Source organism: Bacillus rossius, chromosome 13, assembly GCF_032445375.1.
Source record: "Bacillus rossius redtenbacheri isolate Brsri chromosome 13, Brsri_v3, whole genome shotgun sequence".
In the NCBI taxonomy this organism is placed as follows: domain Eukaryota; kingdom Metazoa; phylum Arthropoda; class Insecta; order Phasmatodea; family Bacillidae; genus Bacillus; species Bacillus rossius.
Window position 1 is genome coordinate 26,277,155 of NC_086340.1, and position 72,089 is coordinate 26,349,243.

At 38.5% G+C, this 72,089-nt stretch overlaps 1 protein-coding gene and 1 non-coding gene across 2 annotated transcripts; one reads left to right on the plus strand and one right to left on the minus strand.

The window, feature by feature from the left end:
• Nucleotides 1-6,372: 6,372 nt before the first annotated feature.
• On the minus strand, nt 6,373-37,290 carry LOC134538392 (ADP-ribosylation factor-like protein 4A). Its single transcript, XM_063379685.1, has one exon. The coding sequence runs from the start codon at nt 36,831-36,833 to the stop codon at nt 36,228-36,230; it is 606 nt and encodes a 201-aa protein (XP_063235755.1). The 5' UTR covers nt 36,834-37,290; the 3' UTR covers nt 6,373-36,227.
• A 4,415-nt stretch (nt 37,291-41,705) lies between these two features.
• On the plus strand, nt 41,706-41,777 carry Trnaa-cgc (transfer RNA alanine (anticodon CGC)). The gene has a single exon. It is a non-coding gene; the product is annotated as a tRNA-Ala (tRNA).
• The last annotated feature ends 30,312 nt before the right edge of the window (nt 41,778-72,089 follow it).

Genomic DNA, 72,089 nt, shown 5'->3' on the forward strand with positions numbered 1-72,089 from the left:
AAATTAATAAAAAATTAAAAATAAAAACGAAAAAAAAATTCAAACATTCTGGCTTGTACTAGAACTCTATCTTTGCTCAACAATGAGAAGTTCACAAGCTAGCAGAATGTTTGATTTTTTTTTCGTTTTTATTTTTGATTTTTTATTAATTTTTTTATATTTATATTTTTTATATTTTTATATATACTAGAACTCTATCTTTGCTCAACAATGAGAAGTTCACAAGCTAGCAGAATGTTTGATTTTTTTTTTTCGTTTTTATTTTTAATTTTTTATTAATTTTTTTTATATTTTTATGATATCAAAGAAAACTTGTGTCGGTTTTCTCCGTGTGCTCCTGATTATTCTTGCCAATATTATGATGGTTTTCTCCGTGTGCTCCTGATTATTCTTATCAATATTTTGATGGTTAATCCGTGTGCTTGCGATCATTCCTGAGGTTTCGGTCAAAGGTCAAGGTCACACCCATCCAAGATGACCGCCGTGACGTCACAATCCAAGATGGCGGACCGTGAGAAATCTGAGAAGCACTAGCAGGAAGGACGAACTTTTTTTCTCCTTGGATACTATCGAAGCCAACCTCCCTTTGCGATCGATAGTGAGCGTTACGCATCCCACATTAATGAAATAGATATTATTTACCTACAAGCAACACGTAGCGACATCTGATGACGACAGCCAGAACTACTTGCATCAATTTTCTTTGCATTAGATAACTTAACTCTCGCTGATGAAACATTTCAAAAACTCTATTTAAGAAATGGTTCCAATTGGAGAAAACTGACAGTTTGTATCTAACATTAGTCACAGAAGCTACCATGGATCGTGGTTTGTTATCTGCAGCTGAATCGGAAGGAAGCCGCTGTAGATACTGTGGCAAGGATTTTGCCATGAGAAGGAATGCTAGACGTCATTAGAAGAATGATTGTGCTAGAAACCCACTACGCAACATGTTAAGCTGTAATCGTTGTAGCAGGTTGTTAACACGAATTGACAGCTTAAAAAGACATGGTAGAACATGTAAAGTCAAGACTACTTACGGCATAGAGGACACCGATGGATCCACTAGACTAAAGAAGAGTGATCTGCATTACGACAATAATTTTCCTTGTCCTGAGCGTGATGGTATTAGCTCACCCGATTGTGAGGAAGAACATAAATTGAAGGATGCTAATGGCTTCGGGAAGACTGAAACTAATGGAAGTATCAACACCGTGAAAAGTGAGAATACATTCAAACCTATATTCAGTAGATCCTCCATTCTTTGTAAAAATGATGGACTCCTAAAAAGGAAGCATGAAGACGATGAAGACACTTCGACATCATCGATAGCGAATTCATACGGTAATATGGGTGAAGAGGATGTCTTCTACAGTGATTGTTACAGTGACTCTGAGGCTGTTGACAAAGGCATAGACTGTGATGAAGCACCTAGAGCTGACAAGATCGAAGAATGTGGCGATGTCCTGAGACCGAAACGATGGAAACGTCGTGTTATAAAAAATAAATCTGATAATGCTTATTATGATCACAGGGACGATTGTGATATTAACAGTATTTATAATAAACAAGCAAGTAAGATGGTGGTAGAAGAGATTGATTACACATCATGGAAAGATCCAAACATATTGGTTGACCGGCTAAGACTTCTACATGACTCGCTTTGTGCAGGAAACTATTCGTGCATCAAAGAAATATCCTTCATACTCAAAGAACTGAGGAAAGCTGGCTACATACAATAATGGTTTCTTTTACTTGTATTTGTGTAATGTTGAGAAGTAATTAAATATTGAAAGTAAAAATTTAATGTTTTTGTTTCTTGTATTCTGATTTCCAACTAAGCCTGTGTGTTTCCGCTAATGTATGTGTGATCATTCCGTTTAATGTGTGTAATGTGTGTATACGTTTCCTTTCCTGTGTGTACTGTGTGTACGTTTAGTTTCCTGTGTGTACGTTCCGTTTTATGTGTGTACTGTGTGTACGTTCCGTTTTCTGTGTGTACTGTGTGTACGTTTCGTTTCCTGTGTGACGTTCTGTTTCCTGTGTGTACTGTTTATACGATCCGTTTCCTGTGTGTACTGTGTGTACGTTCCGTTTCCTGTGTGTACTGTGTGTACGTTCCTTTTCCTGTGTGTACTGTGTGTACGTTCCGTTTCCTGTGTGTACTGTGTGTATACGTTTCGTTTCCTGTGTGTACTGTGTGTACGTATCGTTTCCTGTGTGTATTGTGTGTACGTTTCGTTTCCTGTGTGTACTGTGTGTACGTTCCGTTTATTGTGTGTACTGTGTGTACGTTCCGTTTCCTGTGTGTATTGTGTGTCCGTTCCGTTTCCTGTGTGTACTGTGTGTACGTTCCGTTTCCTGTGTGTATTGTGTGTACGTTCCGTTTCCTGTGTGTACTGTGTGTACGTTCCGTTTCCTGTGTGTACTGTGTGTACGTTCCGCTTCCTGTGTGTACTGTGTGTACGTTTCGTTTCCTGTGTGTACTGTGTGTACGTTTCGTTTCCTGTGTGTACTGTGTGTACGTTCCGTTTCCTGTGTGTACTGTGTGTACGTTCCGCTTCCTGTGTGTACTGTGTGTACGTTTCGTTTCCTGTGTGTACGTTTCGTTTCCTGTGTGTATTGTGTGTACGTTCCGTTTCCTGTGTGTACTGTGTGTACGTTCCGTTTCCTGTGTGTACTGAGTGATCATTACATTTATTGCATGTAAATTGCATGTATTGTGCGTACATTGCGTACATTACGTGTTGGAGCTGATGGATCTGTTGGAGCACTTGCAGCTAATGGTCAATTGAAGCATAGGAGCAAAATTTAGATGGATCTGATGACGTGAATTGTAGCTCTTGGAGCCTGGCGTATATTGGAGAGATCGAATTTTTTTTTTTCGATCAAATGATCCTCTTTTTTAATTTGTAGATTTGACTCTAGTATTATTGTAAATGGTTCTTGATTTGACTAGCGTATTATTCCATCCGGTGCATGTATATAAGCGAGTCCTAGACAGCAGGACGCTCAGTTAGTTACTGACGTCGGCGGTGTAAGGATCACCTAGTTTGTTTCTTCCGGTGCATAAGACGTGTCAATTAGCTGTTCTTGAGACCTCGATGGCATCTTTACCGTCTTTAACGTCGAACTCGGAGGTTGTACCATCGTCTACGGGAACCTTGACGACAGCTACGATGGAGAAGGTGCAGATCCTGTTGGCAACGACGACGTCAACATTGGAGGAGATTTCAACAGATGTGATACCACCATCATCCGAAGTTTCATCGTCAGCAATGGATTCTTCCACTAATGAAAAGCATACATTGCGTCGGTGCAAATACTGTGACGCATCATTTACTATTACCTCAAATGCTCGCAGACATGAAAGAAGCAGTTGTTCTAATAATGTTAAAAGAATACAATTTCAGTGCAATAAGTGCAAAAAACTAATTTCACGTCTTGATAGCTTACATCTTCATTATAAAAAATGCTCCGAGAAGTATAATGAACATGGTTATTGTTTTGACTCGTGTGTTGTACCAGCAAATGAGAATATATAAGTGGGACCCTGGTGATATGAACTTCAGTCCGTCTCTGGCTGCGGTGATGAACGGATCGTATAGACATTTAAAGTCATGTAAAAGGCTTTGTCCGTACAATAAGAAGACTGTTTGAATCGAGGAATCCACAAGACTTTAGTACTTTGTCTGTGTTTATTATGTACTTGTAGTAGATTAGAATGTATGTAATAAAAGTTTTTAAAAGAACTTGTGGTGGTTTTTTATTTTCTCAAACCTGTCGCTTTTGTGGTATTTTTTAAAATTAAAGTTGATTGGTATCGGTCAGGGGTCGAACCAAGGACGGGAATCGATCTAATCAATCATTACTTTAATGAGTGAATTATTTAATGAATTTTGAACTTTTTCCCGAATCTCTAGCATTAAAATTACGGATTTTCAAGATGGCGTCCAAATTTCAAGATGGCGTGTGTCACAGTAATAAATGATTACTGCACTGTAGCAGGTTAGAATAAAATTATCCAGATGGAAATGAACTCTATAATACGAGTACACACACACAAGATGGCATACTCCAGCAGGTGGTAGCTCCTGGTAGCATCTACTGAACATAAAATGTCGGATCCATGATGGTCGACAAGGACAAAGTCAAATTTCGAGGACAAAGTCAAATTTCAATTTCAAGGTCAAATTTCAATGTCAAGGTCAAATTTCAAGGTCAAGGTCAAATTTCAAGGTCAAGGTCAAATGTCAAGGTCAAAGTTCAAGGTCAAATTTCAAGGTCTAGGTCAAATTTAAAGGTCACGGTCAAATTTCAAGGTCAAGGTCAAAGGCCAAGGTCAATGATCAATGTCAACAGTTGAGGACAAAAGTATGGTGACCAGATAATTATACTACATGGTATCGGCACACTCTAGCAGACGAAAACAAGATGGTGGACTCCAGCGGATGAAGACAAGATGGCGGACGTGTCGTCATACCAGTTGATGATATAAACCTTTGTACTGGTGGTGGTAGATCAGTCTAGGTAGCTTTCATGGAGGAAGGATCGACCGTTTACTCTCGTCGGGAATCGAACCAAGGACGTACATCGATATAATCATACAGAATTCAAATACATTAATTTTTTGAAAAATTTTGGAATTTTTTTCATTAAAATCGGATAATAAATAAAGATTTTCAAGATGGCGTCCAGATTTCAAGATGGCGGACATGACATCATACTAGGTGAAGATATGTATACTTTGACCTAAGTGGTGGGGGTCAGTATGCCAGCACCCACCGTGGGGGGAAGGATCGGTCGCCATTTTTAATTTTTTTGCACCCGTCAGGTTCGAACCGAGGACTCCGAGCTCCGTGTCGATAATGTTTGTTTTTTATAAATATTTTATTAAATTTATGTTATTTTAATTTTTTTATAATTTTTTTAAAAAAAATTTCATTAAAATCGGATAATAAATAAAAAAGTTAAAGATGGCGGCCGTAACGGAAATTGCAACGGTGACGTCATCATCCAATATGGCGGAAAACAAAATGTCGGAATGTTCGAGAAAACAAAATGACATCATCCAAAATGGCGGATCCAAGATGGCCGCCGTGATCTACTTGTCCCGTTATGTTATGTCCCGTTACGCTGTGTCCCGTTACGCTGCATCCAAGATGGCCGCCGTGACGTCACAATCCAAGATGGCGGACAGACAATCACAATCCACACAATCCACATCCTGAATCCTGGCGCAGCTTCGGCTATTATATACTACTAATAATTTAACTGATTAAGATATTTCTTTAATATTTAATAAAGGTTTTATACATGTACTGTTGTAACTTATATCTTGTACTTTTTCATTTAAGTATTAATTTTTTACTATTAAAATTTATTTAATGAAATAATTACATACTTTATCTTGTATTTAAATTAATTGCTCTTTTTAACTTTCAACTTTATAAAAACTTATGTAAGATTTCTTAAGATATTTTTTTAATTTATTTTTTAATTGTTTTAATCAATTTTTAAATGTTTACCGCACATAGATTTAAGTGACTAGAAGCACTCTCACGCAAGCTTGCTTTTGTGACGGCTAAATTTCCTGTTTAATTTTGTAAATTATTGTCAAAGTGTAAAAAAAAAGGGGGGGAAGAATAAATTTTAAAAAGTGATGGGATTCACAACAACAACAACAAAAAATCTGTGAAAATAATTGAAAATCACTACCACATAAGCATAGAGACCCAGAAATCTCACGGATACTTATGATTGCAAAGCCATTTCTGATGACACAGAAAGTAATGCAGAAGTTTTATCAATTGCCAACAGTTACCAGTCATGCAGTTCCGTTACTTTTTAGTAATTTTTCGTGACATGTAGACACTATGACAAGTTACTTATTATTACTGCATTTTATGAGGTCATTCTAAAGATACTCAAGGTGATAATCGGCAGACTACCTGTAGAGAAAGCCTTACCTGTAGAGAAAGCCATTGTGCTTACCTCGCACGGATCTAATTAATATAAAACAATAAAAATTATTTACAATGGCATTGATGCACATTTGCTGCATATAGTAAAAATTATTTCATTAATACAACTTTTTTAACGTGTAAACATGAAGTTAGAACTATCACAATAATATTTCAATTTTATTGAGAATAGTTGTAGTTTTTAAATGTATTTATAAATTTTAAAATTTAAGAAATATTTAAATAAAAAATCTCTTGGTATGGGAATACGGTATTTAGTTTTCACTTAATTTAGTTCCCAAAGTAAATATAATTTTCACAATGAAGTTCAGCTAAAAAACAAAACATCAAATTTGCAAACAAATAATGTACAGTAAGGAAACACTAAATAAAACACTTAAGACAGAAGTAATTTCAGAAATATTTATTACTCATGTAATATTTTCCTGTTATTTTTTAATTGCATAACAAACATATTCTCCATTGAAATTGAACATGCATTTCAACATACATCAATTGTCATAAGTCGTGAAAATCTTGTTTCTCTGTCTGTAAATATCTTCATATAAACTGCATTTCGAAAAAAACAGCTAAGTGTACAAAACAACCACAACATTAGGAAAAACATCAACATTTTACTTTTTTAAAAAAAATTTCAAGTCCGCATGGATATCGCCAAGCAAGTATACATAATGAACAAGGCAATACTTTCGCGCCCCATGCCTCTGAGAACAATCACGATAATCACTTAACACATAATTTACAATATTACAATAAGTAATAATATAAGCACCTTTGGTTTTGATAACATTTTCGACATACATCATGCAGTCTCTGTGTACATAACATGGCGGAAAGAACAGAATCTTAGAACTAGGTAGGTAAATACAGGGCTTTAAAAATGAAATTGGACATTATGTCCTATTTCACTTAAAACTTCCAGTCGCTGAAATCATTGGAAAAATTTTTACAGAAAAGAAGCCCTAGGTTTGAGTGCCTCATGCGAGATTTCGTGCGGACATTACAAGTTATGCCTCAACCATTCTAAGACTGTGTATTAACTTGGTCACTTAATTCAATCTTGTCAACAAAGGGGTACAAATTCCGTGAAAACCAAAATGCACCAATAAAGGCTGGTTGTCAGTAAAATATATAGAATGTAAAGTAATAACAAAGCAACGGTTCTAACGCAAGACGTCCTGCAAATAAAATTAATGAATAACTCAAATTATTAAAAACATGCAAGTACATAATCCAGGACTTTGGAAATGTATTGTTACACGAAACTTGCAGGCATACTGTAATAAATATAAACTAAAATAGGGGGTAGAGTTGCGCAGTTGCAAATTCGTGGTCCCGAAAGTGAATGTCGTATTGGATACAACTGTTTTAAGATCGTGTTCCATGGCGTGCGAACTTGGGCACATTGCTTAGGTTATAAAAAAAATTGCACCTTTATAAATAAGCTAGTTAGTAATCATACCAAACACGTGTGAGTTTCAGGATTGAAAACGTAAACACAACACATGTGCCATTTGTTTGCATCAGTAGATTACGACCGTTCTGTTTGCAATCGTAAGGCAGTGACGGCCCCTACGCGTTGAAGAACGTCACCAGTCTAGTCCAAAGGAGTGTCCGTGAATGCATTACTGCACGGGCGCTGCGTGAGGTCGGTTTTGGTACGGCCGATGTTCAGCAAGTTTGCGCGTCACCCAAAAAAAACATCGACTGGAGTGCAGCGTTCGCACCGAGGAAAATGTTTTTTTTTTAAGACTGTATTTTACTGTAGTGACCGTGTCTTACGACGGGGGTTTTTCTGATTAATACTTGCCAACCACCATCGGGCGTGGTCAAGCACCATTCCACGCGATGTTTCGGATGTTTGCGATACGGTAAATGGTGAACGTAGAAAGTGACTTAAACTTAACGCACGTCAGGCCATTTTCTGACGATTCATGCCAACTTCCAACTTCCATAGTCTTAGCACGCAAGCAGCTAACATGCCGAGTTGCCAAAAATAATTTTATTTTTATTTTTAAATATTTTTACGTGGCATGGCCGCGAGGCTAGGAGACACGCCCCCGCCATACCAAGCGTTCGAATGCAAGCACACAGAAGTGTACTTGCAACGTTGCGTACTTCACTTGCCCTTGTATCGCCTACACGGCCGCCGAGAAGAGGCCGTGAAAAGGGAGGGGGGCGAAGGAACAACATCCCTGGAACTGAGTTTCGAGATATTCTCTGTTAGCACGAAAATTATTACAAGTATATTGATAAAATAATTCACAGGAAACCTAACAAGTTATGTGATACACGCAGATCACATTTACAGTTATGGACATATAACAGTATTTTATTTTTTATTACTGTGGCATTTGACAAATTGTACTACATAATATGGAAAAGCGAGGGGGGGGGGGGGGGGGGAGGACGACAAAATTATTTGACCCTGGGCCCTTGATTTTTCTCTACACGACTGAGTGTGCTTAACGAATGCGGGCTGATTCAATGTTTAGCCTCTATAAACGGTATTAGCCATCCGAACTAGTTGTTTACAACCCCTCCCCTAACCAAAAACAAATGAATTGGAAAAACAATGTTTAACTGAAATTAGTAATTTTTTAACACTTCATTAGCGTCACGTGGTAATACGGCAATTAATTTTATGTTTCTAGCTTTGTTTCGTAAATTCGTACTTCCTTATAAGAATGTATCTAAAACGCAGGTTAAAACTACGAGCAACCTACGTGTGCCGGACGTCAAGAGGCAGAAATGTCGATGAGCACAGGTCCGCAAATGCTTCTGTTTATCGCTGGAGTAGTTACCCTGTCCACCAGAATCAGTGTCTACGAATACACCGCGAACCTATTTCAGGACCTTCCGATAGAATTTTATTATAACTTTCTAGTGACTCTCTCGCGACCAGTCCGCCAGTTCCATAGATTTACTAACAATGCAGACACCCCCGGGGATAGTATGGAGCCCTGTTATGTGGAATGCCATGCCGGCGAACGTGCGCGAACAGTTCATTGTTTGCAGATTTAGGTTCCGATGTGTCAAGTTGTGAAATTTTTACAGCCGCATTAAGGGCGTCTATTATTGGCCGATAGCACGGTCAAAGACCTTGGTTTTTTTTTTAAAAATATATCTGTATTCAATATGGTTGGAGCAAACTGATTATCCATGCCTACTACATGCTGGACCTTCTAGACGAACACGTGCATCAAATTAGCTTGGCTACCGAACAGTCACAATAGGACAAAAAAAAATTCGCGAAGTGATGTTAAACTCTGATCGACATGTGCACATGGACCGGAGTCTGTACCACACACCCTAGAAGACAAAAAAAAAAAAAGCAATGGGCAAAATTACATTCAAACCAATTCCAAGGTACCTGAATGTCATCATCCAATTTAAGAACGATATTTGCTCTGATTGGGAAATTTGAGTAATTTAATGCGCGAAATTCGTTCGTTCCTACATATTATAATAATAATAATAATAATAATAATAATAATAACTGCTAAACTAACATTACATAGTTTTTATCGAAACAATTTTTTTTTTTTCAATCAATCTGAAACCATTTGGTGACAAATTTCGCAGCGATTGTAGAACTTCGTTCAACAAAAAACAAATCAGACGCTTAGTGTTCTATTTTAAATACTTTATCTATTTTTAACAATAAAAAATGTTGTTCAGCCCATGCTTCAAAGTCGTGTACCAAGCCTTGGGAAGCACTTTAGACCATAAGTAGAGCTAAGCAATTTTCGCAGAAAAAAATCGGATCGCTCATTAGACTGCAACAAGGTATATCCGCAGCAGCGGTTTCTTCCTTGTGATTGGCGGCCGCTTGCGAGAGAAGCCGTTTCCTTGTTCGACCGAGCCACCCAGGACGCGTTTGCTTCCGCACCGAATGGCTGCAATTGGTGTGCCGACATTTAAACACTTTCAGCTGGTCTCGAAACCTTTTTTACGCGAAAAAAAAAAAATACATTCCCCAAACCCACACGTCGCAGATATGTTTTTCTATTTTATTTTGTCGCGATTGAACCTGCAGAAGAATTTTTTTTCGGTCGAATTCAGACTCATTCTGTATTTTTATTACATTTGACAAAATACATTTGAGGTCTACTGCGTATGTTAACCCTTTGTTTTGTAGTGGTATTTCTATGATACCACTTTGAAAACATGTTACTATTCGCAATGTTTCAGTGGTATCTTTGAATATATATACTGTATAGAAGTCGCCAGCCCAGGTTAAAATTTCTAATACGGTTTTGAGGTAGTTGGTTAATTCACCGCCGCAATCGCCACCATCTCTAGGGCATCGACTTGTGGTGGTCCCTAGCGGACAAGTGTCGAACTCTTCAAACACCCCTTCCCCCTCCCGTTGAACGACCTTGAGCTCCAGTGAATGATGGGTGGGGGGTGCGGGGAATGACAGCAGGCGACAGCGCTGCGCTCTAACGTGTAAATAACAACTAAGACGATACAGGACGTTACGGCAGCGCACTGCTGCGGTGAAGTTCCCAAGCTGCTCATCATACGCTTTTGAAAAACGTAGAGTAAATCCTATCCACTCGCGACTTCTATACAGTATATATATTCAAAGGTGGTATTGCCGAAATACCTCGCGTGAGTAAGCCTTGTGCTGCTATCTGGCGATCCTAACAAGAACAAGCAACATTGGCTGCTTTAATTTTTCCTTCCGCCACGTCTGCTAAAAGTTACACAATAGATTCTAATTTATTTAAATATATTTATGTGTGCCTCAAACGCTTCCCTCCAAACCCCAACTCTTGTAGATAATCGGCCGCAACCCTTCGCCCATAGTGGCTCCGGACACTGTGTCCATTTAAAGTTACGTCGATCCCCCCCCCCCCCTTTTTTTTCCAATTCAAGAAGACCGCGTTCCGCCCGATCTGTTTGTTACTGTTGGGGGAAGATTTACGACAGCTCGCCGGGAGACTCCAGTATTTAATGCCCCTGCTGTGCCAAGAGTTAACTACCGACTGACGCAGGAAGACGTCTTGCAGATCGCCGCTCCATCTGGTTTTGTTTGCACAGCGCAGTAAACTGTTCCGTCAAATGGGACCTGCGAGAACCGGCGTGGTTTAAAGGGCCAGGCCGATCATGGCGCGCACACACACACACACGGTGTGCAGAGCGGGAAGCCTACAACTCACGTAGTTTCGGTTCCCTACCACGTTCGTGCAACATCGGATTTCTCTCAAAAATTGAAATTTAAAAAATCGAAGGGTTATGTTAGGTTAGGTCAGTCACAACATGCTTGTTTTCATTGGGAACTTCTGATTTAGCGGCTGAAGTGGCGTTAATACCAAAACGCAAAACTTCGGAAATTCTTGCAGGGAACCGAAACTACGTGAGTTGTAGGCTTCCCGTGCAGAGCTTCTGAATGAAAAAAAAAAAAAAACCCACACGCGATTTTAAAAACTGAACAAGATATCAGAGTATTTAAGCATGAGCTTAGGGAGGATGAGTAGTTCTGTTTCCTTATTTTTCTTTTCTAACCTGCATTTTAAGGGGGGAAGGAACTGAAACGCCGAGTTTCCAGTATGGATTTTAGACATGAAACGCCCGGTTACAGAGTTCTGAAAGCACTCCTCAAGAACCTCGCATTTCTCCGCCTTATGACATGGTTACCACTCAAATCTCGTAGTCGTGCTATGCACGACGAGAAGACTGCGCGCCAGTTCACAGTCAATAACGCGCTAGAAGCACTTCTCGCTCACACAGATACACCACGGACGAGGCGATAAGGCGAGACTCTTTATTTTGACAGGTGTTCCAGCGAACATTAACTTTGACAGCTAAATATTGTGACGTAATAAACAAAACAAATACTGATTCGTGTGGCACCGGACTAGCTAATGCTTCAATAACAATTTTTTTTTTTTTACTTTGTATGAACTAAGCTATCGAAGTTTAAGTATCCCTTGCAGTAACTGTCCAAAAATTCTCACATTTTACTGAACAGTGTGTATACTATTTTGACGGCAAGTTAGAATATCTGTAATTATGCGTTTGAGTGATCTTTTTCATTGGGCAAATTTTCACAAGCTGCAAGACAAGAAACCAATTAACAAGTTAACAATATTCACCTCATCCTATCACGTGAAGTCAGGACTGACTGTGTAATGTGGCGTCATCAGAACATTAACAAAATACACTGACTTGATTAAACATAAGGGTGTATATTCTACCTTGAAATAAGCAAAAAAATGTTAATTTTGCAATCCCCCTTATTATATACTAACATAATTTTTGTATAAACCAAGGACGCAGTCAGGTAGGGATCATGATTCACCCCCCCCCCCCTTGTATATGCTTATTTTATCACAATAATAATGCAAATAATTAAGCAGCTTAAAATGATTGATGTGTGGTTTAATTTATAGCCACTAAATTATGCAAAATTAGAGGGAAGCATTCACTTTAAGCACATTTAAGAACATGATCATAGGTAGTGGTATTGTAAAGATCTATCTACCTTTCGTAGGTGGCATCTTTTATTTAAGAATGTAAGGCTTTTAAAATAATTAATGTTCCTCAGGCAAATTAAAATTCATTTTCAAATATCAAATTATTAAAACATCCCCCCCCCCCTGCATTATCAAATGTTAGTTACAAGATAGACGTAAATTAGAAATTAATATTAATCCTGTTAGTTTTTTTATAAAGAAATTTATTATTGGATGAATTAGATCATTCATGTATAATCGTGTCAAAATATTTCTACATTCTGGTGTTTGTCGTGAACTTTATATGGATTTATTGTTAGGGTAAACGTGATTACCGATGGGTGCGCCTGGAATTTGGGTATCATGCCCCATTAAAAAAAACCTAAAACCGTTTGTCAAACGTAACAGATTGCCGTAAAATTGAACGAAACGAAACGATCAAGTAGTAACAAAAATCTAGAATCCACAACACGGAAAAACTTCAGTCACAGAACAGGAAAAAAAAAAGCTTGTGCATATATCTTAATTAGTTCCTCCCACTAACATTTTTAACTTCCAAGATGTGAACGAACTGGTTTCTTTGATTACAAACTTCACAAGCGCGTCTTTGTTCAGTTCATTCTACCCCAAGAGCAAGGTTACACAGTGAATATCCTTGTACGCTGCTAGTTTTTATCTGTCTCTTTCTCTCTCGCTATCTCTCTTCGACGGCAGCAGGATTTTACGTAATAAACAAGCTTCACAACTAGTATGTACTCAATTTCTACATTGACTCAGCCAGTTTCCAAACGTGGTCACCTCATCTTGCGTCTTCAGATGACAATAGTCGGTTCTCGGGAGTACGAGCCCCGGAAGAGAATCGAATTTAGACCTTTCGCTTGCGAAATACTCGCTGAATCATGGTAAATTCCAGTCAAATGTAAAACAATGCATAGTTCTGTACGTTAAAGATAACTAGTTAATTTAAGTCCAAAATGTCCACACAAATCTGTAGTAAAATTTTCCTGGCTCCTTTCAGACAAAAAAATTTCAAATTTTCCTGACTGTTATATGATTTACCTCTTTATTCTGAAATAAATAAAGGTGATTCAGCCTCCGCCACAATCATCAGACTTAAATTTCAAACTAGAAATATACAACACAAATGAAATTCGAACAGAACCTTGCGAACGCCATTTCATAGTCTGTACAACTATGCATAATGGGCGTAGATCCCCGTTCTCCCCTCTCCACCTAAGAATTAAGAAGCAATTGCAAAAGCGTGACTGCGAAACAGGTTTTATGTCAACTATGTCTTATGGAGAACTTTCTGTACATTTTAAAGTTATCTGCTTACTGCATGCCTGTAGGCCAAAATATGGGCAGTAGAATACAGCGTACAAGCACCTTATCCAGGGCTTAAGTGTTTATTAACCCCGCGTGCTGGACTCTCGAGAAGCGCCTCCCCTCTTCTCCATGCAAATTCCACGGGGTCCTCTTGCGAAACCTACAGATTTTCGGCCCTGCTATTCATTAAAATCAAGTGTTGAAAAAAAATTGCTTTCGCAGACTATGAAATTTCCAAGACTTTTCCTGGATTTCAAGTGAATTCCCCGACAAATCCTAACTTCCGTGACATTTTCCTGATTTTCCCTGACTTTCCAGAATGTTGGACACCCCGAATAAGTATTTTTAATTTATCCTGTCTAAAATTCATTCAACGAAAGTCCGCGCTTTACTGATTAGTAGATACGCAATGCGTAAAGCATTGCATCGCAGCTTTAGGACACAAAAAAAAGGTTAAGGTAATGGAAACTTCATGTTTACTGTGTGGAGAATGAACTCGACATCAAGTTCATCATATACGAGGACAGAAATAATTGGGGGGGGGGGGGGGGGACGGGGGGGACGTCAGTCACATTTCACATTCGCAAAAAAAAAAATGAATTTTTTAAAAAAGTATTTTAAAAATTTTCTAAAGGGCTCATTATCCTGCAACGTTTGTTGTTAAAACTTTAATAGGGGATACACGAACCCATAACAGGGAAATAATTTAATGTGTGCTACTCTTTCAATACTCGCCAGTCATGTGTAACATCTAACCTCGGCATCGAGCAAATTTATGTGTTATGTTGCAAATACACTTGTAATACGAAACTTGAACACGAAATTTAACGTCGAATTCTCTCAAATGTCGAGCGTGATAAATATATACAGATTGTTTTTTCAATAACATTTCTGGACGCGAATCACTCGTAGTTTCCGCACCGGCCACTATAATTCGTTAACGGAGCAGCTAAGTCGACTACTGAATCGTTTGATAAACAAACCGAAATGTTAAACTATATAATAAAATAGCTCCGATAAAAGCGAAAATAAAAAAACCCTTGAAAAACTATATTAAACCCCGGATTTGGAACTATTTTCGACACAGAATTTTATTAAAATACTGCTCTCCTTGTTAAAATTCATAAAAAAACAGTAAATGCGATAGCGTTTCCTTTGTCATTGTGAATTTTGGTTCGACCAATCGGCAATAGATAGCAGCACCGTGGTTACACATTTCCGTTCCATGCCACTTCCGTTCCATTCGTGAAATTACTTCTACCAAATGCCGTACGCCGAGAGCTAAGGTGTTACACAACAAAAACGAAAGACGATGGAAATTCACCCTGATATTGACGTTTCCCACTGCAGAATAAGACGTCACGCGCTTTATTGATCAGACGACGCTAATAGAACCGCGAGGTTTCACACACAGTTCAACCAGTTCAAGGCTGGAACTGAAGCGAAGGCCTTGCACAGCACGACACAACGTCATTACGTAACGTAATGAAACTTCATTGCACGAGGCAATCGACTGCATCCCAAGCACACTTTATTATTAGATACGTAACCCATCATTTTAAGCAGACATGGCTAAGCACCTTAGGTTCAAGGCAAGTGTCAGAAATTTAACTCAGTTAAGCTCGAAATTTGTCTGTAAAAAAAAGCCTATTGATGTTACATCGTGTTGAATTGGTTCAACGAACTGAAATTTCACAAACAAGTTACTTCCCTGTCAAACACCAACTCGTCTAGTTAAGACAAATGGTTTGAATACTAACGAAACAGTAGATGTTCAACTTAAATTTTAACAAGTTATAATACCCAAGTCTGATGAAGAGTGGCTCTGAAAACGATGCTGCCGTATATAAGCTATTCGGCGGTGCTAATGCACATAAAGCAACTTAAGAAATATTTTAACAAGCATTTAGGCTACTAAAGAAAAGTATAGATTACGGTTTAGCGCAACACCATTATGCACACGGACTAACGACCTCCGGGTTTAAATAAGGCCCGTTAGGCCTATGAAGAACAAAGAAGAGATAAATTATCAACTAATGAGTCAGTCCGAGCCCACGCTTATTCCACGAAAACACGAGCGAAGCCCCATTTATGCAGCGACAACTTTCCTCTTTCGCTCACAAACGACCCACGATCGTTTATCAGCAGAGCACTGGCTCGTTTATAACTCGGTTGGGATCCTGAAACTGTCCACGCCTTCTTACATCCCGAGTTCAGGATCAAAGATCAAGGACTAACTCGTCGCAACAGCGAAACCAAATTAAAATTCAGTTTGTTTATATATATAAGTGGCTTCACGTCTGAAGCATCCAAACATTAACCATCGCCCAAGAAATTTCGGATAAATTTTCTGGAAGGCATAAAGCGAGCAGTGTCGAGGATAAGGTACTCAAATTGTAAAGAATAATCGCGAATTCAGCATTCTGCGCTTAGGTTCCGTATCCCTTATACAACTGTACGACTCTTGAAGGGTATCAGACCCCACAAATTTGGATGCTTCCATCTTTTTCCTGCAATTCTAATTTTGAACTAATTTTTCCCAGACCTTCTCTACCTTGTTCCAACCACATATATTTACTAACAGGTTCTGTAAGCGTCACGAGGAACTAACTTATTATTTTACGCGGGCGACTACAACTATCATGATGATCACACCAGTTCACAAGTGTTGACTTCAACAGGTATCCAGAGCCCAAGTCCTGTGCCAAGTCAAACCAATGAAATTAGTACGCAAGCTTGATTGCAAACGGTATAAAAATATTTGAAACTGCAATATGGAGAGGCCTTATCCTCCTTAACACGCGTACAGTTCAACTAAGACTTGCCACCCAAGGTTAAGAGGCTCAGTTGTGTCGAATATTACCACCTCTAACCAGGAACGTAGCCGGAAGTAAATTAGGGGGGAGGGGAGGGGGGGGAACTAGAGAAGACAGAATAAGAAAATTACAGGAACTTACATAAATTTACACAGAACTTATTTGGAAGAAGGATTATTGTAATCCTTACAGTGGGCTACAGTAAATGCATTTCCCCCCACGTCTAGCACAACATGTCTCATATACAGAAGCGGTAGGAATTGTTTGCAAAAAAAGTCCATATTTAATGCTGGTTTTGCACACGTGTTAGTTGTGTAAACATGTATTTAATAGAAATTGTCATGTGTGTATTTCATGTATTAAATAACATTAATACACGTGTATTTATGGCTTGTTTTAACGAAAACATCAAACAATTGACTTAAGAAAGAAGTATTAAAACCATTGAATAAAAACCAAAATATAAAACTAATAGTTTTCTTTTCTCAAGCAAAGTGTGTAAAAGTCTACTGTTCCCTGAGGTTTTAGTATGACATTTTTTATTTTATTTTAAAGCTCATTTAAAAAGAAAACAAAAAATATATATTTTTTAATTGTTATACTGGATCTCCTTCTTCACGAAATCCTGACTACGGCTCTGTTCTGACGCATTTTCTACTTCGAACTCTCGTTGCAATTTCAAAACTGCAAAGATCCTTGAAACCTGCCTCAAAATAATGTGGGACAGGGATGGTATTTATATTTCCGGTTAAAACATCCAATATAGATTTACGAACTGATTGCCCGCCGTGTCACAACGTACTCAACGGATTCTTAACTGTTCTGACAGAACCGTCTACACAAGTTACAAAAATCAAAGCACAAAGTGATGTTTTCTTACGTCCCTTTCTGAGGCACCAACACAGAAGGGATGTGCCTAAAAAAAAAAAATACAACTCTGCTCAAAACTATTTGGCACTCCAGCTTGGCAACATAAACAAAACGATGAACCCAATGACCCAGTTGATGGATTAGCCATTCAGGATGAGCATATTTCAACTTGCTTACCATACCGATTGACTTGAAGGGATCGAGAGCTATAACTAATTATTTTTGTGTATATATGTGTATATATACTAACTTATCAATTTACAAAAATACGTTCATTCCACGCCCGGGACACGAACTCAAAACACCTCGCAATGAAAACCGGAGTACAGCCAACCGTGCTGGACTCAAAAGTAGCGCGACAGACGCGACGCGAATCAAGCTAGGTATGCGACAGCGAACACATGCGCGTTATTGTGGAACCGCACGACAAACAATAGAAAACATTCGTTTACAACTATCCAAAGTTAACATTAATTCGGGGTGAAGAGGGGAAAAATTAAAAACTTTCATGTGTGAACGTATTTCAAATATTCCACAGACGAATTAAGTAAACAAAACTTCGAAATATTTAACAAATATAGAGTTGTATTGCCAATGCGCCAGATTGATAGGGACTGGAAAAATTCGCGGTTTCAATGACCACTAGGATAGACGCCACGATTCTCTAATGTACTCGGGCAACTATCACCTGGTCATTGGCTACCGACTCGGGACACCTGTTTACTGCAATTCTTATGATTCGATACTTCTTTTGTTGAATGTTTGCCATTTGCTCAGAGTCCTTCGGGTAAATTGCGTTCCAATCACTGACGCAGCATTAAGCTAAACGAGTTTGGATTCCAGCCTGTCTCGAAAGGAATCCGCGAATTTATCCGGTCTCTACAGATTGATCATCATTCGAAAACAAAAAGTCCGACGCGAATATCAGTAACTTCGTGCCAGCGATTAAAATCTGGACGGTAGAGAGGAAGGTGGAGGGGGGAAAGCCTTTCAAAGCGTCCGCGAACTTAGTTCGCGCTATTGTAGTTCCAGCTTGTCAGCAATCTCTCGACGCCGAAGAGGTTTTTAAGACTAGATCCCGAGCAAAACACGTTCCTGAAAAGTTTTCTCGCTTCGACGCGAAACCAATCGAGTTTTTAATCGCGCCGACCGTCGGCGTCGCCCTCGCGATGGGCCGAGGGGGTTTCACTTTCGCGCCACCGGGAGCGCTGCGATGAAATCTCGTCGGGTCGCCATTTATAGACGCGCGCGCGACGAAGAAAACCAGGACAGGTCGCAGGCGTGGTTGGTTTCTAATGCGCCGTCAAACAAGTGCGTGGGCAGGGGACATCCGAAGGGGGAGAGGGGAATTGGGAAATATATACTTCCCCCCTCCCCTCCAAGTTACGAAAACATTTGCAAAATAGGCCTATCAGTGAAGACAGTATGTTATTTTGGGTGACGCAAGATGAGCTGTTACAACACCTGCAGATTGCAACTTGTGAGAAGCCATGTCGCCTTTAGCTATTACTGCAGGCCCCGTGTCAATTGTAAATAAGTTCTTTTTTTTATTATACGTGTTCAAATTATATTTTTAAACCCCTCTCCCTTTTTTTCGTCCACAAAAAAAATTATGTGTCCGCCCCTGTCACCAGCAAAATAACATAAATTGAAAGCAAACAGCGGGCCATGACGAATACGTAAAGCAAAAATTTCTGTTTGTAAACAACGTTTAAAAAATGTTAAAAGGACAAAATTATTTAGTTTTTTTTCCGTGTATGTATCACTAGTCACTTACAAAAATAATTCTGACGAATTTTAAAGGAAGAATTACCTGAGCAAATTTATATCTCGATAGTTTCCTACCGCCACATGATAAATGAATAAAAAAACAGTTCAAAACTGCCGCCAAAACGGCACCCTCTAATTGGCTGTTGGCGCTATGCGTTCACAACAGAAAATAAAATAAATTCATTTACCTGGCATGCTCTGTTGTGAATCAATAAGTTCAAAAACCTGGCGGTCAAATATTCTGCTTTTACTGTTTTTGTTTTTTCAACTGCAAATCCAGCTTTTTAAAGTGTACCCTACATTCAGCCATCTTTAAATTTATATAGGCCTAAAAAAAAATACTATGCCACGGCTAGCACTTCAAGCGTATTATTTAGGCCGTGGCCGAATTTAAGTACTTAATTGTTTACTTGAGACCTTTATTGGAAACTCAAAGGAGTGATTTTTGTCACTTTCGGAGTGTTTCGCGAGTTCACGGCAAATTACTTTATGATTCTGCCTTTGTTTCATAGTTACAATCGGTACGTATGTGCTTGTATTTGTTAAAACTTCCTTATTAAACAGTTTTGAATTTTTTTTTTTTTTTGTTATTCGGTGCATTTATATCAACCAAATATAAAAGTTAAGACGATAGTAACAATCTTAGAATTACTTTAATACTGTTATGAGGCGGCTAGATGGCTAGAGTGGCCCTCGTCCTATCACGCGGAGTCCAGGCGCCACTCGGTCCCGCCTGGAGGGTTCCACGGGTCCCGAGAGCACCGTCGCGTGAAGTGGCGTAACTAGGACGCCGTTGTTCTCGCAGCTTCGAGTGCCGAGTTTGAAAGACCTTGAAAACCAGATACCTACTTCGGAGGGCTGCGAGACCTTTCCAAAAGGGTAAACGCGGGCAGGTGTAAAAGGAGACAAGCCGACCTGCGGTGGAGCAGTTACACCGACGAATCCTCGGCGCCACCTACGAGCGACCTCTTGGCGAGCGATGGCGGGCGACGAGAGATGGACTTCACGGCGCTGTGTCCACGACGCGACAGACGAGTGAGTGACGCGAAGCAGTGAGTTGGGACCGAGGCGCTTGGCAAAAGGCCGAGCAGTAGAGAGAACTCCAGTGGGGAGAGTAAATAGTGGACTTATGAAAGTGTGATTAATTTAATTTGTGGACGGACATTACATGTGCTGTAATTTAATTTAAATATTTCGTAATAAAGAAAACTGTTTTATCACTAGCAAAAAAAAAAAAAAACAGAAAATACGACATACAAAAATATTTTTCAACATGGATACGTTTATTTAACGTGTACTACGCAAGTAGTACAGATTGTTTTCCGACATACGGCCGGCATTCTCACGGCCCCTACCACATATGCGCCCAATCAGGGTAGGATGGGAGAAATTTCCAGTTCGTTTATACATTCCAGAGCAATAAATTTAAAACAGAACTGGCTAGGGATCACTCCATTTCTTTTTTTTTTTGATCGGGAAGGTATTAAGAGCTTCGGCAATGACCAGCGGCTGGGACCACCAACCCAGCATGGTCCACCGACTCGGCACCGTACCTCGCTCAACTGACCAGACAGTCAGCCTGTGTCCTGAGCCCTGAGACTTTTTATCAGCACTGCTGGCGCCTACCCCGATCTCCCACATCACGCTGAGACCACTCAGTCACCCAGTGAACCCCGTGGTCCGATGGAGGCACTAGCTGTCCAGGCTAGTACCGGAGCTGTGTCATCGCTCTACACGTCGACTCCGCATCGGGTGGCACAGAAGCACACGGATCAATAACCTCGCCAACGGCACGCGGCGGACGAGTCTGGACCGGCGACCAGAAGTGGGTCAGAAGCACACCTGTTCCTCGCGGCGGATTGAAAAGCACCTCATCTCGTCCGGGGTCGTCGTACCGAGAGAGGCGCCCAACGCGGCCGCCTGCCTCGCCGGACAGAGAGCTCCAGCTTCCAACACGCCGTCAAACAAAACAAAAAAAAACGTTAAACATTTATCGACAGTGTCACGCAGTGGCGTAGCCAGGATTTGTGTATGGAGGGGTGTTAAGAAGCATGTCCACCCTCCCCGTATTAAAGCTGGGGGTCCGGGGGTCCTGCCCCGGGAAATTTTGGATTTTAAGGTGTGTAAAAATAGTGCTATTTTAGCAGTTTTCGGTACTTAAATTTAAATATTGTAATGGTAAAAAATTTATTAATTTTAATATGAAATTTGTTTGAGTGATGAATAAGAAATTAATTAAAAGATTTGGTGCTAAAGGGGGGAGGGGGTTGAACCCCTTAACCCCCCCCCCTGGCTACGCCCCTGGTGTCACGGAAATTGTCACGTCATGTATATAAAAAGATAGTATTAAAATTCACGAGGAGAAGGGACAATGGCGGCTTCAGGATGACTTTTTTTCGAGAGGGGCTATCGCACAAAGAAAGGTCGTAGTTGCAAAAAAATGAAAGCGGTCAGATATTGGCCTTGGAATATTACTTACAAATTACAGGTTTCAAATACAGAACCTTAGTAGCTACATGCTACTTTTGATGAGATAAAAGTTCAAAATACGAAATTAAATATTTAAGTAAACATAAATATACACTAATCAATAAAATTGGTCTCGGGAGGGGCTATAGCCCCAACCGCCCCCCTTCTGGAGCCGCGCTTGGAGAGGGAGTGCTGTAGGATTATGCTTGTTCAATCAGCTAGATACCGATAGGCTTTGATGTGAACGAGTGGAAAAAAAATATTTCCTGTATAAAATAAGAATCGGATCACAAGCATCCCAGCTGACAGGTGTCACGAGTCAGTAGCCAATGAGCAGGCGGTGTTTAAGTGTATTCCAGGCTAGAGGTTACTGAAACCGCGGTTTTTTTTTTTTCAGCCTGTAGCGATTACGAATAGCATTTAAGAGCCATTACACTGGCCTATGCAAGTTTCTTTTTTTTTTAACATGTATTTTTTTGGACAGTGAAAAAAAGCAAAAACACGTGTTTTCACGTACGTTTTTAAGTATCTAAACATTTTATTGTAAAAGTGAAATGAAGCGCAGGAAGCTTCTTTATTTGATACTAGTCAATTAAATTACACGGCCGCCACATAAAGTCCCATGAAGGCTCGTTACCAACGAGAGGACAGCACGCAAGGTCGCTGTCTAGAGCGTAGAGACTACGAGGCGTGTGTTGCGCGAGCCAATGTCACCCTTAGCTAGGGGACCCAGCCAGACGGCACACCTTAAGGGGGTATGTCCCGTTCCAGGTCTTTTTTTTTTTTTTTTTTTTAGTTTGACAAGGTTAAGTTTATACACTTTTGGGTGGCCGAACTTCAAAAAACACACACACACACACACATGAAGTGTTTAAGTTTTTGTATAATTAGCTGGAAAAGATTAATTTTTAACATTTCTGTGCATTGTGGACCACGGTTTGGCCACATGTGGAGGAAGGCACCCACCAAAGTTCACAAAGCCAAAGGGAAACTTTATATAAATTGACTGTTTAATGAATTTTATCAAAATTGACACTATTTTAATAAAATTCATTGTCTAAAATCAGGTCCAAAGCTGAGGTTGAGCATTTTTTTCGTGTCTTTTTCGTTTTCATCGGAGCCGTTTCTTTATGTAATTTAAAATTGCTGTCTGCAAGTGGAATTATTTGATAGTCGACATAGCTGCTCCAACAACGAAATTTAGCGCCGGGTGCGGAAACCACGTGGTGATTCGCGTCAAGAATTGTAGTTGAAAACACAATTTGCGCCAATATTCATCAAGCTCGACTTTATTTTAAAGAATTCTACGTTCAATTTCGTGTGCGAGTTTCGTATCACTGGTGTTTCTGCAGCACGAGAATACATGAATTTGCTCGTAACCGCGGGGTTAAGAGGTTCTACGTTTATAGCGAATACTGGAGTAACAAGCGATTTGCCTAAAGGCGGTTTGCCTAAACACGAATTCGTTACGGCGATTTGCCCAAAGTAATTTCGCCTAAAGGCGTTTGGCCTAACGTCGAATTGCCTAAAGGCGATTTGCCTAACGGCGTTTTCCCTAACGGAGTTCTGCCTGAAGGCGATTTGCCTAACGGCGTTTTGCCTAACTCCGATTTTACTAACGGCGTTTTGCCTGACGGCGTTTTGCAAAACGGCGTTTTGCCTAAAATTAGGCAAAACGACACATGCCCGAATACTGAAAAAGATTAGCGCACATTTTTTTTTTTTATGTTACTGCGCAGATCGCGCGCGCCGTCTCTCCCATCATCAGTCCATGGTCGGTCGCGGGCCCCCGCGGGGCGAAAACACTGCCGTGCGAGCGGCGAGCGATCGTCCGATCGAAAACCCAGCCCGGACCAGTCCAGCTTTCTACCGCCAGCCGGCACCACTGACGTAACGGTTCCGAACCCCGCGCAGGATGAACTGGCAAATACCGTGGAAGTTCTCCGAGCACGCGTTCCACGGTTCGGCGCGTCCCGTGGTCCGGCATCAATCCGGTTCACTCTCGTTCGGGACTCTTTGGAAGTGGAGATGAAACATCCCCTCGGGCGATTGTGAAACGTTTCTGACGCAAAAAAAATTTGTACAGATAATAGGTACCTACTTAGCCAAAGAGATATGATGAGAGCACTATGCTATATACGTTGCTGGGCTCGTTTATGTTCTGTTCGTGCGATTATTCGTCCCCCACAACCGGGGGAAAAAAAAAATAGAACCGAGAGAGATAGACGAACTAAAGAATAACACGTCGAGAGTGTAGGAATTCGTTTGTTTTAGAATATATATATATATACATATATATATATATAGTCAGCTGTGAATACCTTTAAGTTTATATTTGCTACCACCGCGCCCACGTTCTTCTGAATCCAACCAGCAGCATAGAGAGCGCTGTTGAGACAGTCCATGCATTTACCGCATAGATAGTGCTACCTCTTTCGAATTTCATGTTTCGTTCGAAGATTTGGCGTTTTTCAAATGGCAGAATTGTTTGAAGAAACAGTAACACGCACAGTTCTTTTTATTTACGGTGTATTTCAACAGTGAGTAATGTTTATTTAGAAACTAGACTTTTTTTCTCTCTTTTTCTCTGCCATTTTACCCCTTACCACTTACGGTCAAGGTTTGAATTTCCAAAGAGGTTTCGCTTCTATTACGTGTGCTGAGTTAGACGTGCTTTTTTTTTCCCCTGGCCTGTTGACCTTGTCCGCCAGGTATCATTCATTACCACGCGCTGCCGGCGTTGCTCAATTAGGTTCAGCGTTTCCTTTTTTGATGCGTTACATCTTAGCTCTTGATACACGGCATTAGGTGGGAGTAATTTCGTTAATGCGATGTAAGTCGAGGAACGAAATGTGTCTAACAACCACGGTGCTGCCATCTTACGCGGATAGCACAAACCAAAGTTCACAAAGACAAAGTTTTAGATTTAAAGTATTAACTGTTTAATGTATTTAATAAGATGGACAGTATTATAATAAAATTCCTTGTCGAAAATCAGGTCAAGAGCTGGAGTTTGGTATTTTTCACGCCTTTTCGGCTTTTATCCAAGCCGTTTCATTATATAGTTTAAAAATTCGGTATGCAAATGGAATGATTCGATACTTGACGTAGCTGCGACGGCAGCGAATTCTAACGGCGGGTGCAGGAACTACATATGATTCGCGTCCAGAAATGTAGTTGAAAACACAATTTGCGTATATTTATCACGCTCGGCATTAATTTAAAGAGTTCTACGTTGAATTTCGTGTCTAAGTTTCCTATTATAGGTGTATTTGCAACATGAGAACACAATAATTTGCTCATTACCGACGTTAGATGTTACATATCACTGAAGAGTACTGAAAGACTATCTCACTTTTTTTTGGTGGTTTACATTTTACATTTTATATTCTCGTTCAAATTATATCGACGTTATATTACAAGAAAAAAAAATTCGCTAGCCTGAACGTGCTGTATTAAAATCATGTTACTGTAGCTACTTTAAAACAAAACCATAGTTGATAAGAACCATTATTTTTCTCGGCAAAGCCATTTTAAAAAACGGGTATAGTCACAGCACATGGGTCTTTGTTCCGTTCACAGAGGATTATGGTAGGTTTTCCACCCAACTAAAACATTTGATAGGTTTCACGCTCAATACTACCTTGGCCTTGAATATTGTAGAACGATATTAGGGTTAGAATGTGTTTTCCTGAGTGATGGAAAACACCGTGGTTGTTTTAATACCTTTTCGTAGAATTTATTTAAAATATTAATTACTTGACTATTTGCATGATTTGTAGCTAACTGTAAAATAACTTCTATAAAATAAACATAGCAATGAATTCTGTTCAGTTACTACTTGTTGGTAATTTTAAAGCGAGAACTCCCGGCAGATGAGTTATTATTTTGTTACATTTCGCGGTAAACCTCCTTGACCTTCAACCCTATAGAACATACTAAACGTTTCGCCAATTAGCGAGGTGATCAGAGAACATGGCGGTAAGAAGTTAGTGACTGGGCGTGTACGACCTTTGCCCTGTTAAAAATTGAAGTCTACATGACAGCGATCTCACTTCTCCATCTGCATAGAAAACCTCCTCTTTTGTTATAACCAGAGGCGTAATTTCAGCTTTTTAACCCGGGGTGGCAAGGCGTACCGAAGTTTGTGGGTGTAGGGGGAGGCCTTATAATTGGTGGCTCAATCTTAGAAGCAGCACGACGTTTATCGTGTATGTCGCAAATGAATCCACGGGATTTTACGGGTTCTCTACAGCTATAACGCTAATTCCTTGTTGTTTTGTAGTAAAAGTTTTTTTTTTTACCACACTCACTTTATTATTAATTTTACAATAATTGTACTTTTAAAATTTATACAGCTACGGTTTGTCTTCCTAACCATTTTCCCAACCAGAGCCCCCTCAACCTTTTATCAAACGACCTACTCCATGGACTAATATACTTCTAGCATCAGCCTTTATAAAGCTACGGTTTTCTTTTCCTTAACAGAGCAACTTCAACCTTTAAACATATATATCCATGGACTAATGTCATTCTAACATTTGCCCATTATACAGCTACGATTTATATTTATACCCAGAGCGACTTCAACCTTTGAACAGACGACCTTCTCCATGGACTTAGATACTTCTACCATGGGCGTCGCAACCGGGGGGGACACGTCCCCCCCAATAATAAAAGTCTTCCATTTCGTCCCCTCCAATAATGTATTTAGTTTCGTAGTTATATTATTGATATTATTTCTGTGATATAACCCATATGTTGCGCATGGTGCATTTAGTCCAATCGTGGTAATGTGAGCACTGTGTTTTTACAAATTTGCTCTCTGAAAATATTTTTTATAAAAAATAAATTATATATTGCAACCAACTATAATTAGAATATTTAGGAAAGAAAAATGCCTAAAAACCACCTTTATGCACCTTCAAACCCCAAATTTTCCCGGGGGAGGACACCCGGACCCCCCGCTTTTTCCCCCATGGGATGGATATTCCTCAACAACTAAATCAATTTCAGTCCCCCCCCCCCAAAAAAAAAATATCCTTGCGACGCCGATGCTTCTACCATTAGCCTTTATGAAGCTACGGTTTGTGACTTCAACCTTTGAACAGACGATCCCCTCCAGGGACTAATATACTTATACCATTTGCCTTTTAAAGCCATGGTTTGTGACTTCAACCTTTAGAACAGACGACCGACTCTATAAACATTTGCCTTCCACACAGCTGCGGTTTGCGCCCCTCGGGAGAGCTGCTTCAACCTCCAGGGCAGATGAACCCCTCCACGTGCCGATACCTCCGTGGAGGCTGGGAGCCGGCCAGAGAAGCAGACTGCAAACGCGGGGGACGGACGCCAGACGAACTGACGCACTTGCGCCGCGACGCAAACACCCTCCCCCCTCTCCCGCATACCCGCCAGTCGCGTGGGAGGACAGTTCTCGACTTGGCACAGGCGGACTCTGTTCTGTGTCTCTCCTGCGGCACATTTCACCCCGAGGCGTTCCACGACCGAAGCGCTCACTGTTAGCAAATACACTACAGACTAATACCGGACAGCTCCAAGAAATTTGTGTGAAAACCTTGCGCTGTTGTCACGTCAGTCCGATAGATGGCAAACGGTATGCCCAGTATCAATATATCAGTTAATACATATAGTACCAACATTATGGCAACAAAAATATCATAGTACAGATTTATGAGAGATATAAACCTCCAGTTCTTAAATTTTTAAAAATTAAATTAATATTGTTTGACATTATTTACATGTTTATTATATATAATTTGACACGATATATATAAAATATGGTTGTAGTTACACCTCTTGGCGCTAGGTTATTTTTCACTCTCTCGCCTGTGTTGTTAGTATAGAGCTGTCCGGTATTAGTCTCTAGTGTATTTGCTGTCAGGGATCACGGTACACACGTATACACACACGGACTTTTCAAACGAGGAATTCGCCTCTGATGAACGAATCGTTATTCGCAGTTACAGGTACAGAAACATTCGTACACAGAAGAGAGAAAAAAAATTCAGTACGTTTACAAAAGATTACTTTGGAAACCAGTTGTTAAGATAGTTCGTATTATTACATTGTAACTTTGTACAACACAGGAATGGTTATTTTTGCATGCATGAAATACGTTTTCTCGAGGAAATACTTCCGAGTATTTCTTACGAAAATTAAAACGTAATTTCATATTTTAATTTATTTCTTTCTTTCAAGCATTATCTTTTTAACCCATGGAAAAGAATAGTCAAATATTCAACAATATGTCAGTATTTTGTATTATGCTTACGAATGTGCGCAGTCATTACTGGAAAGCTACTAGGGGAATGGCTTACAAGTAACATAAAACTAATGGAGGTTAACATGATGACGCAGTATCACTGTGTACAATATTTTCTAGTAATACAGTTGTTTTCGTGTAAATGTCCAAGCAGACAAGTATCTGTAATTTTACATGAGTATTTCTGTTCCATTTACAAAAAAAATCCTTCAGTATGCAGTACAACTGTTCTGTGCACGTGCAAGAAAATACAGTGTGTGGTTGGGGATTTCAAATACTAAAAAGATTTTGTCTGCACGCGAAAACATTTTTTGACTAAGCATCTGTAAATTAAAAAGTTTCACCAGTGGAAACGCGAGGCTACCAGGAATTTTTTATCAGTTCTTCGTAAATTTAAGGTGGAATTTTATGGCAAGGTTATAGTGAGTGTCCATTGTCCACAATCGCCCCGCACATACACCAAGGTTTTATTCAACGGTAGGTTTGGTTATCTTATCTCAAATTCGACAGTCCTCAAAAGGTGGTTATCGACGGACTACCAATCCTGTTTGTCATACCAGTGTTTGTAATCAACGATGGGAGTGTTAGTGCTCGCAAACAAACATCATGTGATGCTCTGCAAGTGACGTTTTGGAAAATGGACACCGCTGAAGCTACCCTTTTGAGAACTTCTCCAAACCTCACCGGGCCTCAAGGAATTTGGTCTCTCTCTCTCTCTTCCCCCCCCCCCCCCCCCAAATCAAACCAACTCTTGATGGCCCTGCAATATACACGAGAAGCGCTAGATACAGCGGGAGGATACATCAAGGCCCGGTTAACACATGGCGTAACCACATTTGAAGCCGCGTTGTATATCGCAATACCAGAGAAAGGGGGGGTAGGGAGAAAAAAAACCAAGAGTAATTCTAAAAAAAAAAACGGTGCTGCTACAAAAATAAAAATAAAAAAGTTCTCTTCTCCTTGTACGGCAGTAATTCGCGTCGTGTTTTCGGTACGGCTCACGCGCGCGCACACACACAAGCGCAACCAATGTCGACACCGCCACCAACCACAGCGAATAGGATCAGGGCATCGAACAAAAAGTATCGACCCTACTAAATACAAGAATTGAACGAAAAGTATCGATACCTTCATTTACCTTGGATGCTTGGCCATGGATCACGTTGATGATACATTAAAAAAAATTAACTTGAAGTTTGTGTGAAATTTTTTTAATCAAAGAAAAAACGAAAGGAATGATGAACGAAAAATTTTTGTTTTATATAAATAAAGTCAGTGGAACTTAGCGGACCGCAAGAATGCGTTGGCACCACAAAAAGGTCAATCCCAATATAAAATTTCAGTCAAGCTGTAAAAAGTATCGATACTTTTTTCCCGTGCCCCTAAGAGCATACAAACACAAACGCAACACTTGACCATTTACGAGGAGAGAAATAAAATCCATCGCTAGGAGAGACACCCTGTATTTCGCGGGGATGTTTGGCTGTTCGTTGCAATACTCCAACACACTGCGTCAACAAGTTTTGCAATAGGTGCTGTGTTTGAAACAAGCAAATACATTAACAGCAAGTATAAATATTTCCATTCCACGAATTTTACTTTAACAAAGATTTTTTTTAAGGAAACAATTTTTTAAAAGATACTCGTTGCATTCATGTATACCATCCCAAGGGGGTTTCCCACCTTTTATTTTCTCTGTCAACCCAGCGCTCGCAGCAGTTACGCCCTGTAGCCACGGGGTCCACCACGGGTGTGGGTACGGGAATACGCCGCACACGCGAATCGGTGAACAGAAAGCCTCCAGTTCCCCCATCTGCTGCTGCCCGCATGTTCAGCCCCCACCCGGACAAGCCGAGGACCTGAGGCGGGATTACGCCTGTCAGAGTCCCCTTTCAGAGTCGCCCCGTCTGTGCCGCGAGGAGACAGGAGTGCCGAGAGGCTGTGTGCGCAGTCGTCACTTTCTCTCGCAGGAGTCAGACCCACTCCCGCTACACGCTGCATGCTAACAGAAATCATATATCGAGGGCATCATACCAGAAGGGCGTATCAACACTTTTTTTGCAATATCGAGATAAATGCAATATAACCCAATCAGGTTCATAAACACTTATTCAGAGCTTCTGAAAAACATAACCATGAATCGAATGATAATACCATGTTATGTAGACAAAGGAAGGGAAAAACAGCCAAACTTTAAATGACTCCCCTGTAAACATGCATTTTCGTTGATACGCCCTTTTGGTATGATGCCCTCGATATATATATATATATACACATATATACCTACATACAAGGTCACATATCCGGGTTAAAGGGGGAAGGGTCCGGAATTTAAAAAAAACTTCTCGTTGTGGAGACGTGAAAATAACGTCGAAACGATGTTTCAAAGACTCGGCCTTTTACGTTCAATATTATAGATTCCCCCCCCCCCCAGACACATATTGCAGGCATATATTCCAGGACCCACCACGTGAGATGACATTGTGTCGGTTACCCACAAGCGCAAAAATCCTTCTTGGACCGCAGATTCCGTGGAAAACCCTTCCCCTTCCCTTTTTTTTTTCTCTTCACGTGGCCCATCTTTACGAATGATACGTGTTTGCGCTTGCGCGCGCGTATGTGTATGTACATATACGCAACAGGGTGTCCACAATAAAACCTGAAGAAAAATTTCCCCTACTTTTTCCATGACCAAAACTACAAATTTCACCATAGATTTTTTTAATTATCTAAAATAAAAATTTGAAATCCCGCGAAATTAAAAACCTTTTTAATGTTGGGTTTTTATAATTTCGTCTTGCGCACCATTTTGTTGTGTGTAATTTTTTTTGTCTTCCGTTGAGTTACTTTTAAACTTAAATTTTAGTACCAGAAAATATAAATAATAATAATAAAGGTATATAGGTGTGAAAATAATAGGTTTGGCCCAAACATTTGTGAAACTTTCAGAATTTTTTTTTAAATAAATACATCGACATTCCATTAATGTTTAGCTTGTCAAAAACCCTCGAGGGAAGCCAAGTTGAGATATCTACAGCCATCCACCGTGCTGCTCGCTATGCTTCACCATCTGAACCAGACGCAACACACACGTGAATGCGGCACGCAGCACAGGAAACGTATCAGACAGCATCGTCAGGACCAACACTGTCAGCAGTCAGACAGACGCGACTGCGAGGATGTGGAAGGGCCTTAATGGCGTCTGCTGCGTCTGACGGACCGCAAAACCAATTACCAGCCATTATCTTTCTAATTCCCTGGCCCTTCCAAGTTTTCCCGACCTGTAGCAACTAGCCAACCTAAATAAGAAAACAGCCGGATGGTTCTGGTATGAAAGAAATGTGGCGGTAGTCTTTGTGAACCTGTTTGAGGCATCAAATTTCATACATGTCTAGATTAGAAGAAAAAATAACTATCACGTATTTAATTACTGAAATTTACTAGCTTCTCTAAGCGGCAATGGCTTGACAGAAGCATTATTCTACCGCAACCAAAGACTGGGAAACATTACGTGATCACTTAAAACACGAGTCTAACATATTACAAGGGGAATTTCATTTAACCTTTTCCCGCCATGTTTGTACACAGAGATAACAAAAAAAAAATAGCTATATCTACAACAAACAAACGAGCCTATCTTGTCTGATCACTGCCATTCACAAGACACATGCTTCATACATGCTATCATATCGGGTCAGTCTTTAATAATACAATCACGCAACACAAAACTAACCTATCACAATCATTAACTTGTACTGCGAAACAGAAACCAAGACATACAAAGCCAGCGTAAAACAGCAACTCATTATTGTCTGTATGTACACATTCGCCAGCTTACATAAAATACAATCACTGTGTTGAGCATTCGTAGAAGCCATGAGAAATTCATACTTTCTATTAAAGTATTAGTCATTAACAAACCATCTGACAGCAAACACTCTCCTACATACCCAACGGGTAGGCAAATACCAGTTCAGAACTTAGCGCATATTTTTCGTACAAAAATTGCATCTGTTTGATATTTTTTTCAGTCGTTTTATATTCTGGTTAACAACCAGTCTCAAGAATTAGTCTATAGTGGAAATAATTTTACTCATACAGTTGTCACATTCTGGTAATAAATGTCCTATGGGAGGCTACATTTATCATTCTTGTAATAACATATTGTGGATAGTGGCATGAAACCTTAGCGGTTACACAAAAGAGGTTCCAATAATGGCCGCGCCATTAAAGCTAGTGTCCCAATAAGACTAAAACAAAACTATGTTGCACTGGGAACTATTTATATTTTTAAGTTCTGCCTTTTAAACAAAAATTTAAACAAGACATTAAAAAAATCTAGAAGAACATGTTTTTAAAACTAATTTATGGGGAATTATTCAGGCCGACTGAATAACAATTTCATCAAATATGCTAGTAAATAATAAAAGAATTTTTTGTTGACAAATAACCACACTTAGAAGTATATTATCTACAGAAATATGTACTCAGATGTTGCGACACATAATATTTTGTACCATTGATCTTAAAACAGATGCTGGACTAGAAAACTATCCTTCAAGTCACATGCAATTGTGCAAGTCGAATCAACGTTTTGCAATGCCATTTCATATTTCGAACAGTTCCCTAAAAACTATTTTAACTCTACAGTGTATCAGACAAGTAGGCGAAATACATTCAACACCCATTAACACAATATTTAACAGATCAGAATTATAAACGTAAGTCATAATTATTTACAAAATTATCTAAGGGTATTCAATTAACATAACCTGATGCAGTGGCGTAGCGGGGGTGGGGCGGAGGGGGCGGCCCGCGGGGGCGGGTCGCCGGTGAAGCGGGTTGAGATCTGATCTATGATTCATTCATTACATGTGTCAGACACACTAAAATGTTCCATTTTTATCTAAAATTTTGCGCACCAACTATTTTTTAATATTTATTTAAAAGAAAAACTGCGAAATCACTGACAGAGCTCTTTATAACGTTTGTTTGTTTACATACGAACGGCAACATCGCATCACGCCGCGCCGCCCGGCGCGCGCGAGCCGAGTTGAGCGGCACTCCTTATTATGTTAATTACTCATACAAAATCTTTTGTTTCACGCGTCGGCTCGTGTCGATGCCTCTCTTTCGCACTCATTGAATTAGAATGGGGGGCGGCAAAATGGGTCTCCCGCCCCAGGCGCCGAGATGGCACGCTACGCCACTGACCTGATGTAACCTTGCCATGAATGAAACTGTCTCACTACAGTGAGTGCTAAAATCGGAACGGTTGGATCGAGATAAACATACTAACTAAGGCCGTGTCCGAATTCAAGTACGCACTTGTGTACTTGCGAACTAGCGTACTTCACCTACCCTTGTGGAATACTTGACGAATCCGTGTTCAATGAAGCAGTATTAGCCAGTGGAAAAGGTTGTTTACATATATATATATTTTTTTAATTTAGTACTGTTCCTTGTTGCGTATCCAATTTACATCAAAGTTTTCAAACTCAAATCTATTTCGGTTATAGGAAAATTTCTTATCTCAATTACATTTAACTGCTTATTTTAATTTAATATTTTACGTTAAAATACAACTGAAGAGCTTTTGACAAAAACAATCATAAACCAAAAAATTAAATTTTGCGTTTTTTGGTCCATCCCGTTTGGGCATGCAGAAAACTGTCAAAGAAAAACAACCAGAGTCTGTACGATATGAAGCTCTGAAATATCGTCATTCAGTAAACACAACATTGTCCACATATTTTAAGCAAAAATAACCATTACTTTAGAATTTGTAAATTTTTATTTATATGTAAGTTTTTCTATACGTGTTGCCAGCTTTTTTTTACAATTACTTTGTTTACTTGTTGGTTTTATCTGCTTACCTTGTATTAATAATCAAACAATAAATAATATTATCATTTTTGTACACACTGACAAATTTGTTTTTGCAAAAAAAAAAAAAAAACCAAGACCAAGAAAGTTTCAAGTTTGTTTATATATATTAACATATTAATATTGATTAAAACATGAAATGGGAGTGAGGAAGTGTTATTTGTGATACATCATAAGTTTCAAATTATTTAAATACTAATGAGCAAAGGAGGAATATTTTTTGATTCTCCCGAAAAAATTTAATTTTTGGACAATGGTTTTTTTGTCAAAAAGCTCTTAAATTGGGTACGTTACAAGTAACAATATTGCTCCCGGGCACAATGTTCCTCAAAGTTTATATTTATTGCAAAATAATATATATTTTTTTATTATTATACAGCATTGCATAAAAAAATATCCAATTCAGTCTTTATTATAATATTTTATGTTAAAATACAACTGGATACGAGATAAGGAACAATTACCTGAAAATAATTTTACAAGTCTTTTAAATTACTTAAATGTTGTACCAAATATAATCTATAAAAGTTTTTTCTTTCAAAATGGCGACGTTTCCGTGAGTAAGCGAGGAATACAGATTAGTTAAATACACTTAAGGCGTATTCAGACACGGCCTGTTTTCTAACCCACACATCGGAAGTCGATTGTTAGATTCCTGCCTTGGAAGTGCGTTCCAAATATTTTTTTCCAACTGATGCAGGGATAAAGAGGAGATGAAAACAAAATGAATTAAATTATTCTTTTAACAGTATTCCCACACAAAAAATCTGACTCAGACTGAAGAATACTCTCACAATTAATATCGTTTACTAACATAATCCAATAATTATTGTGATTTGGTTTTTCCTGCAAAGCATAAAGTATTTGGAACAATTTCCATGAAAAATATAACTAGTTCAACAGGGAAAAAGTCTTATAAGTGTTACCAACTACAGATATTAAGTGCAATATACGACTGTACCGTATATTATGCATGACTAGTAAAATAAAATGACTTCCAAATACTCGACTATCAGAAAGTAATAACATGCGGTTACAACTGCAGAATACAGAAACCTTTTCTATAATTTTAACCAAAGGACACAAAATTCGCCTAAAATGTATGCCGTGTTCGAATTGTTCATTTAATTATCCCTCTTCGGAAGCATTCGTATTTTATTAACTTGTTTTAAACTCGTGACAAAAATACAAAGTTTTTACTGTATGCTGTTTAAGTAATCATACATTGAAATCATAACAGCATTTGAAATTTCAATTTTTTTTTTTTTTGCTTTACAGTTCTCTAAAAACGCCTCAATTATGTATACAATTAAATAAATTTTAAAGCATTATTACGTTCAGTTAACAGGAATTTTCATCACCAATCCCAATTTTTTTAAAAATTAAAAAACCACTAAAATGCGTGTTTATTTTGAATGCGAAGAACAACATGGCGATTTCGTGATATGTAATTCTATCAATATTTTTTTAAATTTCGCCTCGTACAAATGAAATCACGAAGTATAAATCATCCTTCTGCATACAAAGTTGACCACCGAGTAAAATAAACGTGCCAATTCGAACACAGCATTGCAGTTGTTTTTGCGGGTGTCGGGGGAGGAGGAAAGGGGAAAAACAAATTAAGTATGGGAAGAGGAAAAGGGGAATACAAGGGGGAACGTGGGGCGGTGAGAGGGGTTAAAGAGTGGTTTATAGATCGAATCTCCTGCCTGTCCGAAAACCCACGCAGCAGCATGCGTTTTACTTCAAATGCGAAGTCAAGTCACATGAAAACAAGTGTCAAAGACCAAACAAACCACCGTTAAGTCCGGCAGGTGGCGCACACGTTCACACAGAGGTGGGGGTCTTTGCAGACATTTTTATTTTATTGTATTTAGGCCGCGCAGTCACGTGCGGAAGGCTTCGAGAGAGAACGAGAAGTGGGGGTAGTCCTAGGAAGATGTGATAGGGACTGGAAAAATTCGCGGTTTCAATGACCACTAGGATAAGACTCCACGATTCTCTAATGTACTCGGGCAACTTATCACCTTTGTCATTGGCTACCGACTCGGGACACCTGCGTTTACTGCGTATTCTTACGATTCGATACTTCTTTTTGTCGAGTGTTTGCCATTGGCTCAAGAGTCCTTCAGGTAAAATTGCGGTCCAAATCACCGACGCAGAATTAAGGCTGAACGAGTTTGGATTCCGGTATGTCTGGAAAGGAATCCGCGAATTTTTCCGGGTCTCTAATAGATGCGTGTTTGGAATGCCACGTGGTGGGCAGCACGTGGAGGTTTCGAGTCCCCTCTGTGAACTCTCTCTCCTACCTGAGAGCGCGTGTCGGGTGAGGGTTGTCGTAAGGGGCGGCGGGAAACTACCTCTTCTTGGCCTTGCTCTGCTTGGCCAGCTTCCTCCGCCTGAGGATCATCTCGTAGAGCTGCTCCAGCCCCTCGTGCAGCCCGTCGCCCGTGATGGCGCACGCCGGCTGCACGTGCCAGCAGTGCGAGCTCATCTCCGACAGCCCCAGCAGCTTCTCCAACTCCCGCGGCTCGCGCGCCCCCGGTAGGTCCTGCTTGTTGGCCAGCACCAGGATGGGCACCCCGGCGTTGTCCGGGGACCTCGCCGTGCGCGCCAGCTCCATCTTGGCCTCCTCCATGCGCTCCGAGTCCACGCTGTCCAGCACGAACACGATGCCGTCCGTGCAGCGGGTGTAGCTCTTCCACAGCGGGCGCAGCTTCTCCTGCCCGCCCACGTCCCACACCAGGAAGTTCACCCCTTTAGCCCGCCCCAGCGCGCCTTTCACCTTCTCGCAGTTGAAGCCGATGGTCGGCACCGTGTTCAGGTACTGGTCGAACTTGAGGCGGTACAGCGCCGTCGTCTTGCCGGCGCTATCCAGCCCCAGCATCACCACGTGGAGCGTGCCCTGGGCCGAGGGCAAGGCGTCGAGCAGCGAGGAGTTCTTGCCCATGTTGGCGCCCATCGCCCGCGCCCCCTCGTTCAGGCGGGCATGACCCACTTCACCCTCGCGGCGACAGGTTCCCCCACGGTTAGGCACGGCTCGGAAAAATCAATCACGCCTGACGGACCCTACAACAACCCTTCCTTCGCCCGCCCGCGAAATCCATATCCGCACTTCACACGAGCACCGGGAACTCGTCCACACGAGTACAAACGGGATTATTCAAAAAAAAAAAAAAACAATCCGTTCGCGCCGTTGAAAGAAATTTAAAAGAAAAAACAACAGCGCTCCGTACTGACCTCGGGTCCGCACGCGTGCGCCGTCACGCCAACATGTTTCGAAGCGACGACGCGTTCATAAACATTAAAAAAAAAAAAAAAAAACGGTCGCAAAGACGCGCGACAGCCGTAACGCGTCCCCCAGCAACGAGGCAGCCGTGGGCGCAGCCTTTTTCAAACTGAGTCTCGCTCGTGGGATGACGGGTAGAGCTGCGCGCTGCCGTCCTCCCCTCTTCTCCCCCACCCCTGCTAACTTCCCCACTCCCCCCTCCCGTATTCTCCTTTCCCCCCTCGCCCTGGCGGCTGGTGCTATTAGTTTCCGGCGACTGCCGCAAGGTGCGCGCGCTGCGGCCGTCTCGTCGCGTCACCGAATTGAACCTTTTTTTTTTATTTTTTTACGGGCGTCCTACGCGCGTTCAGCGCTTTCGGCCCCATAACCTTGGGTTTTATGTTTTATTGAAGCGGCGAGTCGGCCACAAGTCGTATAACGTTTTTTTTTTTTTTTTTCATCGGCCAATTAAACCCCGGCGCTTACGAGGCGGGGACAAAAGGCGATACAATTCTTGCCCGCGATGGGCACAGCTGTTTACTGCAGACTGCCATGTTAGGAATATCTTATAAAGGAAGACCTTATGTAGGCATACCTTTCTTTTCACGTCTTAACCAGCGACTGCATGAAACAATAGATTAGGGAAATATACAAATGGAGCAGAAGGTCGGATTCTTTTACTAGGTTGGGGGGGGGGGGGGTGATTATCAGTGTACTACACGTACCAATACGGCGGCCGTTTGTTTACAAATGTACGAGTTCCACCTTGTATTGGAGGTTAAATAGGAGTAAAATGCCAACTCATGTCATTACATTTGTATTATGAAGTTTCGTTTCGAACTTTTAATGTACATATATAAACCTATTAACCAGTAATATTTTGTACTAATTTTCTTCCGAACAGCTCAGCTACAATCGTTAATTAAATCAGTCTAGAACAGCAGATACAAATATAAACAAACGTCCGCCAAATTTGTATGTAAAATTCAGGAGAAAAAAAATGGGGGGGGGGGGGGGGGGGGGGTTGGAGAAAGGCCTAACCTTTGCTAATTTCTGGCCTTAAATCACGCATCTCAGCCAGTGGAGTGCGCCTAATGCGGGCCAAACTCAAAATTTGCTACGCCTGTTAACATTTCAGGGTTGCATTTCCTAAAATATGTTCCTCAACAAATGTTGCTTGTTTCGGCGTTCCCTGCCACCCATTAAATATAATATGCCCAGCAATTGATTACAGTCTGTAACTATGTGTTAAACATCACTGGAACGTAAAAAAAAAATCTTTAGTAAACAATGTTTTTTTTTTAGCCATTACATTTCGTCAAATGACTACGAGGGAAAAAAAGACCGTAACCCGGCGGGAAATCAGTACGAAGTCACAACCCGAGGAAGCATGAACAATAATTGTGCTTGCTCCTCTGCAAGAATCTAGGTAAACTTCTCAATTCAATAATTACTTAAATACGTATAATAATTTGAATGAAGTATTCTCACCGACTGCACCTTGTCTGGCAGGCTCCGTGCCGTTGTAATCGGCACAGCACACACGTACCTCCAAGCTTCGCTCCTCTGGATTCTATCGCCATGTTGCTCACACCTCACGTCACACATCACGCCGACTACGAACGAACTTCTACGCGCTGAAACCCGACATCGACAGCTGAAACGCGCCCTCGGTGGACTCAGCTGTGAAACTGGCGTTGAAGGACGAGTGCCCTGTAGGGTCTTGTGTCGAGTCTACTAGTGTGTGTTTGAACACGTGAGCAGCACAGCTGCCGGAGCGAACCATTTGACTGCGAGTGAAGGGGTTCGCTCTACAACCGCTACACTCACTGACACACGTCCGGCCAAGGGAAGCCTTCTTTTCACAGACGAGAGAGTCAAACGCCCAATCGTGCATCTTCTGTTTTTTTTTTTTTTTTTTTTTTGGTTGTTCATTGTAAATAAACATCGCGGTGTTGATAAAAGGATACTAATGGTCAATAATTAGGTTAGGTTAGCTACATTATAAATACTTTAAAACATTGTGGACGGTTGATTCGGTTAGGATAGCTACATTAAAGATACTGAGAAATCATGTAAACGGTTTCCTAGCCCTTGATAGCTACATATTAAAAAGTTATTTGCTAAGCAACCATAAAATGATTTTACGGTATTTTTTTTAAATTTAGCTACACTTACCTAATATAACCAACCATCCACAATGTTTTAAAGTATTTATAATGTAGCTAACCTATCCTAATCGACCGCAAAATTTAATGCCACACAGGTTTATACAATGAGATAGAACGGCGTATGACGTATGAGTAAGTTACGTCCCAAATAAATACACCTGTTGTGGTTACTTATGACTGCGTAGCAAAAAAAATTTATTCACGATATCCAATAATTTGGTGCAGGGCGGGGATTAAAAACTATTAAAAAATGTGTAATAAAACTATACTCCTTTTTTGAATTTTTTATTCAGAACCGTGATTAACAGGCCTAACAACTGTTCTCGGATTGACGCTGAGTTACGGGATACGCTGTATAGATGTAATTATAGATACATGTATAACTATATGTAATAAACTTTGATTTGACGATGATATGGATAAGGAACTCGTAAAAAAAAAACTAGGCCTAGATAATTTTTTTGTCTGAAAGTAGTTTATAGTAACAATTTCAATGGGTAAAATATTGTTCTAAATTTACTAAAATAAACGCTAAAGTTAACACTCACTGAATCAGTTCAGTGCAGAAAAAAAAGAGGCTCATAAATAAACTGAAAACCCAAACATCTGAGCTAGTAAGAAACTTGCATGATTCAGAGGATTGGAGAGAAAGTAACACACGAATATTCATGACTTCGCAGTAAAACCCAAGTTAGTGAAAAGTCGCAGTGAAACCAAGTCAGTGAAAAGAAGCAGCTACGCCGGCAGTTTTAACACTAGGGTGGGTGAGGGGGGGGGGGGGGGCAGAGGAAATGTTAATGAAGTAGACTTGAGGACCCGACCTAACCAGTACTGATTTATTGACCGCCAAATAAAATTTCGAGCGTGCAAGATCAAGGACAGCAGCAGTTTTCATCTGCAGCATTTGCTGACCAGGAGAATTATACTTTTACGGTCCGCCTACTTACACTATAGTTATAACCTACACTTTTAAAAAAAAATGTATAATGCAGAATTCAACTGAAAAACTATGACTGCAGGTTCCTCATTTAAAAATTTGTTTTACTTATTATTTTTTTTCGATTTAATAAAAAAAATAACACACGATTTATGTTTTAATATGCCACGTTCAAGCCTTTGAAATTGGAGATGATTTTTTTTGTTGCAAATAATATATTAAGTATTTACGGTGGAGCACTAAGAATAATGGATAATGTCTGATTAAACAAAGTCCCTCAGCCACTACAAAACATGTCGCAAAACGATTTCATAAATAATCAAGGGGCAAGGGTAACACATTTACTTTCCATACATTGTTCTCACATGTTGTTACCCCAATAATTTCAAACCAATAGTTTCACGACAGCGACAATTTTCGTGGTAGTTATATACTTTTTTTGTTCAAAAATGTTTACTTTTTCACATTCGGCTTTCCCGTTAAAACTATAATGAAGTTCGATAATCTAAAAATCGATCAACCGGCGGGATTAAAGACCTTCCCTTGTAGTAACAATCGTCGTGTGTTTCTAAGTTACGGGTTTCTAATTTGTGACAGTTCTAAGTTGTGTGTTTCTAAGTTAAGGTGTGAAGTTCATAGTTGCAACGTTTCTAAGTAGTGTTTTTCGGCGTTATGTTTTTTCTAAGTTACGTGCTCCCAACTTGTGACAGTTATAAGTTGTGTGTTTCTAAGTTATATAGATTTTTTCAAGAGTTCTAAGTTATAAATTTTCTAAGGCCCGTTCTAAAATGGCACAGAAACTGAGTCGAATGTCGCGGAACAATTCACTATCGCGTCTGCTGCTTCCACCGTGCACAGAAACGTAAACAAACGGCAGCCAATAAGATTGCATTTCAAGTTTCCGAAATATTAATTTAATTAAAATAATAATAATAATATGTTTCAAGATTATAGCACGGGCAGAAACGACATATAATAAAAATAAAGGACTCAGTAATAACACTAGATTTTCTTGTACTTGAAACCATTTTCAACGTATTTTTAGATCAAAAACAAACATGGCTACCACCGCAGCCAAGTACTCGGATCGACGTAAGAGCTCAGCTCCGTATGGGTTCGTCTCCGTATGCGTGGAAGTGTAGAAACAATGTTCCGTGAGATCCGTCTCCGTTTACGTGATCCGTCTGCGTTTACGTGTTCCGTCTACGTTTCCGTGTCATTGTGGTCGTGTTTGGATCCCGCAACATGTGCGCGCTCTTTGCAACCGAAGGCACACTCTTCTCCTACGGCGGAGCGTGGACGGAAGAAGAAGGAAAAAAAATCAAAGAAAGAAAGGAAGAAAAAAAAATGAATAAAAAAAGACGCCTCGTGGCGTCAGGAACGTGTGCCGAGGACGAACATCTGTCGACCCTAATACCAAGTTACTGAGTCCTCCAACAGCTACTCTGAGCTACCACAGGGGGTGTAGCTCAGTGGTAGAGCGCCCGCTTCGCATGCGGGAAGTCCTGGGTTCAAACCCCAGCTCCTCCACTCGTGAAAAAACATTTTTACAACTACGATTTACGGACAAGAATGTAATGAAACACACGTCCGGTAACAAACCAAGGTAGAAATCTGTTTCGTCTTGATAATATTTACAGCATAGCATATATTAAATATTTTTTTTTGGAAATAGCATTCAGTAATTGCATACTACAACCACATTTAATTGTTTATAAAATAAATGTTTGCTGCTAAACGAGTCCTTATTTAAAGTTATTTTATGAACTCAAAGACACATATTTAGCGTGTAATGAAAGCATGAACTACTGTGGTTCGTATCCAGCCTTCGTTTTAAAACAAATTTTAGTATATAATTCATTAAATTAATGGCTATTAGGTTTTAGCAAAGCTGTGAAAAACTTAGGTTTTCATGTTTTAAAATTACACAAACGAAACGTTTAATTCTTACAATTTGTATTGCGATTATATTTCAGTACGCTTGTTAACACACCATCTAACGAAAAATTGAGACTTGGTTTCGAAAGACGGTTTCACTGTGTTTGAGTTGGCAGCCATGATTTTTTTTTCAAACGTTGCAGTAAAGAAACCGAAAGTTCAAGTCTCAACCCTGCAAGGCAAGTTGTCTCATTCTTTTCACCTGAATGTAAACTGGTTTAGCAGCCAAACCGAAAAAGTAGTTCGGTCCGTATTGTTGCGACACATCCGCTCCGTCTGCAGAATATCTGCAGCTCGTCAGGGGTGTATATGAGTTAGTGAGGCGAGATGTTAAGAGCGACGCTCGCTGTTGCTTCTAGCGCTGTGTCACAAATAAAAATAAAGTCTTAAAAAATGCAAAATGCGGTAAATGTTACAAGGCTGTGCGAAATGGCATCCTCTGTGAAAATTGTGATTCGTGGTTTCATTTTGGAAAGTGTTGTGAAGTGGAAGAACAGAATATTCCAAAAGATGAATGGCTTTGCACAACATGTGCAGAAGAAAATGGCGATGCAGTGAATAATGGTAATGCAAATCATGGATCGCTTGAGAACTGTGAGTACAAACAAATAATTCAGAGTTTAACAGAGGAGATTGCATCACTGAAAGAAATAGTAAAAATTTTAACAGAAGAACTTTCTACACAAAAATCAGCACTAAAATATCCTGAAAAGACTGATAACACGTGGGTGAACACGACGAAACATAATACGTGTAGACCACCCATCTGCTCTCCACCCAACATCATGCAACTCTCGAATAGGTTTTCAGTCTTTCGAAATTCGCGTGATTTTCCACATCTCTCGGATGTTGCTACAGGTAAACACGGTAACAAGCCTAGTCATCAAACGGATTTTGAGAATGCCATAACCTCGTCCCCAAGAAGGGAAATATCACGTAGTAAGAACATCTCCTGCGAAAAACAAAACACCCGCAAGTTTGAAGATTCAGAAATTTCAGTACCTTGTCAGGCGATCTCTTCGGCAATGGGACAAGCCTCAAAAACTACCTACAACAAAGCAAGAAACACCCACAGGAATAGCATCCACCCCATTAGCAGCAGTAAAAACGATGGCAAAGTCAACAAAAATAAATGCAACAAAATAAACAAGACTGAACAGCAGAATCGTGTATTAATTGTCGGCGACAGTAATGCCAGAGGCTTATCTGAACTGATATCTGACTACAGTAATAACATCAATGCATTTGGTGTAACTAAACCAGGGGCCCCTCTAAAAGAAGCAATGAAAGGTTTTCTTGAAGATTCAGCATCTGTAAAAAATTATGACTATGTGGTGATAATTGGTGGCTCGAACGATGTGGCCAAAAATCAAGGCATGGAAGCAGTTCATACCCTCAGTGAGTCACTCAAAGCCTTGAGCAACAAAACTATAGTTGTAGTGAGTCTTCCCATTAGATATGATTTAGATAGCTCATCTTGTGTAAATGCTGCTATTAGTGTTACAAATACAAATATTCAAAACTTATGCATGCAGTTCAACAATGTAAAATATGTTGATATAAGTAAATTAGATAGAGCACTTCATACTAGGCATGGTCAGCATCTAAACAACAGAGGAAAACAACACATTGCATCATTGATCTACAATCAGTTGTGCAGTATACAAAATAAAGTACATGTCAAACAGTGTACCTTTTTAGATAGATGGGTAATAAGGGAGAATAACAACGATGTGTTAGATAAAGAAAAAATAACCTGTAGGGCTACCTTACTCGATAAGTGGGTGATAAGAAAGAAGTCAAATGAAAATAGTAAACATTTTTTAGGCCGGGAATATGTACAAATGAAACCAGTCAATGCCAGATCTACAACAGACTGACCCCTGAAAGTCATCTCACTATTTTCCATCAAAACATTCGAAGTATTGTAAATAAAGTTGACTTGTTTATTGAAGCCTTAGACATGTTTGAGGTAGAAAATAAGACTAAGGTTAATATAGTATGTCTATCTGAACACCATCTAAAGTCTATTCAAGTTCCACAAATTAGAATTCCAGGATTTAAACTGGTGTCACACTATTGTAGGAATAAATTCTCGGGAGGCGGAGTATGTATCTTTATACAAGACAACATCAAAACCGAAACTGTTAATGTTGATAAATATTGTGCTGAAAAAGATTTTGAATGTACTGTAGCCTTAGTGAAATTACTTTCCAAGAGAGTTCTGATAATTTCTGTTTACAGATCCCCAACAGGAATATTTGAGATATTTTTAAAGCAATTAGAACTGCTGTTATTAAAAAAGATCAGGACAAATATTGAAACTATTATTTGTGGGGATTTTAATATAAACTATTTAGAAGACAGTCATTATAAACAACGTTTAAACTCCTTATTAGGATCCTTTAATCTTACTCCCACTGTTCAGTTTGCCACCAGAATACAATCAACTTCTGCTACTATAATTGACAATATATTTATTGAAAAACAAAATTTGGATAAATATATTGTTATTCCACTGATAAATGCGTTATCTGATCATGATGCTCAGGTTATACAGCTGCACAATATTGAACTTACAATGGAAAAAAGGAATAAACAAAACAAACTTAAAAAAATAAGGGCAATAGATAACATATCAGTAATACATTTTATAGCTGATTTAAAAAAGGAAAACTGGATTAATACATCCACTGATAATGATACAAATTTACAGTTTAATTTATTTCACTCAACCTTCTTAAGGCTTTTTGAAGCAAATTTCCCTCCAAAATTAGTTCAGGTGAGGGAGGGATATCAAAATCTGTGGTTAACCAAAGGCATAAAAACGTCGTGTAAAAGGAAAAGAGAGCTGTATTTGCTTTGCAGGACGTCAAATGACGCTGTACTCAAATCTTACTATAAGAATTATAGCAAAATACTAAGCAGAGTCATTGATAAAGCTAAGCAGTTCCACCTTCAAAATTTAGTATCAAAATCAAAAAACAAGGCTAAAACTACTTGGGATATAATTAAACATATGACTGGTAAAAGTAACAAGCCTAAGTCAAACTACCCTATTACTGTAATAGTAAATGGGAAATCGTTAGTAGAAGCAACAAATGTAGCAAATGCTTTTAACACCTACTTCTTAGAAATAGTTGATATGCTATTCAAAAATCTGTCGACAAAAAATAACCCCATAAAACTTATGCAGCAAACTCTGCCTAGAAAAACGTGTAATTTTGTATTTACCCCCACAACACCTACAGAAATTTGTGAAATTGTACACTCTTTAGCTCCTAAAACTTCTACAGGCTATGATCAAATATCAAGTGTACTACTCAAGAAATGTATCATCAAGATCAGTGCCCCTCTTAGTAACATATTTAATAAATCATTTTCAACAGGTATCTTTCCAGAACGATTAAAATTTACCATTGTTAAACCTCTCCATAAAAAGAATGATGCGAATTTAATGTCAAACTACAGACCCATTTCACTTATATCAACATTTGCTAAGATAATGGAGAAATTAGTACATAAAAGACTGTCTAAATACCTTGAGTCAAATAACCTATTGACTAAAGATCAGTATGGATTTCGCAGTGGTAAATCCATTGATGACGCAGCGTTTAAATTAACATCAATAGTACTAAAATCCCTAGATAAGAGAGAGAAGGCTGTGGGTCTTTTTTGCGACTTAACCAAAGCTTTCGACTGTGTGGACCACAAGATACTTCTAGACAAACTGTATCATTATGGTATTCAAGGCACTGAATTACAATGGTTCACATCCTATCTAACTCAACGATATCAACAAGTAGCCATAACGGATCAAGACAACGGTGAAATATTCTCGGAAGTAGGTGTAAACAAATGTGGTGTCCCACAAGGGTCTATTCTTGGTCCATGGCTTTTTATCTTGTATATAAATGACTTGCCTTGTTATATAGCTGATAAAGCTAATGCAGTTCTCTTTGCTGATGATACCAGCATACTTTTCACTCAAGCTAACCATCAGACTCTAACTAACAATATACATGAAACGCTTCGCAACTTAAAAATATGGTTCGAAGCAAACAAATTAACATTAAATCTAGAAAAAACAGCATTTCTTAAATTTAACACAAGCTACGTGCAGAATAATGACTTGCAAGTTAATTACGGAGTTACAGTCATAAAGGGATGCATGAATACCAAATTCTTAGGTCTTCATTTAGATAGTTGTTTGAATGGGAACACACACATACACAACATTATACCTAAACTAAATGCAGCCTGCTTTTCATTACGTACTTTGGCTCATTATATGAACCTAGAGTCACTTAAGCAAGTATACTATGCATACTTTCATTCAATAATGTCATTTGGTATAATTTTCTGGGCACAATCTTCCCATAGCAATCACATTTTCATTATACAGAAGAGAGTCATCAGAATTATGACGGGAGCAAAAAAACTGGACTCTTGCAGACCATTATTCAAAAAACTTAACATTCTTACTTTTCCTTCACAATATATATATTCTACAATTAAATTTGTAGTAAAGAATTTTGACTACTTTTTAAAAAGCTCAGATGTGCACACATACAATACCAGAAATAGAAATGACCTCCACTTGCCACTTAACAGACTCAAGCTAAGTCAGAAGGGTGCAATTTTCTCAGGCATAAAACTATTTAATAAGTTACCTGAGAGTCTGAAAGAGCTAAGCAAACAAAATAATAAAAAATTCCAGAAGAACCTTAAAATACTTCTTTTATCTCAGACATTCTATACAGTGGATGAATTTCTCACATACTAACTGTTTGACATTTTATTCTACTTCTTGTAATACAATAACTTTTATCTCACATTTGATATTTAGTATTGTATAATATAATAAGAAGATCCACTATTAAAAAATTAATAAATCTGTCAAATATAATAAAGTCTCAAGCTAAATGTATATGTGAAATGGTGTCTAAATATGTAATCAAATACTATACATACTTTTGTTATTCTTTTGTACATAGATTACTGTATTTATGTATTGCTGTGGGTTTATGTGTAAGCGCTGATCTTAGATATGTTATTTTTTAATGTATATAAAACTGACATGTTCCATATCCCAGAACTCCAGCAGTTTGTAAGGGGTCTACGGAATGAAATGAATAAATAAATAAATAAATAAATAAATAAATAAAAAAGCGCAAGGCTCTGAACTGGCGCGCAGTCTTCTCGTCGTCACAGGATAACTGTGAAATTTGAGCGGTGACCGTAAAATTATATGGCGGATAAATGAAGATACAGGTGTAATGCAAGTCCCTTAAGTGCTTTAAATAATCTATACCGGTTGTTTTACGCCTAAAATTTACTCTGAAAACATGCGTTTTAGCCATTTTAATTATTCTGAAAATACAGTTTAAAAACTTCACCCAAAATCAAAAGTACTTTTCGGCCCTCAGCGAACTCTTAAATGCGTTTCTTAAGCAGGCCCCACTCGGATATCTTGAGTAGTTTTGAAATCGCGCTGTTTTTTTCTGAAGCTCTGCGCACCGTATGTGTGCCAGGGTAGACGGGGGCCTTAAGGCTCGGTGAAATTTTGTGAATGGAACGGAAGTCGAATGTAACGGAAACGTGTAACTCGGTGCTGCCAACTGTGTAATTTTAAGAAATTTCGAGAAAAAAAAATGGCAGTCCTAGGTGATTTATTCTTATATATTGCTTCCGAGAACATCGCAGAATTTAAACCGCGCGTAGGTATTAAAAATAAAACTTTATAGTAGTGCAACTATCCTTTAATTCTTTAAGTTAAAATTTATAGTCATAAAAATAAAATAAAATGACAACTTAAAACATGTTTTTGTCCATAATACCCGTTTAGGTTCATCGTTGGGGCTATCTGTTTGACATCAACTGATTTAGACGTGTTTTTCGTGGGATTATTTGGTCATTTTTTTAATCCTTATTTTGCATTTATGTATTTTTCCCCATGATAAACAGTGCAAAAATGTAATAATGGTGTATGTCCAAGAAATTTTATTAAATCAAAATATTTCATAGCTGTTGGGGTATTTATGTTTGAGGTATATAAATTTGCATATGCAAACATGTTTTTATCTACCACAACTCCCAGTTAATTATACTGCATCATTGAGTAAATTTATAATAGCAATGAACATTTTAAATTGCACTATCTCCATTTTTTTTTTAGCTTATAGCAATTAAAGAGCAATTGTACATCAGAAAGTTTTTAATTTTGTCACTTTATCTGCTATAAGCAAACACTTGTAATAATCCGAGAGACTTAGCGGAGTATCGAACACACAACTTTATAGATTTTAGGGCCAATTTCACCACACTGTCTTTAACAGATGTTTAACTAAGGGTAATTTAAAGTTACCTAACCTTTTTAAACAACTGTTAAGCTTTTTCACTTAACCACACATTTCTTGTGTTTCCCTAACTTCAGTTAGTTTATTGAAGATCATTAGATATTCAATTACAAGCAGTGGCCATTCTATTTTCTTCGTTTTTGAGTCATTTAAGGTTAAGTTTGTAAATATAGTTAATAAAAATGAGAAAAAAAATAACTACTTAAACATTCATTACATTAATTTTACAAACAAGTTTTTGTTCAAGCACATTAAAGGTTATTATTAGGTTAGGTTATTTTTGTCAGATGAAATTGTATATCTAGCTGTAATAATATTATGAAAATTCTTAAATTTGAGAAATATAATTTTGGCCTTTGAAATTTCTTGCTTAGGTTAAATTGTAAAATCATGTTTTCAATAAATATGTACTTAGCTCTTTATTCGTAATAATTAAATATGTTAGTGATGAACGCAATATTTAACTCATAAAAATGTCCATTCATTTTCTATTAATCTTTGTGGAATAAATAGAAAGCATCCTTTCAATACTGAAGAATAATTGACTAACCCATAATTAGGAAGTAAAAATCGTTGGCTAATAATGGTCCGGATTTGTTTCAAAACCAATGAAAAGGAAATAAAGATAGCCACATTAAGTGTAAATGGTTATATGTAACTTTTATCGCAACCAAAAACTAAAGTATTGAATCTAAAATTATAATATGAACTTTTATTTAAAGTATCACATTAAATTATATTTGAAAATATTTCTTTATGAAAATAATATATGCTACATTTATTTTATGGAATAATAAGCAGAAGTTCCCTTTCCTTTAGCACATTCTTTATTTAGATAAAAAAACGAATTTAAATCATTATCATGAGGTTATTTATGTGTGATGTTTTTGTCTTAAAGTATCAGCTGACACTATTGTGCAGCCATTTTGGTGTATGATAAACAATAGTTAAGAAGTTAAACGACCGAAATCGTTCGTTTTAAGTTAAGCAATGGTCGTCTATCTATTTGGCGAAATTCAATTCGTTATTAAACAACGCTTAAATGTTGTTAAACTCTGTTTAAAATCTTAAACGAAAGTGGTGATATTGGCCTTAAACTAACATACTAACCTCTCGTTCATCGTCCATTCTGATAAATCATTGTGTAATAGGAATGCCAGTATTGTAACCAAATGAAAATTAAATGGGGTTTTATCACTATAAATTGCAAAATACAGTTTTCTTTTAGTTGCTCACTTTCTCAGGAGATTTTTAATTTACTCTGACAAATATTTTGCTCTTTTACAATGACGTACGCGTGTGTCTACATGTACGGTGTACTGACCAAGACAAGACAAATATGATTGCAGAACAGTTTTTTAGGGGCAATGGCGCCCAAACATCCAAATACTCATGTAATTTTACAAATCCATTATTGTAATAACATTTGGACATTCGTGCATTTTTACCGAAGTCTGTAGCACTATTTGGTTTGTAGAAACATTTATGTAAAATTACACCAACGGTAGGTACACGACAAAAATGTAACAATTACTAAACCTTTGTATATATAACTAGCAGACCCGGCCATGCGTTGCTGTGGCTGAGTGATTTAGAAAGGATTTAAAAGACAAAATTTAACACAGATTAACATAACGTTTTCAATTCTATTTTATTATTAAATACTCTGATTACCTTTACTTATAATAAATCACAGTTCATTTTATTAATCAATACTCTGATTAGTTGTAACTATAATACAAGATAGATATCAATAATTGTAAACACGTGAGAATAAAATCAAAAATAATACAAATAAAAGCGAGGTTACGTAGTACATTGATCAAAGAAAATGTGCACAACATGGAGAAAAATAAATTTTGAATTGAAACGTAGCGCCATCTATGAGATATTTATGTCAGACAGTACAACAGTTGTCTGTAAAAAAACTGATTTAAGGCGCCATCTGTTTGAGACTTATGAAACTTACGATTAATAACACCAATCAACATTGATAATAAGTTTATTATTAATTATAAACTATTAAGACCATTAATTGAAATAAAAACCATCCTATGTCTCAAGTTGGAAAAAATTACACATAAATGCCATTTTTCATCAAAATCGGTTGACTTGGTGAAGAGTTCACTGGAAACAAACATCAGGACACTGGATTTATATAGATATATGGATATATTAAGATTTTGCGATTTTTTTTTAATCTGTACGGTAAGCAGAGCTTCAGCAGAAACAACGCGATTTGAAAACTGCTCAAGATGTTAGAGTGGTATAGGTGTACGAAAATCATTTAGCAATAATTGCAGATTAGTACGTCTTTTTTTCCGGAATTTTTTTGAAATTGTATTTTTTAAGAAAATCAGAATTGCTAAAAAAAAAAAAAAAAAAAGCGTGTCCTTGAAAACACTCAATGGTCTTACTACACCTTTATCTTCATTTTCTCCTCCATATAACGTTATGGCACGACGAGAAGACTGCGCGCCAGCTTAGAGGCGACACCCGGTGCGCATCATTTAACCTAAAATTCATATCTCCTAAACGTCACTTGACCTAAATTTTTAAATAATCCTTCAGTCATTTGACCTAAAAGTCATTTGCCCTAAAAGTCATATCTCCTAAACGTCACTTGACCTAAAAGTCAGTTGCCCTAAAAGTCATATCTCCTAAACATCACTTGACCTAAAAGTCACTTGGCCTAAAAGTCAGTTGCCCTAAAAGTCATATCTCCTAAACGTCACTTGCCCTAAAAGACAATTCGCCAAAAAGTCATTTTTGCCCTACTAGTCATTCAACCTAACAGGCATTCAGCCGAAATTCATTTTAGGTCGAATGACTTTAGGGCAAGTGGAGTGTACTCGCGACGCCGCGCTAGAAGCACCAGCGAGCGTCGCACTTACCATCCCGCCTCGCTGACACAGATAACGCCCCCGGTTCACTGACCTCCGGCAGGTAGGTTTCCCGCCTTATCTGTCGGAGTAACTGTTTACATTGAGGTTCGCGCAGTCCTTCCTGGGACGAGTCCGATTCAGGGGCAGCTCCAAAAAAAAAAAAAAAGATGTTTCGAGAACGGCTATCATACAAAGAAAGGATGCAATTGCAAAATATTATGTTAGACAAGTCAGACATTGGTCTTCGGAACATTTGCAACTCATGGAATCAACTACTGAACCTTAATAGTTCCATACAGTTTTTACGGGAAATCCTTAACACATGAACTTATTAACGTAACACGTCTAATAAATCGATGAACGCCGGCTGCACGCACGAAAAAGTGTCCCGTAACGCACATTGTCCCGTTACGCTGTGTCCCGTTACGCTCATTGCAAGCTTGCGCCGCATCTATCTCTCTTCCACTCGATTGGAACAACCATCGATTTGACTTTTCCGAAGCACATTAAACTTGAAACACTCCCATTCGTTTCCTACTTTTCCTATCATCGTCCTATCCTTAACATAATAACACAGATTGTTAGAAGTTAAATAGCAAACATGTATAAAAGTTATAGTTAAAATAATCTCTTCGTTAAAGTAATAAACAATTTTGAATTAATGAGTGCAAATAAAAGTAAATTTATCAATTACATTGTAGATTTAATTTCACTCCTCTTTGTATCCCTACAACATAGTGATAATTCAATAATAATGATTCAATTTTATTCATAAACGTATGCAATCATTTCATCAATGTTTTGTTATGACGTTGTCGCGTTAAACTATCGTCCGTAAGCCGACTTTACAGACAACCAATTTTTTCCTTGTTATGATCATTAAGGTGTACAAAATGTAACCCAGGAAGGTTTCGCTATTAAAAAGTTTCATTTGGCACACCAACACGCTTGGTACGTCCCTCGAAGTTCACGAAATTGAATGTAAACAAGTTAATGGCGCAAGAAATGGCAGGTCCGCGATCTGGACGAAACAAACGAAAAGAGCGAGCTCTGCGCATGCGCGGAATTTGGGAAACAGAACGGCAACGGAGAGGACACAAAAATCTTTTCTTAAAAAAAAAAAATGGTTGTCTGTAAAGTCGGTTTACGGACGACAGTTTAACGTGACAACGTCATAACAAAACATTGATCAATGATTGCATACTTTTATGAATAAAATTGATTAATTTTTATTGAATTATCACTATTTTGTATGGATAGAAAGGAGTAAAATGAAATCTACAATTTAATAGATAAATTTACTTTTATTTGCACTCATTAATTCAAATATGTTTATTATTTTAACGAAGAGATTATTTTAACTATAAATTTTATACATGTTTGCTATTTAACTTCTTCCAATCTGTGTTATTCTGTTAAGGATAGGACGATGATAGGAAAAGTAGGAAACGAATGGGAGTGTTTCAAGTTTAATGTGCATCGAAAAAGTCAAATCGAGTGAAAGAGAGATAGATGCGGCGCAAGCGTACAATGAGCGTAACGGGACACAGCGTAACGGGACAATGTGCGCAACGGGACACTTTTTCGTGAGCGCAGCCGGCGTTCATCGATTTATTAGACGTCACGTCAAAAATGAGGGACTGGCCGTGTGCTATCTTGCGGTAGGAATACGGTTGGGGAAACAGGTGTGAGCACATTCGACATCTAAACCCTTATTTTTGTGTCTTGGAATACCGGCCTGAAGAGGCGCTTGCAGAGTCGAGGCTTTGAATATATATACTGTATAGAAGTCGCGAGTGGATAGGATTTACTCTACGTTTTTCAGAAGCGTATGATGAGCAGCTTGGGAACTTCACCGCTGCAGTGCGCTGCCGTAACGCCCTGTATCGTCTCAAGTTGTTATTTACACGTTAGAGCGCAGCGCTGTCGCCTGCTGTCATACCCCGCACCACTCATCCATCATTCACTGCAGCTCAACGTTGTTCAACGGGAGGGGGAAGGGGTGTGTGAAGAGTTCGACACTTGTCCGCTAGGGACCACCACAAGTCGATGCCCTAGAGATGGTGGCGATTGCGCGGCGGTGAATTAACCAACTAACTCAAAACCGTATTAGAAATTTTAACCTGGGCTGGCGACTTCTATACAGTGTATATATATTCAAAGGTCGAGGCGAGTGAAGTCAGCCACGAGTCACGACTGCGCAAGCCAGGCCCAAGTTCGATGCACGGCGAAGCGTCAGAACCGCAAGACCCCGTTATCGCCGCGATAACAGCACCGCGTCCGTCACAACAACAACGGGCGTGGTGCGTCGGGCGCGAATATTCCCATTCTAAACCAGCCACGTTCCACTTATCCGCGACGTCATGCGCGATCAAAATGGCGGAAGCGACAGACCTCCCGATGAGATTTTTTTGTCGTGACAAGGTCTAATAAATCAATAAACGCCGGCTGCACGCACGAAAAAGTGTCCCGTTACGCACATTGTTCCTTTACGCTCATCGTACGCTTGCGCCGGATCTATCTCTCTTCCACTCGATTGGAACAACCATCGATTTGACTTTTTCGAGGCACATTAAACTTGAAACACTCCCATTCGTTTCCTACTTTCCCTATCATCGTCCTATCCTTAACAGAATAACACAGATTGGAAGAAGTTAAATAGCAAACATGTATAAAAGTTATAGTTAAAATAATCTCTTCGTTAAAATAATAAACATATTTGAATTAATGAGTGCAAATAAAAGTAAATTTATCAATTAAATTGTAGATTTCATTTCACTCCTTCTTTGTATCCATACAAAATAGTGATAATTCAATAAAAATGATTGAATTTTATTCATAAAAGTATGCAATCATTTCATCAATGTTTTGTTATGACGTCACGTTAAACTATCGTCCGTAAACCGACATTACACACAACTTTTTTTTTTTTTTTTTTTGTATTTCCATCGCGTCTAGGGCGTGACGTTGCTGTAAAGAGTGTCAGAATTTTGTTTTCAAAAGATAGGTAGGACTGGTGCATTGGCAAGATCTGAAAAAAAAAATTAAACTTAATGTTACGTTTTTTCCTAAATATATTTCTCTCAAACATGTCGGTTTTATTAAACCTGCAAACATTTGTAGCTATCGTAGCTTGGCTTCTGGGTTGTAGCAGCGTCCAAGGCGAATATATCACCGACGTTTCGGTCGACATTGCAGTAGCCATCATCAGGGTAGAGTTACCTACTGTTAACATTAGGATGATGGCGACTGCAACGTCGATCCGAAACGTCGGTGATACAATCGCCAAGAACACGGCTTTACCAACCCAGAAGCCAAGCTACTTCAGACAATGACCGCGAAAGTTTTCGATCTCTATTTGAAGCTGTCGTATGTTTGTTACGTTACGTAATTGGAAAAAAAAAACTTTTTTTCTTCATAATTGTTTAACATTGTCGCGCGGATGAAAACCGAATGTTCTCATTAACATGATAATTTTGATTCCTCATCCCATCCTTCGAGTCACGTCTTCGCGCTGTTGTTAGTCTAGCGTTATTGTCGGGATACGAAACTGATCTGAGCGAGCGAACTGTTTTACCCGCCAAAGGAACTACACACAGAAATATTTTATGTACTTTTACAAAAGATTCCTTTGCAAAAAAAAACAGTTGCCAAGAAATAGTTTGTAATGCTACAAGAACTTTGTGCAACACATTGCTATGGTTTAATTTTGCATTATGTGAAATACTTTTTTTTCAAGCTAATACTAATTGGCGCATAACTTTTTTTTTAATTGACGTTTCATTCAACCATAATTATTTTCTAACAATGGAAAAGATAATATATTTGTTAATAATTTGACTTTATTTTGTTGTATAATGGTTATTATGTGCGCAGAAAACGGTTTACTTTAACTATTGGATGTACTGGAACAAAACAAAGCATAAATTCCTGGGTATGAATCCAAACCCAATATACGGCGAACTCTATTTTGTAGTGATACAGTTGTTAACATGTAAATGTATAAATGCACAAACATTTGTCATTTTACATAAATATTTCTGTTCCACTTACAAAAAAAAATACAGTGCAAGGATTTGCCCTATAACGACTTAATATAACTACTTTTGATAGTTTATACATCATTTTTTATCACTTCAATAAGTGTTATTTTATGTTTTTGACACCTAACATAAAAATTTAATTTTTAATTCTTGCATGAACTGAGAGCATGAAACAAATTTGAATAACCCATTTGTACCTATGTGGACTTTCTCGTAAAACGCATTATTTTTTTTTAAAGAAATCATTGATAAATACATAAAAATATATTTTTTATAAACCCCGAAATGATCTGTTTCAAGGTTTTTTGAAAAACTTATTTTTTATTGATTTACGAATGATAACTAAAAATGTGTTTTCCTACAAAATGCCAATACAAACTTTTAATACAAAACTGTATACCACAAGATCTCATTCTTTGACTCAAGCTAGAATTGAAATATAAATAGGTATTTAATTTCCTTAAAACCATTAAATAAACCTTTGTATTGTTGATAAAACTATTTATAAACATCTACCTAATGTTATATTATGAATTATTTTGTTTAAAACCAACACATAGAAGCATAATCGGTCTTATATGCCATGTTGGCCATTTCATTTTCTTGTCATTACTAAAAATTTTTTATAGTTTTTCCTACAAACTGATCCCGATAAATATTTTTCATTCCGTGTTTCTTCTCAAATTTTTTCAATATATTTTGAGTAAATATTATATAGTAGAGCCTAGCAACTCACGCAATTATGTATAATCATTATCACTTCAATTAATATGAAAAAAACTCACTATGACTTAATAACTATAGAAAAGATTTTATGGTTTTATTTATAGTTATATTTCGTTTTTAAAATACTTTTTTTCGTTTTATTTTTATAAATACGGTTTGTATATAAAGCAGGCGTAATAATTTACTATAAGGGGATAAAATATTTCCTAATGTTATTTACATACAAATAAAAAGCATTATTAAAATAAAAAATTGAGTATATGAATATCTAAGGCCGAATTACAAAAAGAAAATCGCTAAGCATTTGTGTATCAGAATATGTAATATAAAAATAAGATAATATGAAGTAGACCTATGTTATCAATGTGGGAACATAATTCATTTTCACACTCGCTTTATTTAGATTGTACTTTTTTTCTAACTAAATACAAAAAAAATGCATTCCCTAAATATTTGATGTTAATTAATAAAATGTCTGTAATGTTTGTAAAGTTTTGTTACAACGAGGTTTCACGACTCTATGTGTATTTCGGTGGGTTTTTGTATGTGTAACATATTAGCTCTCGGTATACGGCATTTGGTAGGAGTACTTTTGTGAATGGAACGGAAGTCAAGAAACGGAAATGTGTAACCACGGTGCTGCTATCTATGGCGGATAGCGTGAACCAATATTCTCAAAGACAAAGGGAAACTATATAGTGCCTAGTAACTGTTTGATGAATTTTAACAATATGGGCAGTATTTTAATCAATTTACGTATGTAAATAAGATGCAAAGCCGGGGTTTAGTATTTCTTCAAGTATTTTTCGCTTTTATCGGAACCGTTTCATTATATAGATTAAAAATTTATTTCTGCAAATCGAATGATTCGATAGTCGACCTAGCTGCACCAGCAGCTAAATCTAGCGGCGGATGCTGAAACTACGCGTGGATTTGCGTTCAGAAAGGAGGTTGAAAAACACAACTAAGGCTGGGTTCACAATTAAAAAAATCAAGCGAGTGCATAGAAAGCCATGCACACGACCTGTGCACACGACCTGTGCGAACTGCGAAATCGGTTCACAATTGAATTCTTACTGTTAGTTTCAGCCAATGAAATTTCGTGAACTATGCGACATCTGTTAGCAGTGTTAGTAAATAAACATATTAACTTTCAAAATAACGATAATATTATTATTATCTCGACATATTCTTACCACAATATGGTTAATAAATATAAACATATTTCTAGTCCCGCCAAAAAAACACCCTGCTCTTCTCTCATTGGCTGTTGTGCCATGCGTACGCGACCGAAATAAAATATATTCATTTCACTCCTATGCGCACGACCTCGCTCCCATGCACACGACCAACTTTCTGCTATTGTGAATCGTTAGGTTAGGAAACATGGCGTTCATATCCTGTGCACACGACCTACTGTTACTGTTACTGTTATTTTTTCAATTGTGAACCCAGCCTAACGTATATTTATCACGCTCGGCAATATTTTAAAGAATTGTACGTACGATTTACTGTCAGAGTTTCGTATAATAAGTGTATTTGCAACACGAGAACACATGAATTTGCCCGTTACCTTGGTTTGATGTTACACATCTCTGGCAAGTACTAACTTTTTTTTTTTTTTTTTTTTTTTTCGCAATTCACCATATTATGTTATCCCTAGCAATGACAAGGAAATGACAGCGCGTGACCGCATAAACCTCCTTCCCCCCTTCAAAATTAAGCTGGACTCCCAATCATCCGTTTCATCCGTCCGTCACCCGTCCGCCCGTCAATTTCGTTCCGTTATTTCTCTCGGCAATTATTACAGACTCTCAACCATCCGCCATCCGTCCGTCCGTCACTATTCTAAAATATCAGTGCTACAACTTTCCGCCACATACTTTCTCAATTGTAGGTAAACTTTTGGTGAAAATAATTTACTTGGGATAATTAACTTTTGTTTTTATGAATGTGATAATAAGTTGACAGGCGGGAACCGTGCTTTGACAAGTGGATTAAACGGGTGCCGTCTTAAAAATAACATTAGTCATGCCAGCAATAAATAAAATTATGCTTCTTTTATTACTGCGTCAAAGGAAACAGAAAGAAGCTATTTCTATCCAGGCTTTTTCCCTCAGTTGCTTATCCCGATAGTCTTTGCTATATATATTATACAAATGCTCCCTTTCCCGGACGTAATTTATCAGCATTTCTTCCGAAAAGCTCATTCTCATAAGCGATCTTTACCGTTATTATGACAATAATAATCGGTCAATACGACACACCCAACTATATATTGCAAATTTAAAAAATCGAACACTGTTTTCGGAAAGTCGTATTGAAGACGATCGACTTAACAAGGCGGTGGACCATCCGTTGGTCCGTCAAAAGCTAAAGCTTGGCAAGGTTTTGACGGGCGGACGGATGGAATTTTTCGGGCCATCTGATTGGCTGCAGGTCACGTGATTGACGGACGGACGGGTGACGGACGGATGAAACGGATGATTGGGAGTCCAGCTTTACTCTTGTAAAGAGCCCCCCCCCCCCCCTCCACCCATGGTAACCCAATGAAAAGGGGGGGGGGGGATCAGGCAAGAATGACATGCGGCTATGGTAGGGCGTCAGCTGCGAGGCGACACTTCACGAAGGGGTGGGGGGAGGGGGGGGGGGAGAGAGAAACTTTCCTGTTTTCACTGCGCTTGTCGTCGCGGACATCATAACCCCCCCCCCCCCTCCTTCCTTTATTTAGGACTGTGGGAGAAAGACACCTCCCGTGTGTTTACCCAGAGAACATGCACGTGCTTGCTTTGGTCGTACCGGCTGCAGCCGTACTGTTGGAAGAAAAAAAAACAGTAAAATTGTTACGAATTTTTCAACGAAGAATTCTCCTGAAATAAACGAATGAGTTCTTCGTAAATTTCAGATAACTCGGTCTTCGTAGAAACAACGTCATGTTTCAGAGTTCTGTAAACCCCCCCCCCCCCCTTTCCAACCATGTTGCAATCCGTCTAAACACACATAATTGTGTTTTTGCAGTAGTCTTAGCCAGCTTTTAAATTTATTTTTTTTTGCTTGTATTCCAAGATTATTCTCGTGGATTCATATTCGAAGTAAGTTATGATAGATTCATTTTGAAATAAGTTATGGTTAGAGACCTGCAAAATTCGCGGATTCATTGACCTCTAGGATAGACTCCACAGTCCTTTAAATACTCGCGGAAATGACACCTGTTCATTGGCTACTGACGCGTGAGACGTCTCAACTAGGCTGTCCGTAATTCGGCACTTTCTTGGTTTAGTGTTTCCCATTGGCTCGCACAGTTCCCCGGATGAAATGTGGGGCAATCGCAGAAGCGGTACGAAGGTATAGTTGTTTTGATGATAGCTTATCGCGAAATTAATCCGCGAATTTTGCATGTCTCTAGTTAAGGTAAATTCGTCGTCATCTTCTTAATTTACTAGCAGAACTATAGAATGTGCAGAACTATAGAATGTGCAGAACCATATAATGTGCAGAACCATATCATAATCAGAACCAAAGAATGTTTAGAACCACAGAATGTACAGAACCATATAATGTGCAAAACCATAGAATATGCAGAACCATAGAATGTGCAGAACCATATAATAAGCAGAACCAAAGAATGTGTAGAACCAAAGAATGTGTAGAACCACAGAATGTGCAGAACCATAGAATGTGCAGAACCATAGAATGTTCAGAACCACATAATGTGCAGAACGGGGGTCTACCATTTGTCCGAATGTCAACTCGTCCGAATAATCACTTCTCCGAGCTCCTTTTGTTCGAAGGACCACTTGCCCTAGTGAAGTACAAAGTATTGCTAATGTCACGGTGGCCGAACGTTTAAAGGCATATATTTTCATTTGGACTACTATCAAAACTAAGCACTTCGAGCATGGTAGAAGTTACGAGGGTGAGCATGATTTTATAATACTATATTTAAAAAAAAAAAAAAAATACTGTCAAACAAGCGCTCCAGGCTCCAGCGCCTGACAAGTCACATCTGGAGCGACGTGGTCGTAACTAAACTTTCACTTTCTCTGGCAAGCGAGTTGGTGGGAGGAGGGGCAGGGGTTAGCTGTGTTTACGCACTTCCGTTCCGTTACGCCCGGCCAGCAGGACTGACGTGTGTCGTCTGACAGTAATGGAGAGTGGAGGAAATCTCAAAATGGCTTCAACAAAGGCGTTACAATACCACACTTGCCCCTACAGCATACATGGAATGAAGGTGCAGGAAGAAAAAAAAATCAAAATAGCTGTCGGGAGTGGGGCGCTCGATGGTGATGGCCGTAACGGAAAACGAACCATTCAGGAGTGTTTGGATGTGTTGACTGCAGAAGTCGAGGTCAAGTTAGAGGTCGAGGTCAAGTTCATCAAAGATGGCGGTCAAGGTCATTCAATATGGCGGTCTAATTCTGAATCCTTCGTCTGATGTCAAACATACCTTTTCCTACTGCTAATGATTGTCAGGGATTGACTAAACAAGCAATATTTGTTAGGGCATATACATATTTCCGAAAACTCAACCCTGCAAAGTTTCAGATGCGAAACGGAGCATGAAAATTTGAATTTCGCGCGCATCTAGGTGTCACACATCTGCCCGAAAGGACACGTGATTGTAATGCCATGACGTTCAAATGCTTAGTGGGAAACAGGGTGACGAGCGGGGGCATACGTTACAGTCAGCTCCACGCACTAGCTGGCAGCTTGAGTTGTACATTTGCAGAGACGTCTTTGCCGTGTCTTATTTCTGTAGACACGAATCGTTCTAAGCCAAATCTATAACTTAAATAAATTTCTGTGTCAATTTTTTTGCTGAAAATTCTTTTGAAACGGTTTTCACTAGAGTGCACAAAGCATGTCTCTCATAAATAAATACATTGAGTGAATTGATCAACTCCCGACATGTTCGCGTGTGAGGTAAACTGATGGAGTGTGAACTGACAACTGCTCCAGTGTGACACGTGTTTTCGCTTATCTCCGGTTATCCAGTCATCTCGCCGCGTCATAGACGACGCGACAGCATGGGCAGCTGCGTCAGCACTGCACCCGCGTGAGAGCTCGGTTTTCCGAAATTTCTCACCAAAGATAAAAAGAATGCCGACACGTGATTTTTTTTCTTCTGTCCAATTATCCTGTCAACGGGTCAGTAAACACAACGTAGTCCTTCCGTCAGAGGGCGTTTTTTTTAAAAACTCTTGTAGTGTTAGGAAATAAGCTAAGTCGTAAACTTTTTGAGTCAGTTATAATTGTTAAAAAAAAAAAAAAAACTTTTCCTATGAAAGGTTGAAAGGTTACATTACATCAAAAGTTTCTAAATTGTTATACTAATGTATTAATGTAGCTCTAGGTGTTTCATCACCAGCTTCAGAGTTGCCATCATCGTAGAAGTCAGCATCTTCACCCAGATTACTGCAAGAATTCGAAATCGTTAACGTCGAACCTTCTTCATCGTCTTTAAGCTTCATTTTTAGGAGTCCATCATTTTTACAAAGTACGGAGGAGGATCTACCTGAATTCGGTTTGAATGTATTCTCACTTTTCATGTTAAGGATACTTCTGTTATCTCCAGTCTTCCATAAATCATCGAAGTCCTTCAATTTAAGTTCTTTGTCGAGATCAGAAGAGCTATGAACATAATCTCTTCAAAGACAAGGAAAATTATTGACGTAATGCAGAATATTCTTCTTTAGAATACAAGCTCCATCGTTGTGGTGTTACAAGTTATATCGTGTCTTTTTAAGCTCTCTCTTCGCGTAAACGACTTGCTACAACGAACACAACTTAACATATTGCGAAGTGGATTTTTAACATAGTCATTCTTCTCGTGTTGTCTCCCATTTTTTTACAAGATTAATCCCTTGCTACAAAACTTACACCCGTGTCCTTTCGATAATACTGCAGACATCGAACAGGTATCCATATTAGTTACTGAGACTGACAGCAGATGTTTACTGAGAGTTATAAATTGGTATCATAAATTAGATATAATTTTTTAATATTTCATCAGCGAGAGTTAATTTATCTTATGCAAGAAACTTGCTGCAAGTTTTTCTAATTCCCGCCAACAGATAGCGTCACGTGATGTGTTGAGGTAAATATTATTTAATTTTTTTTTTCCGAGATGCGGGATGCTTGCGATCACAAGAGAAGGAAGGTTTCCCTAGACATCAAGGAGTAGGAAGTTCGTCTTGCATGTCAGTGCTTCTCAACTGTCACAAAGCATCTTATTTGACTGAGTAATGGATGTTTTTTTGTTCAAATTCAACTTCATTTAAATATTATAAGTGCTGATTTAGTAAAAGGAATTCAGAAATTTATAGAAACTCTGAAAAAAATTACATGCCTCTTTAAATTTAAAACATTTTCATGCACAGATTGATTTCTCAGAAATAACTAGAAGCACTCTAAGAACATCAGCAGAAGTTTCGACAGGAATAACCATGAGCACACGGAGAAAAATCAACAGAAGCGTCACTATGATTGACCACAAGAACTTGGAGAAACCAACAAAATATTTACAGGAATAATCAGGAGCTCACTGAGAAAACCAAGAAAAAATAATGACAGGTATAATCAGGAGCACATGGAGAAAACTAACGCACGTTTTACTAAATAAAAATCACAATAAATAAGAAAAATAATAAATAAAAAAATTACAAAAATTCTGGCTTGTGCTTGAACTCTATCCTTGCTCAACAAACGAGAAGTTCACAAGCTGACAGAAGCTGTGTTTGTAATTATTTTATAATTTTTTATTTTTTATTATTTTTTGTGAACTTGATTTAGTAACACGTGCGGTAGTTAGGAAATGGCAAGTAAAGGTTTGGAAATAGCTAGTGCCTGTTGATAAATGGCAAGTGACGGTTGAGAAATATCAAGTGATAGTTGGGAAATGGCAAGTGATGGTTGTGAATTGGCAAGTGATGGTTGTGAAATGGCAAGTGATGGTTGTGAAATGGCAAGTGATGGTTGTGAAATGGCAAGTGATGGTTGGGAAATGGCAAGTGACGGTTGAGAAATAGCAAGTGATGGTTGGGAAATGGTAAGTGATGGTTGAGAAATAGCAAGTGATGGTTGAGAAATAGCAAGTGATGGTTGGGAAATGACAAGTAATGGTTGGGAAATGGCAAGTGCCTGTTGGGAAATGGCAAGTGCCAGTTGGGAAATGGCAAGTGCCAGTTGGGAAATGGCAAGTGCCAGTTGGGAAATGGCAAGTGCCAGTTGGGAAATGGCAAGTGCCAGTTGGGAAATGGCAAGTGCAAAATGGCAACTGCCTGGTGGGAAATGGCAAGTGCCTGTTGGGAAATGACAAATGGCGGGAAATGGCATGCGGCGGTTGGGAAAGGACAATTGCCACTATCGAGCTGTCCGGTTCTATTCTCTAGCGTGTTTGACCACGTGAAGTTGTTTTACAAAACACTTGCTTACAGAACAACGACGGCAAGAGAAAACGCAGACCATTAGTACCACTTTCCAGAACTGTCAAATTTGAGATAATACAAGGAATGCTTCCTCATCGACCTATTCTTAACGTTTAGAATAAAAATTCGTTTCTAATTACTCTTGAGTGTACTGCTGTATGTGCGAGGAGTCATCGATTTCTTGAAGTTTCTCATTTTGGTGACTCAAGTTTCTCTTATCCCTAAGAAAGTTTAGTGGAAGTTTTGACTCAGACTATTATATACTTAAATGACCAAATTAAGAGTGCACAAACAGTATTTTAACATAAATTTATAATAAACCTGCATTATTTTATATATATTTTAAAATTATGATGGCGTTGATTATTTAAGTACACATACATTTTCGTTAAGTCATCTTGAGATTTATAATCCCTAGAAAATGACGTTAGCATATCTTCCTACTTCATGACCATGGATTAAAGATGTGTCACTTCAACTAATATTTGCCCAAATTTTTGTAGAGGCAGAGGGGAGGGAGACTCAATATCCCCCCCCCCCCCCTGCGTCGTCACCAGGGCTCGGACCAAGTATTCGCCCCAACTCACATTATCAGCCGTGAATAAGTTTAATTTAATATGTGAACGATGTGCAACATCTAACCTCGGTAACGAGCCAATTCATGTTTTTTTCGTGTTACCAATGCACTTATAATACGAAACTCGGGACACAAAATTCAACACAGAATTTGTTTTAAATAATGCCAAGCGCGATACACACACACACACACACACATATATGCAAATTGTGTTTTCAACTACATTTCTGGACACGAATCACACGTAGTTTCCACAACCGCCGCTAGAATTCGTTGCCGGAGCAGGTACGACGACTATTGAATCATTCCACTTGCAGACAGAAATTTTAAATTACACATTGAAATGGCTCCGATAAAAACGAAAGACTTGAAAAAAATATATATACTATAACTTGGCTTTGGAACTGATTTTCGACAAGGAATTTTATTAAAATACTGCCCATCTTGTAAAATTCACTAAAAAAATCAGTCGTTGCCACACATTTCCGTTCTTTGACTTATGTCGCATTCACGAAATTACTCCTACTAAATGACGTATACCGAGAGCTAAGGTGATACATATAAAAATTTTGTTGTCTGTAAAGTCGGTTTATGTACGATAGTTCAAACGTGACAACGTCATAACAAAACATTGATGAAATGATTGCATACTTTTATGAATAAAAATGAATCATTTTTATTGAATTATCACTATTTTGTATGGATACAAAGTAGTGAAATGAAATCTACAATTTAATTGATAAATTTACTTTCATTTGCACTCATTAATTTAAATATGTTTATTACTTTAACGAACAGATTATTTTAACTATAACTTTTATACATGTTTGCTATTTAACTTCTTCCAATCTGTGTTATTCTGTTAAGGATAGGACGATTATAGGAAAAGTAGGAAACGAATGGGAGTGCTTCAAGTTTAATGTGCCTCGAAAAAGTCAAATCGATGGTTGTTCCAATCGAGTGGAAGAGAGATAGATGAGGCGCAAGCGTACAATGAGCGTAACGGGACAAAGCGTAATGGGACAATGTGCGTAAAGGGACAATGAGTCATCCTTTTACGTGCGTGCAGCCGGCGTTCATCGATTTAATAGACGTTTTCAAGTCAAAAAAAAGTCTGAAGATGCACAGAAAGCGACTGTTCGGGCGTCTGACTCGGGTTCAATGAATCTCTGGTTGTTGTATCTTGGTCAGTGGGCTGTTGGGTCTGCGCGAGACTCCTTGCATAAAAGTAACTGCGGACGACGCGTCTGTGTGTGTGCGTGCGTGTGTGTGTAAGAGAGAGAGAGAGAGAGAGAGAGAGAGAGAGAGAGAGAGAGAGAGAGAGAGCTCGAAACAGGTTGGGCGTGTTTCTAGCAGTTGACACATTTACAACTGAAAAAAAAAAAGCCTATCACGGGACCGGCTACGTGGTGCAAGGCGAAATAAAAGCTTCCCGCGTCGCGCCGGCAGGTTGAAGCAGAGTGCGATGACCACATCGCCGTCACAGTTAAGGTGGAGCAATATACAGGCTGTTTCAGTTATTGGGTTGCTGTCATAACTTAGAAACACACAACTTAGAAACACACAAGACAATTTTCTAATTTATGACTTTTTAAGTTATGGTGTTTCTAAGTCACGTGTTAATAAGTTATTGTTTTCCAAGTTATGTGTTTCTAAGTTATGCCAGTTCTAATTGCGTGTTTCTAAGTTATGATGGTTCTTAGTTAAGACTTTCTAAGTTATATTTCTAAGTTGCGTGTTTCAGCTTTGTGTGTTTCTATAAGATTACGTGTTTTTTTTTTTAATTATTGATCGTTTTAAGATATGACTTTCTAAGTTATGGTGTTTCTATGTTGTGTGCGTTTCTAAGTAATGATCGTTCTAACTTTGACAGTTATAAGATATGTGGTTTTATTCATGAATGATAAACTATGGCTGTTCTAAGTTGTGACTTTCTAAGTTATGTGAGGATCCCTCAGTTCTTAACGGCCAAACTCTGGGACTCAATTGTGCATTCTTTACGATCGTCCCCTTCAAAATTTCACTACTTCACCGAATAAGGACGCGAATGAAGACATAGGTATACATAGAACTCGCGAATTGCGGGGCATAATTTTAATGGTTGGTAGAGAAAGCCAAAATGAGCAAATTTTCCGTTCAGGAACATTATGTCCGGAAACTAAACCTTGCAAAGTTACAGGCACAGACGGTAACACCAAAATTTGAATTTCGCACGCATCAAGGCACTGCACTAGCGGCGTTCAAACTCCGTGGGAAACAGCGACTAACCGGGCTCAGGTGTTTTGAATAAAGTCACACACTATCAACCAGTAGTCTGGTGTACAGCTCAGTGGATGGTTTCGTTGTGGTGCGTTTACACGTTTGGCTTTGGGAAGCCTATGATGTACATTCTATATTGCACAGACCCGAATACTCACGTTGGCAAGCCTTCTTTTCACAGACGAGAGAGCCAAAACATTATAAATACTTTAAAACATTGTGGAAGGTTGGTTATATTAGGTAAGTATAGCTACATTAAAAATACTGTAAAATCATTTTGTGGTTGCTTAGCAAATAACTTTTTAATATGTAGCTATCCAGCGCTAGGAAACAGTTAACATGATTTCACAGTATCTTTAATGTAGCTATCCTAACCAAATCAAACGTCCACAATGTTTTAAAGTATTTATAATGTAGCTAACCTAACCTAATTGACCATTAGTTATCATGAGTTGTATATTTATTTTCAATGAACCAAAAAAAAAACAACCGAAGATGCACGATCGGGTGTTTGGCTCTCTCGTCTGTGAAAAGAAGGCTTGCCAACGTGAGTATTCGGGTCTGTGCAATATAGAATGTACATCATAAGGCTTCCCTTTGGCTTTGGGAGATTAGCGCAGTGTTGACTGTTAGTTGAGTACGATGCTGAGATTACAGACTTGACAAACACCAGTAGCACGACAGACTTTGCTTTCGCAGATACGGCCGAACACGCACATGGTGTACAGGCAGGAGGAAAAGAAAAACGTGAACGAGTCTTACAGTACCTACTCGCTCGGTAAAGAGCAACTAAAGGTGTTCTCAGGTTGCAAATTAAACGTACAAAACAAAAACCTTGACACAAAATTTTACGTAGAATTCTTTAAAATAATGCCGAGCATAAAAAAAAAAAATACAGAAAATTTGTTTTCAACTACATTTCATGACGCAAATCGCACGTAGTTTCCGCAACCGCCGTTAGAATTCGCTGCTGGAGCAGCTACGTCGACTTTCGAAACATTCGATTTGCGGAGCGAACTTTTTAACCTTTATAATGAAACAGCTCCGATAAAAGTGAAAAAAAAAAAAAAAATACGTGAAGAAATTTTACACCCCGGCTTTGGACCTGATTTTCGACAAGGAATTTTATTAATATACTTCCAATCTATTTCAAATTAATTAAGAAGTTAATACTAAAAAAATTGGTTGTCTGTAATGTCGGACGATAGTTAAACGTGACAACGTCATAACAAAACATTGATGAAATGATTGCATACTTTTATGAATAAAATTGAATTATATTTAATTGAATTATCACTATTTTGTATGGATACAAAGAAGGAGTGAAATGAAATATACAATTTAATTGATAAATTTACTTTTATTTGCACTCATTAATTCAAATATGTTTATTACTTTAACGAAGAGATTATTTTAACTATAACTTTTATACATGTTTGCTATTTAACTTCTTCCAATCTGTGTTATTCTGTTAAGGATAGGACGATGATAGGAAAAGTAGGAAACGAATGGGAGTGTTTCAAGTTTAATGTGCCTCGAAAAAGTCAAATCGATGGTTGTTCCAATCGAGTGGAAGAGAGATAGATGCGGCGCAAGCGTACAATGAGCGTAACGGGACACAGCGGAACGGGACAATGTGCGTTACGGGACAATGTGCGTTACGGGACACTTTTTCGTGCGTGCAGCCGGCGTTCATCGATTTATTAGACGTTGTCACGTCAAAAGTTTCCATTTGTCTGTATGAAATTTGGTTCGCGCCATTCGCCAAAGATGCCAGCACCGTGGTTGTTAAACATTCCTTTCTTTGACTTCCGTCTCATTCAAGAAATTACTCCAACCAAATGCCGTTAACACATCACTAATTGCAAGAGGAGCAGTGCGCATTTAGCAAGGGCGCTTTCGCAACGAAAATGCAACGAATAGGACGACCTTCCCACAACCAGCGACATTCCATAAATGCGAGCTTCATAACACGATTTACACCAAAACGCGTGTGCCTGACTCTGGATGTCACTGCGATGCGATCGCGCGTCCTCTCAGCCAATGGAGAGGCGCCCCGAGGCTCGTTCATTTCAAATTTGCGCGTCGCTGTTCGCGCCCGTATCATGATAGGGTTTCATTTCCGGAAAGTGCCTGTTAAAATATAAATTGCTTGTTTTCGCATTCCCTGGCCACTAATTAGATTTAAGTACGCCTCGCAAATTTGCGGGAAAATCCGTACTGTGACGCTACAATCAATCCGATACCCCCATTCGATAAACAGTTTGATTTCCTGTCGGACAAACTCGTGTTTCAATATTTAAAGTCAGCTTTTCTGAGTAGGTATCTACCATTCCTGCAATTTTACAAAAACTTCAGTTTCCTCCCTAAAAAAACATAAATTTGAAAAAGTTTTTAAAAATTTTCTAAGAACAATAAGTTCCAGTGGTAAGATAAATATATATATAAATTCAATAATATATGGTTCTTCAATTTGCAAAGGCAATTACAGTAGGTAATAACTTACATTGTATTATGTAATTAACTCTAGTTAGTAACTTTATAACAATACTAGCTGCAATACCCGGCTTGCCCGGGCTGAACACAGGGTGTAGTTATTGTCTTCTTAATTTGAATGTCAAGTGTGAAAATTAATTTATATCACTTTCAGATCCCGACAGACATTCCGCTAGTTTATAGTTATTTACCTGGTATATATGTCATTTAGACTTTATAAAGCAATATAGAAAAAAGCTGAAAAATAAGAGATTACTAATATTGAAAATATTCCATTATCTAGCTAATGCTCGGCCTGCATTGCAATGCCTCATTCAGTTTTGTTTTGTAATATGTTTGAAGTAGTTCCACATATACAAATCATCTAACCATCTCTCTCACTATATTTATCTCTATCTACATTTATATACATCTATGTATCTCTCTATCTCTATTTATCTCTTTATATCTAAATATATACTTCTCACTATCTCTATATCTTCTATATATATGTCTCTATATAGCTCTATACATCTATAGGTACATCTTTTTATCTAACCCATTTCATTTTCTATACCTCGCTCTATCTCAACTTATCTCTCCGTCTCTATCTCACTAATATATATATAACTATCTCTGTCTCTCTTTTATATTGAAATAAATTGCCTCATGCGTGCGCACTTATACAACAAAAACAGATGAAGTGCCGCTATATAAAATGAAATAAACACATTTTTTGACACGATTCGTACTCCAACTATTGAAAAATAGTTATACCATCTCAGTAACCTTCATGGGCATGCGCATAACAAATCACCAAAATTTCATCGCAATCGGATGAATGGTATAGGAACGCATACGGCACAACCAAACGAAAATTTAAGACATGACAAACGCATCAAACGATGGTGCGTTTAAAATTCAAGGCAACTCTATCTATTGACGAAGTTAAGAACAAAACTGTTATTAGCGCCTTTATTTTGCTAGCCGCTGCGAGCTCCACTAAGCGGGCTGGTCTCACCAAGGAGAAAACTATGAATTTGCCACACACTATGTGTATGATCGTGTGTCAGACATAGAGAAATGACACTCACTCACTATTTGTATGTCTATGACCTATGATTTTTTCTGTGATAAAATGAAATTATCACTTTTTCACTCCCTTAGGGATGGAATTTCATATTAATATTTGGTCTATGTTTTAATCCAGGTTATAAGCTAGCTGTAGGCCAAATTTCATTCAAATCCATTCAGTAGTTTTTACGTGAAAGAGTAACAAACATCCATCCATACTTACAAACTTTCGCGTTTATAATATTAGTAGGATGTTCTTTTAGTTATTTTCGTGTTTTGTTTAGTTCTTTTACACATAAGATTCGTTGGCACAATGTTAAAACGTTCTCTGTTTGATAACTAAAACAAAAATTCATTAATTTATTTTTGAAGTGATACTTCTTTGCAGAGGGAGCTACAATTTTTGAGCGTTACGAAAATTCCGATCGCATGATGGGAATAGTTACGTACGTAGTGGGGGAACCGGTAGAGGAGGAGACCGCAGAGGAAAGGTAGAAATGATGCAGCATACTTGCACACTTACATACTTGCACACTTGCAAAATTGCACACTTGCAAACTTGCAAACTTTCACACCTGCAAACTTGTGAAATAGCATAATTTAGCGCTCGCATACTTACATATGTTTGTTTTGAACTGTGACCTCAGCCAAAGATTTAAAGTTGCGTTATCTACTGCGAATACTCCTCATACTCATTGCACTAAATCTTGTTCTAGGCAGTGTATTGCGGATAACAAGTCAGTAACTGTAGCAACCCAAAATGATATTTGACATCATGGTATAACATATCTTATTAAACTGTTATTATTAGAACTAACAGAATTATTACTCCTGTTATTTATGATTAAATTAATTTATATGACTCATAATATACCTAATAATATAATAAGCAAGAAGTTTCACACGCGTAGACCTCACGCAGTAAAACTTTTTTCTTTTATTTGTTTTTAAAATACATAATGAAAGAATTTTTGTTTATTTTTTTATATTTTAGTTTGTTATATAAGGTTTGTAGCATATGTAATATATCTTAGCTGGGCAAATGGTGACATTATTTCTGTTTAAGTATACATAAGAGTGTGTATTTGTTGATGTAAGCTGGGTGCAGCGGCAAAGAAGGCACATGTTGCCCTAAGCTGGAGTCACAACGCCACGACGAACACGACACGACAAATCTGATTAGGCTTCGTACAGCGTTCCAGCACGACAGAGTTAATAGCGTAGGGTCACAATACCACGTCTACATTAACACCACCAACTCTAATTTTGGCTGTCGGCAAGTCTTCCTGTATAACATTTAGTCGCCTATTGCACAAAGTTACACTTTATTTTATTTTATATACAATGAAGCAAGCTATAGATATCTTGATAAGGGGCAGAAAACAATTCCGCGGTTAACTATGCTAAAAATGAAAAATAAACATTATAAACTGTTGGAAAGTACACTGAAAATGTGAAAGTGTACCCAAAGGTAAATTAAATTTAGTTTTTCAGCATGAAGGATTGCCAAGTAGGTGAATATTTTTGAAGTTTAGTTTTTTTTAAGATTTCCGTTTTGCTCTCCGTCGTGCGGCACGACAAGACGAAATTAGAAATTGTATCTACTCCATGCGGGCTGTCGTGCGGACATCTCGGCGAGCTTGTATTCCATTGGCTGCTGAGAGCGTATCTTCATCAGTTAAACAGTTCAGTCAGTTAAATCATTCAGCCAAAGCTTGACATAATATTTTTTGACGTGACGTCTAATAAATCGATGAACGCCGGCTGCACGCACTAAAAAGTGTCCCGTTATGCTGTGTCCCGTTACACACATTGTACGCTTGCGCCGCATCTATCTCTCTTCCACTCGATTGGAACAACCATCGATTTGACTTTTTCGAGGCACATTAAACTTGAAACACTCCTATTCGTTTCCTACTTTTCCTATCATCGTCCTATCCTTAACAGAATAACACAGATTGGAAGAAGTTAAATAGCAAACATGTATAACAGTTACAGTTAAAATAATCTCTTCGTTAAAGTAATAAACAAATTTGAATTAATTAGTGCAAATAAAAGTAAATTTATCACTTAAATTGT

What these genes read in the sequence shown, in the direction of transcription:
- LOC134538392 (XM_063379685.1), bottom strand. Translation starts at nt 36,833, where the DNA reads ATGGGCGCCAACATGGGCAAGAACTCCTCGCTGCTCGACGCCTTGCCC.